Source organism: Cnephaeus nilssonii (genome assembly GCF_951640355.1).
Source record: "Cnephaeus nilssonii genome assembly, chromosome: 3".
Taxonomy (NCBI): domain Eukaryota; kingdom Metazoa; phylum Chordata; class Mammalia; order Chiroptera; family Vespertilionidae; genus Cnephaeus; species Cnephaeus nilssonii.
The window spans coordinates 109,945,469-110,017,557 of NC_137074.1; positions in this window are offsets into that span (position 1 = coordinate 109,945,469).

Consider the following 72,089-nt stretch of genomic DNA (forward strand, 5'->3'; position numbering starts at 1 on the left):
AGTTTTAATGCTGCCAATTTCATCATAAAAGAGATTAGTTCCCAGAGTATTCACTAATCAAGTACCACACTATATTTCATCTATAAGGAGAATTTCTCCAAGGCCCTGCAAATTGACTGTGGTTTGGAATTCTGCAGCCCAAGCACCAACAAGAGAATAATGGCACTTTTAAGGAATTAGACAGTAATTTGCATTGCAGCAGTAATTTACTACAGAGCTTTGGGCAAGAAGCCTACTATAGATCATCAGTCTAAAATGTTATTAACACAGCTACCAAAGTAACCAATGCTACCATAGACATTTCTTATACTGGTTTTAGATGACAAAATACATAAATCACAGAACTGGTGCACAATTAAAGAATTGTTTTAAGCAAATAAATTCAAATTTGCTATCAGTTGATTTCAAAAAAAAGATCAACCTGAGGAATAGTCCTTGGGATAGTAAGAGATTAAATTATACAGCAAGAATCACCCATAATGATACCCCAAAGTGCTCATGTATCTATGAGTAAAAGGAGTATGTGTATGTCTATAGGTATGTGCATAGGATATGTATAGTGTGTGTGTGTGTGTGTAGAAAATGTTCTCTTGGAGAAGCCAGAAACATTCACTATGAATTTTTAAAAGCTGCTTACATGCTTTTGGCACTCTGCCAGGGTTGACCAGCAGCCCCTGAATGATGGATGAACAGATTACTCAGATACAGTTGGACTGTGCAAGAGTGGGCTAAGAGGCCCTTGACTTTAGTAGCCAGAGCAGCATCTATTGCCTGCCTCCTTAGGCCTTTATTGGAATTTTTATCTTTAGATACAATCAGTAGGTTGAGTAATCTTGGGAGGACACATGTATACATTGTCATCTAGGCAAGGGCATCCAGGGATTAAGCACAAAGATTCCAGTAAACACCCAGGGGTCTGCATATATACAGGCTTATTAGGGATGCTGCCTTCGACACTCCCCTAAGTAAGAATTCTGATAAACAGGGCAGGCCACCTTCCACACACTTCCCTTTTATCAGAATGTCCTCCTTACAACTCTCCAACCAAGTCTCATGTGCTCTCCAACCAAGTCTCATGTGCTCCCCAAAATCTCCCCCTTTTTTTGTTTTGCTGAATGTAGAAGACAGGGGGAGGTGGTGAACTTTCTGCTTTAGAATGACAGGGTCCGTGAAGCGCGTTTACTGCTCCAGTTTCTATTTTACAGAATATAAGAAAAAAGAAGAGCAATGATTAGTTATCTGGAATGCATGGATTGTGAGTACGCTCCAATAATTGCTCAGCCTCTACCATCAGCTTCATCATTTCCCAGGTTATCCTGAAGGCCATCTGGGTTCGGAGAAGGTGCAATGTTCGGTGCTATGGAGTCCCAGGCTCAGATTCTTCATTTCTGGAAGAGGGTTGGTCTCGTGTCATGCCATGATAGGGTTTAATCTGGCGAGCTAGAATCCACAGTGGCCCTGTGGGGATAGAAACACACTCATATCCTCTCCTCCATGTTAATAATAAACTGGGTCCCCTAGATATTAGTGTCCATATCTCACCACAAGATTTGTGGTTTCTTTTTTTTTTCTTTCTTTCTTTTATTAAGGTATTATATGTGTACATATATTACCATTGCCCCCCCACTCCCATATATGCCCTCGCCCCCCAGAGTTTTGTGTCCATTGGTTATGCTTATATGCATGCATACAAGTCCTTCGGTTAATCTCTTATCTCCCCCACCTCTCCCTGACCTTCCCGCTGTAATTTGACAGTCTGTTTGATGCTTTACTGTCTCTGTATCTATCTTTTTGTTCATCAGTTTATAATGTTCTTTATTATCCATAGATGAGTGAGATCATGTGGTATTTTTCTTTCATTGACTGGCTTATTTCACTTAGCATAATGTTCTCCAATTCCATCCAGGTTGCTGCAAATGGTAAGAGTTCCTTCTTTTTTATGGCAGCATAGCATTCCATTGTGTAGATGTACCATAGATTTCTGATCCAGTCATCTGCTGACGGGCACCTAGGCTGTTTTCAAATCTTTGCTATTGTAAATTGTGCTACTATGAACATAGGGGTGCATATATCCTTTCTGATTGATGTTTCTAGTTTCTTGGTATATATTCCTAGGAGTGGGATCACTGGGTCAAATGGGAGTTCCATTTTCAGTTTTTTGAGGAAACTCCATACTGTTCTCCACAGTGGCTGCACCAGTCTACATTCCCACCAGCAATGCACAAGGGTTCCTTTTTCTCCGCATCCTCGCCAACACTTGATTTGTGGTTCCTAAGGTGAAGTTATTGAGGATTGAAAATTATTTTTAAAATTAAGGTTAAAGAGTGCTTTGGATAGTAGTATAGCAGGGTCCTTTAGTCCCATATTCCCCGTTTTTTGTTTTACTAACATACCCTTCAGAGTAGCATGGGCACGTTCAATGATGGCCTGCCCTTGTGGATTGTAAGGGTTTCCCGTGGAATGCTGTATGGGCCAAGTTCTACAAAAGGCAGTGAAGGCATGGCTGCTATAAGAAGGCCCAATTTCAGTTTATCTTGGTTAATATAGCTACAATTGGAAATGGGTTTTATTGAATTCATGCAAAGAAACATATTGCCACTTATTAAGAATTGCCAAATACTGGATGGACAGGTGAGGAGAATATATAATTTACCAAATTGCTTTAAAAATGCTTCCTTATATCTGAAAAATAAAAAGTTTAAGCATCAGTAATACTTGAAAATGACATGGAATCTTGTCTTTTCTGTAAAACACAATATTTCAGAATAACAAGTAGAGCTATAAATTAAAGCATAATATGGTTATTATTATTTGACAAAGCTTTCCATGTACCTTAAGCAGAAAATTTTCCTTTATGAGAGAGAAAACAAATACTTGAGGCATTCCAGGGCCTAGCGGAGTGACCTAAAGCCACTTCTAGGTCAAGAAAAAGTTTCTTAAAATTCAAACCCTGGAAGGATTCTTAATTGTATTTTACCAAAAGATCATATATCAAAGTGTATTAGACACAAACATAGGCTAGTAAACTTCAGTTCCCATGCTTAAAAGATAGCCTTTTGTAAAAAAATACCTGATTAATATAACAAATAACCTTTTTAATAATTTATAGAACTAGAAAAGGACTAACTAAAATAAGGCTTATTCTCTAACTTCATTTGTCCTTGGATGTGGTCAGCAAATGACACTAATTGGATTTCTGCAATCAGTCTCCCTGAATACATTGATATAAGCTATTTACCATCTGGTTATACCCTCTGGTTAGGGAGGCAAAATGCACATCATTTACTCTTAAGTGTCCTTGGCTTTGGGAAGAAAGGATTTACTAAATGGCTCCAAATTGCTGTTTAACCTTCTCAATTTCCCTATTCCACTTGTCCTAGCTTACTGGCCTGTGTCATTTATATAATTTCTTGTCAACATTTCTCCTCACAAAATTCTACAACTTTCACAAACTTTCTACAAATTTTCTACAACTTTCACAAACTTTCATCAGAAACCTTACAGCTTTCAGAAATAACCAGCTCTAGAAAACACTTTCTTTTTTCTTCAAATGCATATCCATGCCTCATTTTTTCCATTGCATCAAAACGATAATCTCTCTCCCATTAGTTAGAATTCTTGACCCTTAGAAACTTTAATTTTTAAGTAACATATAAATAATGAACATTCCTCATATTAGCAATACATTCACATTTTAAGAACTATTTCAAATAAAATATGAGACATTCATTAACAGATTCAAATCCATCCTCTAGATTTTCCATATGAGGCAAATTCAGATTAATTAATATTTCAATATCCTATTATTTCAAAATACCTAGATATTTAATAATTTTTACTATTTAATTCAGCAAACCCCAAAGTTTTTCTTTTACTTATTTATTTTTTAATTTAATTTTATTATTTAAAGTATTACATATATTAGTACATATATCTCCTTTTTACCCCCATTGACCTTCCTCCAGCCTCCCCTACCCCCAGTCTCATGGCCTCATCCCACCCCCTCAGTGTCTTGTGTCCACTGGTTGTGCTTATATGCATGCATACAAGTTCTTCGGTTGATCTCTTGCCCCCCTTCCCCAACACTTCCCAGCCTTCCCGCTGTAATTTGACAGTCTGTTTGATGCTTTATTGCCTCTGTATTTATCTTTTTGTTCATCACGTTATAATGCTCTTTATTTTCCATAAATGAGTGAGATCATGTGGTATTTTTCCTTCAATGCCTGGCTTATTTCACTTAGCATAATGTTCTCCAGTTCCAACCATGCTGCTGCAAATGGTAGGAATTCCTTCTTTTTTATAACAGCGTAGTATTCCATTGTGTACAATAGTTTTCTAATCCAATCATCTGCTGATGGGCACTTAAGCTGATTCCAAATATTAGCTATGGTGAATTGTACTGCTATGAACATAGGGGTGCATATATCCATTCTGATTAGTGTTTCTAGTTTCTTGGGATATATTCCTGGAAGTGGAATTACTGGGTCAAATGGGAGTTCCATTTTTAGTTTTTTGAGGAAACTCCATATTGTTCTCCACAGTGGTTGCACCAGTCTGCATTCCCATCAGCAGTGCACGAGGGTTCCTTTTTCTCCACATCCTCGCCAGCACTTGTCGTTTGTTGATTTGATGATGATAGCCATTTTGACAGGTATGAGATGGTACCGCATTGTTGTTTTGATTTACATCTCTTGAATAATTAGTGACTTTGAGCATGTTTTCATATGTCTCTTGGCCTTCCTTCTGTCTTCTTTCGAAAAGTTTCTATTTAGGTCGTTTGCCCATTTTTTGATTGGGTTGTTTATCTTCCTTTTGTTAAGTTGTATGAGTTCCCTGTAAATGTTGGAGATTAAACCTTTATCAGTGGCAACATTTGCAAATATGTTCTCCATACAGTGGGCTTTCTTGTTGTTTTGTTGATGGTTTCTTTTGCTGTGCAAAAGCTTTTTATTTTGCCAAAACCGGTTTGGCTCAGTGGATAGAGCCTCGGCCTTTGGACTGAAAGGTCCTAGGTTCGATTCTGGTCAAGGGCATTTACCTTGGTTGCGGGCAAATCCCCAGTAGGGGGTGTGCAGGAGGCAGCTGATCGATGTTTCTAACTCTCTATCCCTCTCCCTTCCTCTCTGTAAAAAATCAATAAAATATATTTTTTAAAAATTACATAAATTTTTTTAAAAAAGCTTTTTATTTTGTTGTAGTCCCATTTGTTTATTTTCTCTTTAGTTTCCATTGCCCTAGGAGTGGTATCGAAGAAGAAATTGCTTCGACATATATCTGATATTACTCTGCCTATGGATTCCTCTATTATTTTTATGGTTTCCCATCTTATGTTTAAGTCCTGTATCCATTCTGAGTTTATTTTTGTGTATGGTGTAAGTTGGTGATCTAGCTTCATTTTTTTGCATGTATCTGTCCAATTTTCCCAACACCATTTATTGAGGAGACTGTCTTGACTCCATTGTATGTTCATGCCTGCTTTGTCAAATATTAATAGGGCATAGTGGTTTGGGTCGATATCTGGATTCTCTATTCTATTCCATTGATCTATATGTCTGTTCTTGTGCCAATACCAGGCAGTTTTGAGAACAGTGGCTTTGTAATATAGCTTGATATGTGGTGTTGAGATCCCACCTACATTGTTCTTCTTTCTCATGATGGCAGTGGCTATTGGGGTATTTTTTTTATTCCAGATGAATTTTGGGGGAGTTCTTTATAGGTCTGTGAAATATGACATTGGTATTTTAATGGGGAGTGCATTGAATCTATAGATTGCTTTTGGAAGTATGGACATTTTAATGATGTTTATTCTACCAATCCATGAACATGGTATGTTCTTCCATCTCTTTATGTCTTCCTCTATCTCTTTTTTCAGTGTCCTGTAGTTTTCCGTGTATAGGTCTTCTACCTCCTTAGTTAAGTTTATTCCTAGGTATCTTAAATTTTTTTTGTGATGGTAAATGGGATTGCTTTTTTAGTCTCTCTTTCTGTATGTTCACTATTGGTGTATAGAAATACCATAGATTTATTGGCGTTAATTTTCTATCCTGCTACATTGCCAAATTCATTTATTAAGTCTAATAGATTTTTGATGGAGTCTTTCAGGTTTTTTATGTACAATATCATGTCATCTGTGAATAAGGACAGTTTTACTTCTTCTTTTCCAATTGCATGCCTTTTATTTATTCTTCTTGTCTAATCACAATGGATAATACTTCCAGTACTATGTTGAACAGGAGTGGTGAGAGTGGGCATCCCTGTCTTTTTCTGTTCTTAGTGGAAATGGTTTTAATTTTTCCCACTGAGTATGATGTTGGCTGTGGGTTTATCATATATGGCTTTTATTATGTTGAGGTATGATGCTTCTATTCCCACCTTGCTGAGATTTTTTATCAAAAATGGGGGTTGGATTTTGTCAAATGTTTTTTCTGCATCAATTGATATGACTATGTGATTTTTATCTCTCAATTTGTTTGTACCATCCTTGCATTCCTGGGATAAATCCTACTTGGTCATGGTGTATGATCTTTCTGATGTACTGCTGGATCCGATTTGCTAGAATTTTGTTGAGGATTTTGGCATCTATGTTCATGAGGAATATTGGCCTGTAATTCTCTTTCATTGTGTTGTCTTTATCTGGTTTTGGTATTAGGGTGATGCTAGCTTCATAGAATGAGCTTGGAAGTGTTCCTTCCTCTTGAATTTTTTGGCATAGTCTGAGGAGATAGGTTTTAGTTCTTCCCTTGAATGTTTGGTAAAACTCCCCTGTGAAGCTGTCTGGCCTGGGCTTTTGTTTGCTGGAAGCTTTTTGATGACTGCTTCAATTTCTTTCATAGTATTGGCCTATTGAGATGTTTAGATTCTTCCTGATTTAGTTTTGGAAGGTTGTATTTTTCCAGGAATATGTCCATTTTCTTCAGGTGGTCGAGTTTGTTGGAATAGAGTTGTTCATAGTGTTTTTTAACCATCCTTTGTATTTCTGTGGGGTCTGTTGTTATTTTTCCTCTTTCATTTCTGATTTTGTTTATTTGGGTCCTCTCTCTTTGCTTCTTGGTGAGCCTTGCTAGAGATTCATCAATTTTGTTTATCCTTTCCAAGAACCAGCTCCTCGTTTTGTTGATCTTGTGTATTGTTTTTTTGGTTTCTAAGTCATTTATCTCCACTCTGATCTTTATTATTTCCTACCTTCTGCTTACACTGGGCTTTTCTTGCTTCTCTCTTTCTAACTATTTGAGTTGTAGGGTTAGGTAGTTTATTACCATTGTTTCTTGTTTTTTGCAGTAGGCTTGTAGAGGTATGAACTTCCCTCTCAAGACTGTTTTCACTGTGTCTCACAGATTTTGGATTGTTGTGTTTTCATTGTCGTTTGTTGTCATGATGTCTTTTATTTCCTTTTTGATCTCTCTCATAACCCAGTCTTTGTTTAGTAGCATGTTATTTAGTCTCCAGCTGTTTGATCTTTTTGGATTGTTTTTATTGTAGTTGATTTCCAGTTTTATGCTATTGTGATTTGAGAAGATGCTTGATATGGTTTCTATCTTCTAGAATTTGAAGAGACTTTGCCTGTGACCCAATATATGGTCTATCTTTGAAAATGACCCATGTGCACTTGAGAAGAATTTATATTCTATAGCTTTGGGGTGAAATATTCTGAATATGTCAATTAATTTCATCTGGTTAGTGAGTCATTTAGGATTGATGTTTCTTTGCTGATTTTTTGTTTAGAGGACTTGTTCAATGATGATAGTGGGGTATTAAAGTCCCCTACTATGATTGTGTTGCTGTCAATCTCTCCCTTGATATCCTCCAGGAGTTTTTTCATGTATTTGGGTGTGTATATGTTTACCAGAGTTATTTCTTCTTGTTAGATTGCTCCCTTTAGTATTATGAAGTGGCCTTCCTTATCTCTTGTTATGTCCTTAATTTTTTTTTCATTTCCATTCGCCTGAAAGACCTTTGGACATTCCTTCACCATCAGTCTGTGTGCATCTTTTTTTCTGAGGTGGATTTGCTGTAGACAGTGGATATCTGAGTCATGTTTTCTTATCCAATCCATTACCCTATGTCTTTTTATTGGGGCATTTAATCCATTTACATTTAAAGTTGTTATTGATAGGTACTTGTTTGTTGCCATTTTTATTCTTTACCCCTGTGTTCCTTCTTTGCTTCCTATTTCTTCTTTTTACAACAGACCCTTCAGCATTTATTGCATTGCTGGTTTGGTGGTAATAAACTCCCTTAGTCCATTTTTGTTTGTGAAGCTCCTGATTCCACTTTCAATTTTGAATGATAGCCTTGCTGGATTTAGTATTCTTGGATTCAGTCCCTTGGTTTGCATGACTTTGTATATTTCATTCCTTCCCATCTGGCCTGGTGTGTTTCTATTGAGAAATCAGTTGATATTCTAATAGAAGTTCCCTTCTAGGTAACTTTCTGTCTCTCTCTGGCAAGCTTTAAGATTCTTACTTTGTCATTGGTTTTTGCCAATTTAATTATGATGTGTCTTGGTGTTGGTCTTTTGGGGTTCAACTTGTTTAGGATTCTATGTACTTCTTGGACTTGCATAGTTTTTTTCTTGCCAATATCAGGGAAGTTTTCTGTCATTATTTCTTCAAACATGTTTTCTATTCTTTGTTTCTCTTCCTCTCCTTCTGGTACCCCTATTATGCGAATGTTGTTTTGTTTTGTGTTGTCCCAAAGCTCCCTTAGGCTCTCCTCTTGCTTTTTAAATTTTCTTTCCAGTTGCTGCTGTGTTTGTGTGTTTTTTTCCTACCTTGTCTTCTAATTCACTGATGTGGTCCTCAGCCTCTTCTAGTCTACTCTTTAAGCCTTCCATTGTGTTCTTTATTGCAGCTATGTCATTCTTCATCTCCTCTTGGTTCCTTTTCATGTTGGTGACAGTCTCATTCAGCTCCTTATAGTTCTCTTATGTGTGTATTTGTCATTGCATTGTGTGTATTTTTCATCCAGCCATTTAAACATCCTTATAACCATTACTCTGAATTCTTTCTCTGATATGCTGCTAGCCTCATTTTAATTTAACTCCCTTTCTGGTGATTCCTCTTTTTCTTTCCTTTGGGGATTGCTTTTTTATCTTCCCATGTTTTGCTGTAACGTTTTAATTGTAGGTCCAATTGGTTTTTAAACTCAGGTTCTTTTGGGGATGGTGCTACTGGTGTGATTTCTCTGGTCTCCTGGGCTTGGTAATCTAGTGTAACTCCCTACTTGAGCTATTTGGGTTCTTTTGATGTAGGCCTGTGAGCTGGAAAGGCACATCTGCAGTGTCTAGCAGTCAGCAGCCGTGGAGGGGGGTTTCCCAATTTTTTGCTGTCTTTCGCCCTTGATTGGAATCTCACGTGACCAGCAGGGACTCACAGTGGCTCCCAGGAACCATCTGTTGGGATGATGGGTCTCAGGAGGACTGCACTCTTTGTTGTGTTTGTGGTGTCCAGAGTTCTGTAGTTGTAGTGTGGGCAGACTCAGCTTTTGCTGCTGCACCTGTGGTGGATATGCACATGCTACCAGTGGAGGCTCACAGGGGCACCTGCAGTGCATTTGCCAGTGAGGGGTGCTGAAGCTCTCTGAAGGGCCCTGGCACTGAAACCGCATAATTGAGACATCTGTGGGCAGGTTATCCAGAATGAGTGAATTCAGAATTTCTACTGCCGGGGGGAGTGATCCCTGTTTGTTCAAGATCACACCCAGCAAGGACTCACAGCAGCTCCCACAAGCGCCCTGTGGATATATGGGCTCAGAGTGCCTGCCCGCTGGAAATGTGCATGCGGACTGTGGCTGGTGGTGCGTTTGCCTGTGCAGAGCTGATGCACTTTGAGAGACCAGCAGCTGGGGTGTATGTGGGCAGTTATTCAGGAAGAGGGAATTTAGAATTTCTATTGCAGGGCAGCGTGTCCTTTTCTGTACAGAATCACACCCAGCAGGGGCTCAAAGAAGCTCCCCAGAGGACCCTGTGGATATATGGGCTCAGGGTGCCTGCCCATTGGAAATGTGCATGTCTGTGGCAGTGAGTTTGCTGTCAGAGCTCTGAAGCACTTTGAGGGGCCCTGGCACTGAAGTTACACAGTTGGGGTGTCTGCGGGCATTTATTCAGGCAGTGGAAATTCAGAATTTCTACTGCGAGGCAGTGCACCCTTGTCTGTACAGAATCACACCAGGAGGGGCTTCCAGTGGCTCCCAGGTGCTGCCTATGGAGTGGTGTGCCCTGGATGCCTGCTCCGCTGGAGATACGCGAATGTGGTGTCTAGAGCTCTGCTGCTAGGGGGGGGAAAGTTGTACTTACTGCTGCCGGAATGGTGCACCTTTGGAGGTGGAGGTCCCAGGGTTTGCGGGTCTATGGTGGAGTAGCAGGATTTTGGCTGGAGTGGCTGCTGGTTCGCAGGCAGTGTCAAAGTCCTGACTGGGTCATGGTGCTGATGAGTTCCTAGAAAAGGTTACTGTCCCCTTCAAGATAGCGTGGGTTCCGTGCCTGTGTCCTGCAGTCCAGGGGGTGCCCACAGAGGTAGTAGTCTCGCCTTGTCCAAGAGAGCCTGGTCTGCCAGCCCCTGCTGCTCCTATGGGGATTTAACTGTCCCTCACTCACTCACACACACACCACACACATCCACACACTCTCCTTTCATACCCTCACTCACTCACTTCCTCTCCCTCACCTCTGTCCTACCAGCCACCATCTTTTCACCCTGCAAACCCCAAAGTTTTAAGTTACCAGAGACTTTGGAAAACTATGTTTAGGCATATATAATGAAAGAGCTTTATCATATACCCTTCATTTTAGTTTTATTTATTTTGACTAGACAACTTTGAGATTTTAAAGCCAATTATTATTACCCAAGGCATTTTCTTGGCAAATTTTGTAACAGAGATATCTCACTGACCTTCAGTGGCTTTAATGTTAAAGTACTATTTTTTTTTTTACAAAAATGGGAGTGGTCCCCACACTGCTACTTCTGCAGCCTGCTGGAGGGCACCTTTACAGGTCTAATTCTCCAAGTTCCAATGTGAAACCTTAGCTGGAAAACAATTCCCTTGAACTTGGAAATCCCAAGTGGGCTCCAGTGACTTACTGCGCAGTTACTTTCGTTTCCTTCCTCTTCCTTTTCGAGGGTTCCACTGAATCTCATTGTGTTCCTTGGTCCTCTCACAAGGGCACCACCAGCCAAGGTGTTTTCCCAAGGTCATGGCTCGCAACACCAAAGAATGAGCTACGCGGACCAGAAGATTTAAGCAAAAGTGTGGAAAATTTATTGCAAGCAGATTCAGACTCCCCACAAGGGGAAGAGGACCCAAGAATGGGCTGCCCGTTACAGCCTTGTAGTCCAGGGTATATATTTGCTACAAGCCTGCTCTATGTCTACCTGTGTCGTCACCTGATTGATTCCCTCAGTTGTTTGTGCCCAGCAACGGACCTGAACTTTCCCTGTTTCTATGTGTTGTTTCTCTGTTCCTATACTGAACTTTTTCTGTTTCTATGAGTTTGTACATCTTGTTTACTGCCCCTCCTTTGCTTTCCCATACCTCCTATTTTGAGTCCAGAAACATTTTATTATTTCTGCTTGCTTGGTTCCTGTGGTTAGGCTGGCTCAAACTGCCATGTCTGACCCTGCTTATGTTTCACCTGCCTTTGTTTTCCACTGGACCCCTGCCCAATCTGCCTGTGTTTCAAGTTAACCCTCTCACTGGGGCTGAGCAGCATCCCCTGAATGACTGATGAGCAGATTACTCAGACACAGTTTGACTGTGAAAGAGAGGGCTAAGGGGCCCCTGGCTCTAGTAGCCAGAGCAGCCTCTATTGCCTGCCTCATTAGGCCTTTATTGGAATTTTTATCTTTAGATACAATCTGTAGGTGAGTAATCTTGGGAGGACACATGTTTACATTGTCCTCTAGGCAAGGGCATCCAGGGATTAAGCATAAGGATTCCAATAAACACCTGGGGGTCTGCATATGTACAGGCTTGTTTGAAAAGGTCAAAGAATAATTAGGGGCACTGCCTTCGACGACACTCCCCTACGTCTCCCCTAAGTTGGAATTCCGATAAACAGGGCAGGTGGCCTTCCACACACTTCCCTTTTATCAGAATGTCCTCCTTACAACTTTCCAACCATGTCTCATGTGTTCCCCAACAGCGCTCTGTTGTAAATTTATTTTCTATATAAGTAAATATTATCTCATTGCCAGCCATCTCCATTAGAATCTAGCAGACCATGAAATTGGCTTTGCAAGATCAAGCAAAGCACTTGGGACCCCAAAAACATTGTTTTGACTTCTAGCTTAAGAACTCCTAGAGAAATAAAATTTTACAGAACAGTTTGGAGAAAACACACTATATAATCCTTTCAAGTGAAAGGCAGTTCTAAAAAGGAAAGCAGATTACTTATAAGTGTGAAAAATAAATGTTTCTAATTTTACTTCTTTGTCCAACTTTCTAACTTTCGCAGTTGTTTTAATAATACATATTTAAAAGAGTATATTTTCTGTAATGCAAAATTAACCCAAGAAGAAAGCATCCTGAGTTTTCAGTCTACTAAATTAAACTCTTAGTAAGTAATCAATCTACTCCCTCCTTTTGTTTTACAAACATCATTTTCAAGGATAATGTCAGTAAAATATAGTGAAATTCAAGAGGTAGTCAATGGCCACATCCTAGATTCCATTCTGAAATGTAGCTAAAATATCAATTAATCTAGTTATATATTTCATTAATTAGACAAATGATATCCAATAACATCACATAAAAGCACACAGTTTATTATGTTTATAGACATTCATTTAAATAATTATTTACATTGTATAAATTTTAGAAGCTTTCATAAAGTGCATGAGACCAGAGTTCAATATTTAAGTATACTTCCAAAGAAACATTAAAGAGTTACATTTTCCCCCAGAATTTAAAGTGAGTGTGAAATGTAACAACACAAACTTTTGTAGCACAAATCTATTGCCAGGTTTAGGAACTGGCAAACATTCAGGAACCTGCAAGAGCCTGGCACAGCAGAAAGTGCAAAAGGTGTGCCTTGAGAGGCACAGCAAAGCACACAAAAGTCCATGGGAAGAGTCAGTGTGAGGGTCCTGGATGTTTACAGCAAAGCTAGGGTCTGCAGCATGAATGAAACATGGTAATATTTTTATCTAACAGGAAACAAAATTTTAAAAGAACTGAGCTTACAGTTGAGAAAAAAATTAATTCATTAAATCATGCAGTCTAACACAGTGTTTCTATTGCTTATGGTAGAAATTTGATTTAGGGTGGCCATATATCAAAAATAGGTCATTTTTACATCTCCAAAGGATGTCTAAAATTATTTCTAATATGAACTGACATAGAGAACTCTATTTTCAAAAAAGTAATCAGTCTTAAAATTCAACTACCCAGTAGTCCTAAGGTATCACTAGGTGCCTAGGATGTACCAGAGATCAACCTAGTCATAGCAGAGAGTGTATTCTGAGGACATTTCAAAGATAATTTTTGTAAGTAATATTAATATAAGACCCTGAATGATAGTCAAATTCAATTAGATTAAAACTTCAAGCATTGTAATTACTGTGAGTTCTCAAGCCAAAGAAAGGCCCAATGAAAGCAATGTTTTTAGATAGATTAATCTGGCAAAAGTGTGTAGTGAGCTTTTAACTGGAGGTAAATAAAATCTGAGAAATAAGTGAATGTCTATGACAGCAAGTCAGTTGAGGGCCATAGCTATGGGACTATGAAGAATGGGACATTATAAAGGAAGATTAGACAGCACTCTATGGTGGAGAGGGAATAGTCAACAATGACTCACAATGTATCCCTTAGTGGATGGGAGAAATCTGGGTGAGAGGGAGGCTTAATGTAAGATATCTGAATTTGAGCTAATAGTGGGTGTGCATGTGAAAAGAGGAAGCTGGAACTAGAGTGTGCAGTGTAACATGACAATAAAGTAATATGAAAAGTTTCATGAGCAGCTGATTTGTAGAATTCAGTATCTTATCTTTATAGAACTTGCTGTGTAGGCCAATAGCTACAGTGGTCACTGAAAGGAAGGTAAAAATAATCTTCACTTATTTACTCAAAAAATTTTTATCATGAATGACATATTGCATTTATTCTAGCTCAATTACATCTAATCCCACTCCTATTAAGAAAGTTTACAAGTAAAATTTAAAGTATGTGATAAAGACAATCCAGGATATCTAGGGCATGTGTGCTGTCTTACTTTATGTTAGAAATTACTTATATATTGAAAAATAAAGACAGGCTGCTTTCATATCATGGAAAATATCAGTGTAATTTGATAACACATTTTATACCTCCATAAATTTGATAACACATTCCATCCTTTAAAAATACCTGTTCCAGCCCTAGCCGGTTTGGCTCAGTGGATAGAGCATCAGCCTGTGGATGGAAGAGTCATGGGCTCGATTGCAGTCAAGAGCATGTACCTCAGTTTCAGGCTTCTCCCCAGTACGGGCCTGGTCAGGGTGTGTGCAGGAGGCAACGAATCAATGTGTTCCTCTCACATTGATATTTCTCTCTGTCTTTCCCTCTCCCTTCCACTCTCTATAAAAATCAATGGAAAAATGTCCTCAGGTGAGGATAAAAATAAATAAAAATACCTGTTCCAGCCCTAGCTGGTTGTTCAGTGGTTAGAGTGTTGGACCACACACCAAAGAGTGGTGGGTTCAATTTCCAGTCAAGGGAACCTGGTTTGTGGTTCCCTCCCTTCCCCAGTTAGGGCATGTGTAGGTGGCAACCAGTCAATGTCTCTCTCACATCCATGTTTTTTTTTTTTCTCTCTCTCCCTCTATCCCCTCCCTTCCACTCTCTTTGGGAAAAAAAAACTGCTATAACCTCCCACCTGTCAGAATAGCTATCATCAACAAATCAACAAGTGCTGGCAAGAATGTAGAGAAAAGGGAACCCTAGTACACTCACTGCTAATGGGAATGCAGACTAGTACAACCATTGTGAAAAATGGTATGGAGTGTTGTTCTCCAAAAATTAAAAATGGAACTGCCATTTGACCCAGTGATCCCACTTCTAGGAATATAGCTTAAGAAACTGGAAAGACCAATCAGAAAGAATATAAGCACCCCTATGTTCATAGCAGTGTAATTTACAATAGCTAACATCTGGAAACAGCTCAAGTGCCCATCAGTAGATGAGTGGATAAAAAAAGCTGTGGTGCATATACACCATAGAATACTATGTAGCTGTAAAACAAAGGATCTCTTACCCTTTGAGACAACATGGAGGGACCTAATTGAAAAAAGCCAGGCAGAGAGGAACCAAGATGGCGGCATAGGTAAACACCTGAACTTGCTGTCTCACACAACCACATCAAAACTACAACTAAAAGAAATAATGAATATCATCCAGAACCACGAGAAGGCTGGCTGAGTGGAAGTTCTACAACAAGAAAGAAAGAGAAAAGCTAATCTAGACCGGTAGGAGGTGCAGAGGTGCGAAAGAGCAAAAGGTACCGAGGTGAGTGCGAAAACCCAGTGGTCAAAGTGAGACCACACCAGATTACAACTCTTCAGATCCATAAGAGACACACTCAGGGGGCAGACTCGGTGAGCACCAAAGCCCCATTGAAGGAAGCCCTGCCCCATAAGGGTATTTCCAGCACAGAAGTTCTCCCATTGTAGACACAACTGGCCCTCACAGCCAATTGGTCTGGAGGTCAATTCCACCCAGTGATACCAACAACAATCAAGGCTTAACTACAATAAGACTGTGCACAAAGGGGTGCACCAAGAGTGTCCACCTCAGGTAATTAAGGAGGCTGAGCCACTGGGCCCTATAGGACACCTAGCACACAAGGCCACTCTATCAACACAGGGAAGCAGCCAAAATGCGGAGACAAAGAAACAGGTCACAAATGACAGAAATAGAGGAAAGCAAACTACTGGATATAGAGTTCAAAACCACAATTATAAGATTACTCAAGAATCTCCTAGAAACCTCTGAGAAATTTAGTGAGACCCTCAAGGATATGAAAAAGGACCAACTAGAAATTAAGCATACACTGACTGAAATAAAGAATAATATACAGAGATCCAACAGCAGACTAGAGAATCCCAAGAATCAAGTCAGATATTTGAAATACGAAGAAGCAAAAAACACCCAACCGGAAAAGCAAAAAGAAAAAAGAATCCAAAAATATGAAGATAGTGTAAGGAGCCTCTGGGACAACTTTAAGCATACCAACATCCGAATTATGGGGGTGCCAGAAGAAGAGAGAGAGCAAGATATTGAAAACCTATTTGAAGAAATCATGACAGAGAACTTCCCCTACCTGGTGAAACAAACAGACTTACAAGTCCAGGAAGCGCAGAGAACCCCAAACAAAAGGAAACCAAAGAGGACCACTCCAAGACACATCATAATTAAAATGCCGAGAGCAAAAGACAAAGAGAGAATCTTAAAAGCAGCAAGAGAAAAACAGTTAGTTACTTACAGGGAGTACCCATAGGACTGTCAGCTGATTTCTTCATAGAAAATATGCAGGCCATAAGGGAGTGGCAAGAAATATTCAAAGTGATGAATAGCAAGAACCTACAACCAAGATTACTCTACCCAGCAAAGCTATCATTCAGAATTGAAGGTCAGATAAAAAGCTTCACAGATAAGAACAAGCTAAAGGAGTTCATCACCCCCAAACCAGTATTATATAAAATGCTGAAGGGTATTCTTTAAGAAGAGGAAGAAGAAGAAAAAGGTAAAGATAAAAATTATAAACAACAAAGTGACAACAAATACGTATCTATCAACAAGTGAATCTAAAATTTGAGTGAATAAAAAATCTGATGAACAGAATAAACTGGTGAATATAATAGAATCAGGGGCATAGAAAGGGAGTGGACTGACAATTCTCGAGGGGAAGGGTGTGTAGGGGGTACAATAGAGACTGGACAAAAATTGTACACCTATGGATGAGGACAGTAGAGGGGGGTAAGGGCATGGGGTGGGGTGGGAACCAGGTGGAGGGGAGATATGGGAAGCAAAAAGAGAAACAACTGTAATAATCTGAACAATAAAGACTTGTTTTTTAAAAAAATCCAGGCAGCAAAATATAAGTATCACATGATCTCACTCATATGTGGAATCTAATGAACAAAATAAACTGATGAATAAGATAGATCCAGAGACATAGAAGCATGTAACAGACTGATGAATCTCAGAGAAAAGGTGGGGGTAAGGGGTTGGGGAGAGATTAACCAAGGAATGTATATGCCTATGTGCATAGCCCATGGACAAAGACGATAGTGTGGTTAAGGTCCTGGGAGGGGAGGTTGAGAGGTGAAGGGGGTCAATGGGAAAAAAAGGGGGACATCAATAATACTTTCAACAATAAAGATAAATTTATGAGAAAAGAAAAGCAATGTAAAAAATATTCTCAGGTGAGGATTAACAAAATAAAACAAAAAATATGGTTCAAAAACCTAGTCCTAAAATGCTTTTGCATCTAGATTCAATGTTGCATTAAACCCACATAAAAAATTCCCTGCCATAAATTTTGCTACAACTGTCAGTATTAGTTAGCTCTTACATTCTATAATATGATAAAGTTGCATTAAATCTATTCCACTTTTCTTACATACTTATTCACAGTGTTTCTGTTATGTCTCTAATCCAGATGGATATGAGATCACATAACAATTTACTACTCTGTACAAAAAAAAGTGGATTAAAAAGACATTAGTGTAATAGCTTAGTCATTAAAAAATGAGTGGTGGTAGCTTCAGACAGGCAAATCAGCTGCCCTTTGAGAACTCTTTTCCCAGGCTATCAAATTCCTGATTATCTTTATTCTGAACCATGTTTTTAAAGGTCTTACCAAATCTTTGTTAAAATTTTCATTCACAATAATAAAAGACAACATGCCAGAAATAACCATTAGTTGGCTGATATTAACTAGAATGCTTTCGGCTACAAATAAAATCCAACTTACACTGGCTCAAATGAGGATATGTATTAGCTCATATGCATATGGCAGGGGAATCTCTTTTCCTAAATCCCCTAGTACACCCTTATGGGGCAGGACTTGCTTCAGTGGGGCTTTGGTGCTCACTGAGTCTGCCCCCTGAGTGTGTCTCTTATGGATCTGAAGAGTCGTAATCTGGTGTGGTCTCACTTTGACTACTGGGTACACTGGCTCTTGGATCTCCAAGGAGGTAATACAGCATATGAGCTAATACATATACTTCCTCTAGAATCTCAGAGGAAGGCACAGTATAGGTTTGGGACAAGCCAATAACTACAGTCCTATTTCTCAATAATTCCTGCCATTGAGTCCTCACTGTGAATTAATTTCATCCTTAGATCCTTCTGCATGGTGGAAAAGGAGCTGAAGCCATTCTGAGCTCTGGTTTACAACTCTGTAATGACCATAGAAAGAGATAATATCCCTTTCAAGTGGCTCTTTCTTGATAGCAGGGGAATATCTTTTTCTAAAGCCCCTAGCGCACCTTCCTTCATGCCTCATTGGTACAGAATGAGTCATATCACAGCCCACTTGTGAAACAATCACTAGCAAAGAAGAGGGATTTTCTTAAGTCAGTGACACCAATTCCTAGAACTGAGGAAAAGCCCACAGGCTGGAAGTGGCCAAGGGATATATTAACAAAAAAGAAGAGGGGAAGAAAAAAGGAATGGGCATTGTGGCACACCAACAAGCTCTACCATTAGGCATTATTTTTGTTTTTTAAGTGGGAATTTTTGGTGTGAGATAAAGGAGAAAATGGAGAAGCCATTTGACAGTTTTTATGGTTACCCACTCCTTTCAAATGCCTTAATTTTTATTTTTGTATTTCTCAATACACTTGCCCTGTCCGTGCTGTCACTATTTATGCAGCTAATTGCAAGTTTAATTTCTCAATAAGATTAGTGACTAGGATCCAATATACCAAAACTACTTCTTCCTAATAATTATTTTCATACTAGAGGCCTGGTGCACAAAATTCGTGCACGGGTAGGCTGGCTGGTGATCAGGGCTGATCAGGGCCTTCTGGCTTCCAGCTGGGACATCCCTTCCCTGGCTGCCAGCCAGGGCCTTCCTTTGTTCCACACTGCCCCCTGGTGGTCAGCACACGTCATAGAGAGCGATCGAACTTCCAGTCTCCTGGTCGAACTCCCGAGGGGACAATTGCTTATTAGGTTTTTATATATATAGACTAGAGGCCTGGTGCATGAAATCCATGCACGGGGGGGGGGGGGCTTCCTCAGCCTGACCTGCACCCTCTGCAATACGAGAGCCCTCAGGAGATGTCCTACTGATGGCTTAGGCCCGGGAAGCGGGCCAAAACCACAGTCTGGCCTCCCTCTGCAGGAGGCAAATGGACTGATCAGGGGAAGGCGCTGCCCCCATCACCTCGATGCTGCTGCCACTGCCGGCTGAGGCAGATGCCAAGGTGTTTTCATCAACATGGACTACAGTCCCTTCACTACGAAAAAATAACAATGTTCCTTAGGCATTTTCAAGATGTCTCTTTCATAGGATATGACAGTTATTTCTTTCTTTCTTTTTTTTTATCCTCACCTGAGGATATTTTTCTATTGATTTTTAGAGAGAGTGGAAGAGAGAGGGAAAGACAGAGAGAAACATCAATGTGAGAGGGACACTTCAATTTGTTGCCTCCTGCATGAGCCCTGACCTGGACCCCATCCAGGGAGGATCCTGCATCCTAGGTACATGCCCTTGACCAGAATCAAACCCAGACCCTGTGGTCGGCAGGCCAAGGCTCTATCCACTGAGCCAAACCAGCTAGGCAGGATATGATATTTCTTAGCCCCTCCAGCAGTGGACCTTTGATTTTTCCTCCAGGAGTGAGGTGGAAAAACCCTAGATCACCTTCTTGGATTCACATTACACAAGATACCAAGAACACTGCGAGTGGTGTATTGGGAGCTTAGCCAATGAGCGGTCAGGAAAGGTGTTTCCTCTGCAGCTCACATTCAGAGGAGGGGCTGGCACACCCCAACAAGCAGGCAGGCCCGCCCTGCTCCCCACTCTCTGCGGGCAGGCCTGCCTTCTCTCTACATGCCGGCCTGCTTGCTCACCGCGGCTGTGCCCCAGCAGGCAGGCCCACCCTGCTCCCCGCTCTCTGGAGGCCCTCTCCGCCCTGCTGCATGGGCAGCCTCCTCCTGAGCCAGTTGTGAACTTTACAGCATTGTGACTAATTTGCATATTACCTCTTTATATATATAGATATGTATATTTATTTCTTCTATTTTGGAAATATTCAAGTTTCTAATATTTGAAGGGAAATATCATCAAAATAAAGACTTTCTATGTCCAATACTAGGTTATTTCCAATACTTTTTCAAGTATCCATGATACTTTCAGAAATAGCATCAGTTTTTGTAAAGAGAGCTCATTATTGCTGCTAGAATAAAAGGTAAAATTTTAAAATGCAATGTATTTTAGACTGATCAGATTTAACTTTTCTCCATCTCCTGTATACTGCTTTTGAAAGGGTTTATCTATTGCCTTCTGAGGGCCTCCAGGCCCTAGAAAACTCCAGCAGTGGGAAGGCATCCTTGTTCTTCCAATGGTATAAAGACTCAATTCTTTGGCCCCAAACTCAAAGACATTACAAATAACAGCTGCTATTTATTGAACATGTAAGAAGCTTTCTTTTTTATTATTTTGGGTTATTTTTCCATTTTTTTTTTCTTTATTGATCCAGGTATTACAAATGTGTCCTTATCCCCCAATTGTTCCTCCATCCCCCCAGTCCTGCCCTCACCCTCACCCCCTGTTGTCTGTGTCCATTGCTTATGCTTATATGCATGCATACAAGTCCTTTGGTTGATCTCTCCCCTTACCACCACCACCCTACCTTCCCTCTGAGATTTGAGCACCTGATCAATGCTTCTCTGTCTCTAGATCTGTTTTTCTTCATTGGTTTATGTGGTTCATTATAATCCACAAATGAGTGAGATCATGTGATATTTATCTTTCTCTGACTGACTTATTTAACTTAGCATAATGCTCTCCAGCTCCATCCATGCTGTTGCAAATGGTAGGAGTTCCTTCCTTTTTACGGCAGCATAGTATTCCATTGTGTAGATGTACCACAGTTTTTTAATCCACTCATCTGCTGATGGGCACTTAGCTGATTCCAAATCTTAGCTATTATGAATTGTGCTGCTATGAACATAGGGGTGCATATGTCCTTTCTGATTGGTGTTTCTAGTTTCTTGGGATATATTCCTAGAAGTGGGATCACTGGGTCAAATGGCAGTTCCGTTTTTATTTTTTTGATGAAACTCCATACTGTTCTCCACAGTGGCTGCACCACGCTGCATTCCCACCAGCAGGGCACGAGAATTCCTTTTTCTCCGCATCTTCACCAGCATTTGTCACTTGTTGATTGTTAATGATAGCCATTCTGACAGGTGTGAGATGGTACCTAATTATTGTTTTGATTTGCATCTCTAAAAAGATTAGTAACTTTTAGCAAGGCCTTCCTATGTCTTCTTTCGAAAAGTATTTATTTATGTCCATTGCCCAATTTTTTATTGGGTTGTTTGTCTTCCTTTTGTTAAGTTGTATGAGTTCCCTGTAAATTTTGGAGATTAAACCCTTATCAAAGATATCTTTGGCAAATATGTTCTCCATGCAGTGGGTTTTCCTGTTGTTTTGTTGATGGTTTCTTTTGCTGTGCAGAAGCTTTTTATTTTGATGTAGTCCAATTTCTTTATTTTCTCTTTAGTTTCCATTGACCTAGGAGCTGTGTCGGTGAAGATATTGCTTCGACATATATCTGAGATTTTTCTGCCTATGGATTCATCTACTATTTTTATGGTTTCCCATCTTATGTTTAAGTCCTTCATCCATTTTGAGTTTATTTTTGTGTATGGTGTAAGTTGGTGGTCTAGTTTCATTTTTTTGCATGTGTCTGACCAAATCTCCCAGAACCATTTATTGAAGAGACTGTCTTGACTCCATTGTATGTCCTTGCCTCCTTTGTGAAATATTAATTTAGCATACTGGTTTGGGGCAATTTCTGGGTTCTCTATTCTATTCCATTGGTCTAAATGTCTGTTCTTAAGCCAGTACCCGGCAGTTTAGAGAACAGTGGCTTTGTAATACAGCTTGATATCTGGTGTTGCGATCCCTCCTACTTTGTTCTTCTTTCTCAGGAACACTGCAGTTATTAAACACTGCAGTGTTTCTCAGGAACACTGTAGGTGTTTGTTTCGTTTTGGTTTTTTATTCCAGATGAATTTTTGGAGAGTACTTTCTAGATCTGTGAAATATGCTGTTGGTATGTTTTTCCATCTGTTTATGTCTTCCTCTATCTCTTTTTTCAGTGTGCTGTAGTTTTCCGCGTATAGGTCTTTTACCTCCTTAGTTAAGTTTATTCCTAGGTATCTTATTTATTTTGGTGCAATGATAAATGTGATTGCTTTATTAATCTCTCTTTCTATAAGTTTACTACTGGTGTATAAAAATGCCATAGATTTCTGGGCGTTAATTTTGTATCCTGCTACATTTCCAAATTCATTTATTAAGTCTAATAATTTTTTGATGGAGTCTTTAGGGTTTTTTATGTACAGTATCATGACATTTTTACTTCTTTTTTAATTTGGATGCCTTTTATTACTTCTGCTTGTCTGATCGCTTTGGATAGCACTTCCAGTACTATGCTGAACAGGAGTGGTAAGAGTGGGCATCCCTGTCTTGTTCCTGCTCTTAAGGGAAGTGGTTTTAGTTTTTGCCCATTGAGTATGATGTTGGCTGTAGGTTTGTTATATAAGGTTTTTATTATGTTGAGGTATGATCTTTCTATTCCCACTTTGCTGAGCATTTTTATCAGAAAAGTGTGTTGGACTTTATCAAATGCTTTTTCTGTATCAATTGATAAGATTATGTGATTTTTGTCTCTCAATTTGTTTATGTGATGTATCACATTTATTGATTTTCGGATATAGTACCAGTCTTGCATCCCTGGAATAAATCCCACTTGGTCATGGTGTATGACCTTTTTAATGTAATGCTGGATCCGGTTTGCTAGAATTTTGTTGAGGATTTTAGAATCTATGTTCATCAGTGATATTGTTCTGTAATTCTCTTTCTTTGTGGTGTCTTTATCTGGTTTTGGGATTTGGGTAATGCTGGATTCATAGAAAAAGCTTGGAAGTTTGCTTTCCACTAAAATTTTTTGGAATAGTCTGAGAAGGATTGGTTTTATTTCTTCTTTGACTGTTTGGTAAAACTCCCCTGTAAAGCCATCTGGTCCAGGGCTTTTGTTTGCTGGAAGCTTTTTGATTACTGTTTCAATTTTATCAGTAGTTTTCGGCCTACTCAGGTTTTTTCATTCTTCCTGCTTGACTTTTGGAAGTTTGTATTTTTCTAGGAATGTGTCCATTTTGTCCATTTTGCATGTGGCCCACAACAAATATTTTTGAGGCCCAGCCGATATAACAGTATGTAAGAAATGTTTCAATAAAAATTTCATAACTTAGTTTTTATTATACATAATCCTATATAATAAAAGCTTAGGTGGTATCACGTGACATCGTCACAAGATGGCCACCAGTAGGTGGTCACCGCAAGATGGCCGGCAGGGGAGGGCAGTTGGGGGTGAACAGGCCAGCATGGCAGGGCAGTTGGGGGCAAGATCACACCTGCAGGGGAGGGCAGTTGTGGGCAAGACCAGGCTGGCAGGGGAGGGCAGTTGGGGTTGACCAGGTCTGCAGGGCAGGGCAGTAGGGGGAGATCAGGACAGCAGGGGAGGGCAGTTGGGGCAATCAGGACAGCAGGGGAGGGCAGTTGGGGACGATCAGGCTGGCAGGCAGAAGCTATTAGGGGCAATCAGGCAGGCAGGCAGGCGAGTGGTTAGGAGCCAGCAGTCCCAGATTGAGAAAAGGATGTCTGACTGCCGGTTTAGGCCTGATCCCACTGGCAGTTGGACATCCCCCAAGGGGTCCCAGATTGGAGAGGGTGCAAGCCGAGCTGAGGGACACACCCCCCATGCACGAATTTTGTGCACTGGGCCTCTAGTATTAATAACGAACTATATTGTTCACTAATGACTGATTACTATAATCATCTTCCATTCATTTCCCTTACGCACCTTACCCACAAGCACACCATTTTTCTCCTCTAATACTAGCAGTTAATAATTTAGCAGCCGATTATCACATCATTAATCTTGTGCTGACTTGTTTGGTGTGCACAACAGAAAATTATTTCACTTTCAGAGAAAAAGAAAAATAGGTTTATTTGTGTTACATTTATTAATTTCTGCAGTTATTCAGTGTCTGGTAAGTTAATGTTCAAGAAAAAATATTAATTTTTATTAAAATGTGTGGGAACCCCTTTCATGTCCCGTGTGGTTCAGGGTTTAGGTTCAGGGTTCTGGTTCTGGAGAAGGCCGCACACAAATCAAAGAGACTAGAAAAATATTAATTTGGGAAATGGGGGCCAGGCAGAAGCCCAACTCTAGTGAGAGGACTACACTTTGCTTTGGCCTTGCCATCCATTTAATTCAGGTTTGGGATACACCCGTTGCCCTTAAGCAGGCAATTCCAGTAACAGGCAGATTATCTTATCAGCAAGGATTTACATGATTATTTGGTGGGAAAGTTGCTTCAGCTACCATTGTCTCAATTAGATAGGGAGTGGTTGGCTCTGACCTTTCAGAGCTTCAAGGTTGACCAGCCTTCCAGGTTCCTTGTCCACACCTTTCTAAATAGTGAGACAATGATCAGTTTCCAGCATCTCTCACGTTTCTTTTCTTTAAAAAATCTTGCATCTGCAGACTAGAAATAAACATATAAGAACAAAATCATGAGACAAGCAATAATAGTTATGCTGAGAGGCAAATGAATCAGTCTGTAGTAAGTTTCTTTCTGGGCCAACAGTTTTTTGAGTCCCAGTTTCAATGTCAAACAGTTCCTTATGTGTACATGTCAGCAATGATATCTGGATGGTGGAAAAATGGTGGTAATGCAGGTCCGACCCTCTCTGGTTTGGTTCTGGGCAACCTGCAGCGATACACAGCTGCTGACTGCTAGCATGGCATGGCGTCTTCACCATCTTCCATCTCTGGACTGTTTCTCTTCCTGTCTTCGTGGCTGGAGCAGTCCTGTCAATTCCTCTCTGTTGCAGGAATCCACATGGTATTGGAGGTGTTTTCTGAAAATATACAAATATATTCTCGACCAAAAGTTAATAAAGGAGTCATTTCAGTAAATTTGACTTGGGATCCTTTTTATTTTTGCCCAAATGATTTTCCTTTTGCTTATTTTGAAAGCATGTGTGTTTTTCATGGGTGTCTTGCTGATAGCATTACAAATGAAAATTAATTTTCAAAGTAAAAATTTTTCTAGATGTAATTTACTTACAGGATATTTTTCCTTACATGATATTTTTTCACTACCCCCTCACCCCTTTTTTGATTAATGGAGGCTTTTGGAAATTTTATAATGCAGTCTTGATAACTTCTAATTTTTTAATTTTTTGCACAAAAATGTGACTGCTTTAGGTTCATTGCATGTTAAGCAATTTTACCATGAGATGAACTACCAATAGAAATTTTAGTTAATACTTTAGGAACAGCTTTTTGTTCAGTACAATTAAATTTTCTTGAATATTCACTTATTTCAATTAGCCAATTTAAATTGGCCTGAAAACTTGACTACTATTTTACTGTCAATTTTAATACTCTAACAACAATCTTAGTTTACCCTGTAAATATTAGTGGAAATATTATTTGCATTCTAGAATAGGCTCTGAGCATTCCTGGTGCTAGGTTGGATTTAGATATAGGGCAGCTGCTGTCGGCCAAGTCTCTGTCTGTTACCAGGGTCCCGATTTGAGCTGGGGATGGGAAGCTAAGCTGCCATGGGGGCAGGAGACCTCCCTCAGAAGGGGTGAAGATTCAGGCCCCTGCAAACTTGGGGGTGTGAAGGTCTGTGCCCCACCTCTGTTGACCCCCAAATTCTCTCCTGATGGCCCTTCTGCAACTGTGCCTGTCTTAGGTTGTTCCTTCCCTGAGGAATCTTACCCGTCTCTGGCTAACCAGCCATCCTCCGGGGCCAAGCAGGGTGATGTGAGGTTCAGTTCTGTCTCCTTAGTCGCCTACACCCCTGTGGCCTCCACACCCAGCACCTGCCTTGGGATCCCCTCGCCTGCTGGCGGGGCCCCGGCACTGATCACATATCTTGGGGAGCCCAGGTTTCTTCTCCAGGGAGGGCCCAGCTCACACCATTGGGCAAGAGACAGATCCATAGTACCATCCACCAGGAGGCTTCAACCTCAGCAAGAATAGAAAGCTCAGGCAACAGCTTTCTATTGGGAGGGTCCCTCTTGGCAAAAAGGGCAAGAGAGGCCAATATAGAATGCTCAAGTGCCTTAATTTCTTCTGGAAGGGATTAAATCCTTTCATGTCCTTTTTTAAATTGCTGCCAAACATTCAAAGAATTAGTTTGTAAGTTTGCTTGGGATAATTGTACAATATGCTGTTGTAAAATATCAAAAATTATAATGACATTGTAGAATAATATCATTTAAGGATATTCTTTGCTCTAGGCCATGGCAATTAAATTTCAAACTGGCTGCCAATTTCTTTTTGTATAGACAAGGTCTTAGTAACTTTCTTAGAATACTTAATCAAATTGCTTACAAAGACATTGGTTTATTCCAAAGGAAGGGGTTGGCCCCTATGGCTTCCAAAGGGACCAGCGAGTCATGTGGCCATCATGGCGACTGTCTAACCCATTCTTTTAAAAGACAGTCAAATTTATATTGCAGACAAACAAAAATCTCACTAGCTGTTTCTGGTATTTATTAGAATTGTTTATAAAAATATTGGCTTTTCGCCGAAACCGGTTTGGCTCAGTGGATAGAACGTCGGCCTGTGGACTGAAAGGTCCCGGGTTCGATTCCGGTCAAGGGCATGTACCTTGGTTTTGTGTACATCCCCAGTAGTGGTTGTGCAAGAGGCAGCTGATTGATGTTTCTCTATCATCGATGTTTCTAACTCTCTATCCCTCTCTCTTCCTCTCTGTAAAAAATCAATAAAATATATTTAAATATATATATATATTGGCTTTTCATTTAGCTGAAAACCTTGATTATAATTTAAAAAGCTAATTTATTTAAGTAATTAAAGTAGGTATCTTCATTTAAAAAGCAAAGCAAATTTAGTAAATGTTTACGTCTGATTCACAAGCCGCAAATGTTGCCCCACCTGTAGCTTAATTAAGAATTCAGGTGGCTACGGGCTTTTTGTCATTTTAAATTCTGCGTTGGATTATAAGAAATATTTAGTTACTTCATTTTGCCCTTCTTAGAGGCCAAAACCTTCATAACATTTAAAATATGTTTATTAATTTTTATTTGATAAAGCTTTCCACACAATTTCAAGTATATTAGATCTGTTAAATTTTTAAAAATTTCCTTTAAGAAGAGAGAATAAATTTCTTGTATTACTCCAGGCACTTGGAGCTTTCCAAGAATCATCTCTGTTAAAGCCTTGAAATTTTAACTAGTTTTTGCATAGAAAAATTTTGGTTGGGATCACAGAATTAATCTTCTTTTTTAATTAGACCAATAATAAGCAACGTATTTTGAATTCCTAATTATTAGAGAAAACACAACATTTTATTTTCTCAAAAATAAGTTCTTATACTTTAGACATTTAATTACCACAACTATATAATTTCTCCTAATTTAATTTGTACTTTGAACTTTTAAAGCTGGCAAGTCAAATATATTTAGCATTTCCTAGATTAATAACACTACATTTTTTAAGAAAAATACAAGACATAATCAATTAATAGATTCAATTCTGTCCTCTAGGTTTTTTATAAGGCAAATTTAAACTTTACTTTTTATTTGCCAGTAGCTCTGGAAAACCAGGTTTGGTTTATTCAAATGTAAATTACCACATTTTTCAAAGATGGTTCCTGGCAGGAAACTAGATTACCTGTCTGCTGGGGGAAGGGCGTCTACTTCCTTCCTCCATTAATAAAGGGCATAGCCAGCCCTCACATGGGCTATTTACAATTTTTATAATTAATAAATTATTTATCTATATTTCAACAATTTTTTGAGATTCAAATCCAATTCCAATTATTTTAAGGCATTTACTTTGGATAAATTCTATAACAGAGACAAATTTACTTATTTTCTTGAAGGCCTTAAAAGTTAACTTTTTAACAGGGTTCATTAGCATTTTGAAAACTACTCTTTATTATTGAAATATGAATCCTGTTGCTGGAATTAGCTTGAATTTCGTTCTGGGTTTTTCATTTTCTATAGCTTTTGCAGAGAGATTCCAGCTGAAGACAATCTAAATGTCCGAAATTGGACCATTTGCACATTCTGTCTTACAGCCAGATTCTCTCCCCACAAGCACCGAAATTCCAGACACATTTCTAAATTTTTAGGACTTTTTCATGGCGAGAAAGGAAACTTTAAATTAGCATACTGGGAGAGTGGGCGTCCATATTGGCTCACCACGTGTCTCTCCCTTCCCCCACATCTTGCTTGCTCTGGGGGAAGCATCAGCAACAGATCTGGCCACACATTTTTTTCATGCTTAATAGATAAAGACAGATCTCAAATTTTTTCTTTCTTTTTCACTTTCTGAAGTAATAACTAGCACCCAATTTGGCCAAGATTTGCATTTCCCTGAAAGTTCTATAATTTTTAAATGAAACCTTAAGTAACCTCATTGAGGGAGAGCAGATAGCCCTGCCCTCTCTTGCCACCTTTGAATTTCTCCACACCAGAGGTGGTTTCAACAATGGAGTTTCATTTCTTATTACAGATTTTAAATTCCAAATACAAACTAAGATTTTAATTTGAACAAGAAACCACATTCTTTAAGCATGCAAACCAAAAGTCTATAATAACATTTACTTTATATTTATAACCTAATTCTTCCACATTAGCCTGGCTGAAAAAGACGTTCCCACCTACTTATAGATCGAGACTCTGCAGCTTGATCGTGGGCTTTGTGTGCGGTGAATTTCCCTCACCTTTTTCTCGGTGAATTTTTTCCACACCTTTTCTCGGTGTAATTTTTTCCTTCCTTTGCTCTAGGCGAAAAATATCATCTCCTCCAGATGTCCCGCGTTCAGGCACCAGATGTGAGAACCCCTTTCACATCCCGCGTGGTTCAGGGTTCAGGGTCAGGGTTCGGGTTCTGGAGAAGGCTGCACACAAATGAAAGAGACTAGAAAAATATTGATTTGGGAAATAGGGGCCAGGCAGAAGCCCAACTCTAGTGGGAGGACTATGCTTTGCTTTGACTTTGCCATGCCTTTTATTCAGGTTTGGAATACACCCATTGCCCTTAGGCAGGCAATTCCAATAACAGGCAGATTATCTTATCAGTAATGATTTACATGATTATTTGGTGGGGAAGTTGCTTCAGCTACCATTGTCTCAACTAGATAAGGAGTGGTTGGCTCTGACATTTCAGAGCTTCAAGGTTGACAAGCCTTCCAGGTTCCTTGTCCACACCTTTCTAATTAGTGAGACAATGATTGGTTTCTGGCATCAAATGTTCTATTATTTTATGTTAACAATTACTCATTTATTTCAGCCCTTTGTATTTAGCATGTCTCTATTGAAATAAACCTACATTTCTATGAAATTTGAAGCTTTTGTTTTTTGTGGCCCACATAAACTTAAACCATGTTTATTTGGCCCATGTTAGCCTTTGAGTTTGACATGTTTGCTGTAGTATCACACAGATTTTCCTGAAAAACCTGTGATCTGCCCATTCATCCCTGCCACCCTTATACCCTGATCTTTTCACTGTCTTCTTAGTTTTGCCTTTCCCAGAATTGCATATAGTTGGAATCATAGAGCATGTAGCCCTTTCAGATTGGCTACTTTCACTTACTAATATGCAGTTAAGTTTCCTTCATGTCTTCTCATGGTTTGATAGCTCATTTGCTTTTAGTGTTGAATAATATTTCATTGTCTGAATGTACCTCATTTTATCCATTCACCTACCAAAGGCAATCTTGGTTGCTCTCAAGTTTTGGCAATTATAATTAAAGTTACCATAAACATTCCTATTCAGTTTTTTATTAGACATAAGTTTCCAATGCCGCCTACAATTTTTAATCACTTTCAACACCAACAATCCCTTAGAACTATGACAATGGCCACAAAAATACACTCCAGATTTGTCCCCCGAGTGGAGTTTCCTAGGAATATAAAGAAGTGTCTGCATGAAAAGAAAATGTTTTACAAATATAGATTTATAGTTAGAATTTTATGAGAGTTTAGATAAAATTTACACAAATGTTTAATATGTATTTCGTAACATAAATTAAACTCCTGAAATGTTGTAAAAATGCAACATGAAGAATATTATTAATTAAGACTAGTGGCCCAGTGCACGAAATTCCTGCATTCGGCATGGGGGGGTCCTCCAGCCTGGCCTGTGCCCTGTCACAGTGTGGGAGCCCCACAATCTATAATCCCAAAGAGGTAGGCCCCGCCCACCCATCCGGGGCTCCTCAATGGATTTCCCCAAAGAGGTAGGCCAGAGCTGGGGGAAGCCTGCGGACTCCCAGTGCAGGCGCACGGAGGCCTCCACCATGGCCCCACCACAGGCTGGGTTGCAGCCACGGTGGAGGCCTGCAGAACACCAGCATAGGTGAGTGGAGGCCTCTGCCACAGCCCCACCCCCATTCCTGACACTGCAAGTTCCCACCCACCTGCACCTGCTGCGCATGCAGCCTCCAGCTGATCGGTCGTTACGCATGAGGGCATCCCGACCATTTGAACATTACCCTTTTATTAGTATAGATTAGTTTTCACTGTTCAATTGATAGAAAATGAATTCTCAATGAAAATGACAAAGTGGAACAATTTTTTAGAAATTACATATTCATACCTAACCCATTCTTGACACGTCTTTTAGAGTGAATATATTAAAAGAGAGAGAGAGAAAGCAGGGTAAGCAAACATGAGAACCTTATTCTCAGAGGCCTTGGATCCTGCACTCCCTTGGAGAAGGCAGAGGGCATGACGTCTGCAGCATTAGAGAAAATGTAGTTAATTCCAAATTGTAAATTCCACTGAGGGCTTAATGTTCAATATGGGCTAAAACAGTCATTTTAAAATAAGGACACATAAAATAAATTCCACTTTCTGTACAGTCTTAGGAGCTTAATTTGAACCTGAGGAATTATGTATAATAATAAAACCATAATATGTTAATTAGACCGGACAGCCCAATGACCTTCCAGATGTCATTCTGGACATCCTTCTGGATGAAACTGCGGCAGTGGGGGCCGAGGCAGAGGTGGTTAGTGGTGATCAAGCAGGCAGGTAAGCAGTTAGGGGCAATAAGACAGGCAAGTGAGTGGTTAAGGGCGACCAGGCAGGCAGGCAGAGTGGGTTGGGGCAATCAGGCAAGCAGGCAAGCAGTTATGGGCGATCAGGCAGGTAGGCAGGATTGGGCCTAAATCAGCAGTTAGACATCCCCCATGGGGTGCCAGATTGCAAGAGGCCTGGCTGAGGAACCCCTCCCCCCATGCACAAATTTCATGCACCAGGCCTCTAGTATATAATATAAATCGTTTTATTGTAGATTACATGTTATTTAATATTGTTATCCTATCTAATAAAAGGGTAATATGCAAATCGACCATCACCCCAACACACAAGATGGCTGCCCCCATGTGGTCAAAGATGGTTGCTTCTATGTGGACACAAGATGGCCAGCAGGGGAGGTCAGTTGTGGGTGATCAGGCCAGCAGGGGAGGGCAGTTGGGAGGGACCAGGCCTGCAAGGAAGGGCAGTTGGGGATGACCAGGCCTGCAGGGGAGGTCAGTTGGGCATGACCAGGCCTACAGGGGAGGGCAGTTGGGAGGGACAAGGCCTGCAGGGGATGGCAGTTGGGGGCAACCAGGCCTGCATGGGAGGGCAGTTAGGGGAGACCAGGCTGGCAAGGGAGGGCAGTTAGGGGCACTCTGCCAGCAGGGAGCAGTTAGGCGTCAATCAGGCTGGCAGGGGAGTGGTTAGGCAGTGATCAGGCTGGCAGGCAGAAGCAGTTAGGGGCAATAAGGCAGGCAGGCAGGCAAGTGGTTGGGAGCCAGCAGTCCTGGATTGGAGATGGTGCAGGCTGGGCTGAGGGACACCCCCTCCCCCATGTACAAATTTCATGCATCAGGCCTCTAGTTTTTATTATAGTTAAGGACAGTCTATAGGAAAAGAAGTGTTTAATCAAACCCTTACAATGGAGGACTTCAGAGTCATGGTGGATAGCATGCATCTGTGCAAGCCAGCCAAGTGGTCCTCTGTGAAAGCTGGGTCTGGGGAAAGGGAAGAAGGAAGGGAACCGACTCACCTCTAAAAAATAATGTAAAATACAAACCTGACAGCGACAGAAGCAGTCTGGCAAATGAAAATAGATTCTTTATCCTTAATTACATTACTTTCCCCCAAAATGAAGTATAAATAATACATTCATAAATATAGGAAGGAGAAACTGTGGTGAATGCCATGAGTTACTAAAGTTAGACTCATTTGTTTAGTCTGAGATTGCTGAAACTTGACAGTTAGAGAGTAATGTTTCCTGGTTGTGCAAAAACAAGTTTATTCTTAGAGTAAAACCATTAAAGAAATTACCATTCCAGAAAAACCAATTTTCTGGGTAGAATATAGACCAATATGCAGCATATGTTTTAATGCAGTGTTACCAAAAATCTGTGTTAAGTTCTAATGAAAAAGTTAATGCTTACAACTGATCAGCTCTCTGCCTCCTTCCACATTTCACTCCAACTTCCTTCTCAGAGAAACTTTTCCTACTTAAATGAAATCACATTTAAGTTCATTCCTCGGAAAGATAGCCTCAGAGGAATAGAAAAAGGAAGAAACTTGTATACTTATATTACCTTCTTGATTTCCATATCAAAGACATTGAGAAACTTTATGAGAAAACCATGATGTCCTAACACCAATATTCATGCATAACTACAATATCCTACCTTTTCATAGAATCTAATTCAAGTCCTTCAAATGCATATTATACCTGAAGCCACTTCTTCCTTTCTCAAAGACCCCATTTGTATTTCCTTAAATCTGGCAGAGATTCAATAGCTGTGAAAACAATAATCGGTAAGAGATGGCCCAGCCTTCCTCATGGATCATAGACGTGCCTGATGTAGCCAAGGCCCCTTTATACTCTGAGCACCTAATCCTCTCTTCTGTACTAAGATTGGACCCAAATTAGCTGATACGTCTTGATTTCACAACCTCACTGAAGCATAGCTATAATAATTAAGTACTTTAAGGCATTCTGCTACCATGAAAGGGCAGATTCTGTCTCCGGTAGTGCTAGAGAAATCTTCACTCTGCTCCAGAATGTCAAGACACCCAGTTTCTAGCACCGCATACAGCTCTTAATTCCAGTTCTACAGTAGCACTTTATCTTCCTAGTCATTTATACTACAGATGTGTACAGTGCACCTGTTAGGCATTGTGCTAGATAATAGAGACACAAAGGAGAATGGGCCAGAAAGATGTCCTGGAGAAAATAAAAAAGTTAGAACAAATAATAAATAAGTAAACCAAAAATATAATTTCAGAAAAATAAGTGCTTTAAAGGCGATAAAACAGGGTAATTAGTACTTTGAATGTGATATGGGGTTACTTTAAATAGAGTTGTCAGGAAGGCCTGAGTAGGTGACATTTGGGCTGAAATTGAATGCAAGCCACACAAGAAGCCCAGGTAAAACCACTCTCCCAATTAAAATCATAAGAAGGGCAAGGGAAGGTTCTGTAAAACCCTAGTCAAGCCCACGGTCCTTCCCTGGAGCCTCTGGCTCCCAGACATCCGATTTCATGAACTCTGATTTTCTGACCTGCCTACACCTGCCCACTCACAACTTCCTCCCACGTTGAATGCAAGCCCTAAGGATTCTAGGCAGTGTCAGAAGAGTCAGCACCCAGGTGCAACTATCAGCTATTGATCAACACTCCAAGAACCACATTAGCATTATCCTACAAGTTGATGTAGAAATGGTCTTTGGGTGTCTTCCCAGCCAGAGGTTAGATCTGTGCTCAAATTACACTTACAGCAAGACACTGAAACAAGAATTGGGGAGAAACTGGTGTTTACCAGTACCTTGAAATTCACTCCTTGGCCACATTCATGCTGTTGGAGTATGAGACACATAATAAATACTTTCTTTTGTTTTTTAAATAAACTAGCATGAGTCACTCTCTGCTCCTTATGATCAAAAAATACTAGTCATAATACTCCCTCTACTTGTCCCAGTACCATGAAAGTATTTCCACTTAATGCCAGTTCTGAGCTATGTACACAGTGATTTCATATAATGATGGGGAACCAAATTTGGTCAGCTTTCCCACCCATATTCTCCCTGATGGTAGAGAAGTTTCACTAGACACTTTGCCTTTTCTTACATGCTAGTGGCTTATACTGTTTTCCAAATATAATACTAGAAGCATCTAGATCTCAAATTGCCTACTGCTGTTTATATCATACCTTTCATCTGATGACTGTGACCTTTGATAATAATGTGTTCATTTCCCTGTTTCTGTCATGTTTGTATGTTTTTCTTTCTTTCTTCCTTTTTTTTTTTTCAAGGTAAATATCTTTACTCCTGCAGGAGGGTGTGCAATACATGGTCTGAAAGCATGTGCACACTGAGCAGGTAGTCTGCTCAGCTTTTTAATCCTGACGCATGTGACCTGTCCCTTACTCTTGATTAGAGCTCAGGGTCACAGTCTTTCACAATTGGCTAATTCAAAGGAAGGGGTTGACCTTTGCTGTTTCAAGATGGCGGCCCCCAGGGAGCCACAAGCCATGCGGCCAACATGGTGGCTGCCTAAACCAGTGATGGGCAACCTTTTGAGCTTGGTGTGTCAAACTTCGCCAAAAAACTGAGCATAACTCGGGTAGTGTATCACTTTGAGAAAAAAAACATTATTTTGCAAATGTTTCATCCTTGGCATGCGGCCGCCTCAGCGGCCATGTGTCATCAGAAATGGCTACGCATGTCAGTGCTGACACACGTGTCCTAGGTTTGCCATCACTGGCCTAAACTGTTCTTTGACAGAAAAGATGACTTGTTTATTCTCACAATCCCCCCCTTTTCTTTATTTAAACTCTTTTCTTCAAACTCAGCTAACATTCATTGACTTTCATGCTCTACAGTGTCTAGGACAGTGATGGGCAACCTTTTGAGCTTGGTGTGTCAAACTTCGCCAAAAAACTGAGCATAACTTGGGTAGTGTGTTACTTTAAGGAAAAAACTAACTCCAAGACTCTAGTCGCAAATGTTTCATCCTTAGGAGCAGCAAATGTTTCATCCTCGGCATGCGGCCGTGTGTCATCAGAAATGGCTACGCGTGTCAGTGCTGACACGCATGTCATAGGTTCGCCATCACTGGTCTAGGAGAAGACTAATTTGCTGTTTGGTCAATGCGTCTTCAATTAACCTTTGAATAATATATGAGATGATGTAACATCCCATCACTGTAACTCCTAATTAAAGGGATGAATGTGGATACCATCATTCCCTTCCACCTTCCAAACAATTGCTCTAGTACCGTGGTCGGCAAACTCATTAGTCAACAGAGCCAAATATCAACAGTACAACAATTGAAATTTCTTTTGAGAGCCAAATTTTTTAAATTTAAACTTCTTCTAATGCCACTTCTTCAAAATAGACTTGCCCAGGCCGTGGTATTTTGTGGAAGAGCCACACTCAAGGGGCCAAAGAGCTTCATGTGGCTCATGAGCCGCAGTTTGCCGACCATGGCTCTAGTGGATGAGAGAAAGGATTCTCAATCTCAGGTTCCACCTAATGCATTAGCTAAAGCTGCCATTGCCTTAGGGCCTCAGTGACTGTCTGTCTGCTGTGTTTTCAGGGATGAATGTACAACACAGCCCCCAACATTACACATATTACTCCTTTTTCTGCCAGAATCAGATCCAAGGCCAACCTGTTCTCTCAGGTCATCCTGCTGGTGGCATCTAGCTGTTCAGCTATCCCTTTAGCTGCATCTCGAGTACAGTAAACAAGCCTTTGCTGGTTATAGTAAATACTAGAGGCCCGGTGCATGAAATTCGTGCATGGAGGGGCATTGTCCCTAAGCCCAGCCTGTACCCTCTCCAATCTGGGACCCCTCGAGGGATGTCTGACTGCCTGTTTAGGCCCGATCCCAGCAGTCAGACATCCCTCTCAGGACTGCTGGCTCCCAACAGCTTGCATGCCTGCCAGCCTGATTGCCCCTAACCGCTTCTGCTTGCCAGACTGATCACCCCTTAATCACTCCCCTGCTGCCCTCCCTTGTTGGCCTGGTTGCCCCTAACTGCCCTCCACTGCTGGCCTGGTCACCCCCAACTTCCCTCCCTTGCCAGCCTGGTCACCCCTAACTGCCCTCCCCTGCCAGCCCAATTGCTCTAAACTGCCCTCCCCTGCCAGCCACGTTGCCCCCAACTGCCCTCCCCTGTAGGCCCAGTCACCCCTAGCTGCCCTCCCCTGCAGGCCTACCCCAACTGCCCTCCCCTGCTGGCCTTGTCCCTCCTAACTGCCCTCCCCCTGCAGGCCTGGTCCCCCCCAACTGCCCTCCCTTGCAGGCTTGGTCCCTCCCAACTGCCCTCCCCTGCCGGCCATCTTTTGGAGGCCATCTTGTGTCCACATTGGGGTGGCCATCTTTGACCACATGGGGGTGGCTATCTTGTGTGTTGGAGTGATGGTCAATTTGCATATTACCTCTTTATTAGATAGGATAATTAATCCAACCACATTCTTGTTTACAGTGGGCCACCAGCATAGGATAGATTCTAACCCTGCAGCAATCTGATTTCTAGCCTTAAACTCCTTGGCACTCCTCCTGGAACCCAAATGGGATCTGTGTGTATATGGGGATCAAAGGAGCTCCCTGGACTCTCTCTCCTTTTTGTAGTCTGTCTGTCCATTGAAAAAAGGTTTATGATATGCCAATGTGAAAGGGATAGCCAATTGTATCAGAGCACAAGTTTTGCTCCATTTGCTGGGCAAGGCCACAAGTCAGGGTCCCCCATAATACCACCGGACATCAGCATGGGGTATCAACAGTGCAGCATGATTGGCTTCTGAGGATACTCAGCATTTATGCATCTGGATAAATTTCTCACAAACACTGAGCACTGTTTCCTCCCTTGAGAGGCAGGAGGTATAGTTTATGTCGGAGGATGGGGCCGGATCATTTTGGGGGGGGGGTCCTTGCTCTTTACTTCTGTTGAATGGGAACCACAGGGAGAGTCTTACAGGAAGCGTTTTCCCAGGCGGTTTCCTCCTGGTACAAGGCAAGCACACATCCCATTACTGTCTGAGGTCCATCCAAATGGAAATGGGACCACTTGGGCCTCTAGCCTTCCCACTGTGAAAGCATAACAGTTGCTTTTATTTAGAGAGCATACAGAATATTTAATCCATTCCACCCAATCATTCGCTCCCTTATACCCTACTTCTATTTGCATGGTGGTGGCAGTGGGCTAGTGGATCTTATCCTCTGACCTCTACTCCTAAATCTAGTCTTAACTAATCTTTTGACCTAAAGGCTAAAATATCCAAGTCATTCAAGTTATCTATAATCAATAACTTAACTGGGTAAGCATGATTCAGATTGTACACATTTCTCCAGCCCACACTGTAAGCCCCTGCAATTTTCCAGATTCCTAAAGCAAATAGAGCCCAGTACATGATGGTTATTAAGACAGCTCACAGTTCTTAGTGTCAATTCAAGGGGATATGTCCTGGTATGGCTTTTCAAGTTGAGGTGTATCTGCCCTTAACCCGGGTGTGATGGGTTCAACCTCACTCTGCAGTCCGAACAGCAGTCCCTGTAGTAAGCAAGACAGGTAATGTCCTTTCCAGGAGGGTTCCAACTTGTTTCCCTTCCAAGTTTTGATTAGAACAAACATAATCTCCTGGTCGATGGTGATGAACCGGAAACTCAAGAGGAGGGCCTTGAGTCAGGCCTTCTAACCTGAGAGAGATTAAAGTAGAAGAGATACCCAGTACATAGTTCTTAAGAAATTGGTCCGTAGTCTCCATTGTAGGAAGGTTTTGAGGCATTCCAGGGCCTATTGGAATCACCTACAGCCAATCTAGGTAAAAAAAAAAAAAAAAAAAAAAACCTTCTTAAAATTCAAACCCTAGGAAGGTTGTGAAAACCATTTTACCAAAAGATTATATATCAAAGTGATAAGAGTGTATTAAACACAAACATAAACTAGTAAAACTTCAGTTCCCACAATTAAGATCACTCTTTTCTAAGCAATTAAGTACCTGATTAAAATTTCACAATATATAATTACTAGAGGCCTGGTACAGGAATTCGTGCACCAATGGGGTCCCTCGGCCTGGCCTGTGGGATTGGGCTAAAACTGGCTCTCCAACATCCCCCGAGGGGTCCTGGATTGTGAAAGGTTTCAGGCCAGGCCGAGGGACCCCCACCGGTGCACCATCAGGGCTTGAGAGGGACACGGGAGGTTGGCCAGCCAGGGAGGGACTGCGGGAGGGCTTCAGGGCATGTCTGGCCTGTCTCGCTCAGTCCTGATCAGCTGGACCCCAGCAGCAAGCTAACCTACTGGTCAGAGCATCTGCCCCCTGGTGGTAGGTGCAGATCATAGAGAGTGGTTGAGTGGCCTTAGCATATCATTAGCATATTATGTTTTGATTGGTTGAACGGCGGACAGTCGACTGGACACTCAGCATATTAGGCTTGAATTATATAGGGTTCCAATAATTTATGGAGCTTTTGCTTCCTAGGCAAATACAGGAAAAATCTGTTCCCTTTTAACAGAAAACTTTTTTCTTTGGAAACGGTCTAAACAAATTCTATATTATTCTACTTTACATTCACCTACCTATAATTTCCCTTTAAGATTTATTTTCACAATCCTTCTATAATTTTCACAAATCTTTTATTCATTTAGCTTTAGAACAACTTAATTACCTAATTATTTCTATAATGCATCTCCATACTTCATGGTTTCTATTACCCAAAACATATAATTTATTTCCCATTAGCTAGAATTTTGAACTCTTAGAAACCTTAAATTTTAGGTGGCAAGTTAAGTACTTAGCATTTCTCAGATTAGTAATACATTCACATTTTTAAGGATATATCTTAATAATAAAAGCCCAGGATTGTAATGACTGCTCATGACCAAACGCAGACCATCCGGAAGTCAGCGCTGGATTGCCCAGCTGCAGCCTGGCGACCTAGCACTGACTGCCCAGGTGGCTGAGACCCAGAAAGTGAGTCAGGGTCTGATCTGCAGCCTCAGTGGAAGCTGTTGATCAGTGTACTTACCTCTCTCTTTCTCTCCCTCTTTCTTTCTGATCTTCGCCAGCAGCCAGGCTTTTCTTTCTCTCCAGGCCTCCACAGGGAGGGGTGGGAGGGGCTGCTGTTAAGCCCTGCCTCTTTGATCAGGCCCAGAGATAGGCCTGGAGATGCTGACTGGCATAAGAACCAACCAATCAGAACCAAAGGTGGGTGCTGTGGGGAGCCAATGGCTGCCTAGTAGGTGGAGCTTCTGACCTGACTGGCATAGGAACCAACCAATGAGAAACAAATCTGGTTGCTGTGGGGAGCCAATGGCTGCCTAGGAGGTGGAGCTTTTGAAGCTGACTGGCATAGAAATCGACCAATCAGAACCAAAGGTGGGTGCTGTGGGGAGCCAATGGCTGCTTAGGAGGCAGAGGTTTTGATGCTGACTGGCATAGGAACCGACCAATCAGAAGCAAAGGTGGGTGCTGGGAAGAACCAATGGCTGCCTAGGAGGCGGAGGTTCTGACACTGGCATAGGAACCAGCCAATCAGAACCAAATTGGCAGCAGAGGAGGGCAGTTGGGGGTGACATCAGGCCTGCAGGGGAGGGCCGTTGGGAGCAAGATCATGCTGGCAGGGGAGGGCAGGTAGGGGCAATCAGGCCGGCAGGCAGGTGAAAAGTTAGGAGCCAGTGGTTCCAGATTGTGAGAGGGATGTCCAACTCCCAGGGATCGGGCCTAAAATGGCAGTCAGATATCCCACAAGCAGTCCCCAATTGGAGAGGGTGCAGGCTGAGTTGAGGGAACCACCCCCCTGCGTGCATGAATTTCGTGCACCAGGCCTCTAGTTTCAAATAAAATACAAGACATATTCAATTAATAGATTCAAATCTATCCTCTAGATTCTCCATACAAGGCAAACTCATATTAATTAATGTTTCAGTATCTTGTTATCTCAAAATACCTAGGTATTATTATTTTTTTTTTTTACTATTAACTCAGCAATGCTCCAAAGCTTTTAAGTTAGTAATTAGGCATATGAAGCTGGAGAAAAGGTTGAGAGGGGGAGGGAGCAGGCCCTGCAGCCTCTTCTATGACTGCAGTTTCTAGGCCCCACCCGCTTAGATTTAAAACTGCCACATTTTTCCTTAGAGATAGCATACTAAGGTTTGGGTGGTAATGAGTCCCGCTTCTGATAGTATCAGAACTGTTAAGTAAAAAAAATGTTCTTTGGGAAGGGGGTGAGAATGTTGGCCTTGGTATCTAAAGGCTCAGTTAGGGGTCCCTTCGTGCGTGTGTGTGTGTGTGTGTGTGTGTGTGTGTGTGTGTGTGACACATATGCTCCCCCTCTTTTGAGATGTACATACTGTTGTGGCCTCTGTTTCTGTCCCTCAGGGCCAGCCCTTCCCTGGGCCACTTGTTCTACAGTTGTGAGTATTATGTTAGCTTTCTGTTTCTGCCTTTTTCATCTCTACATACATAGATCTTCTGAGCCTCTTTCAACAGCTCTTCTAAATTTCTGTTCTTTCAGTTCTCTAGCTTTTGTAGTTTTCTTGAGATGTCAGGCCAACTATTGGTGACAAAATGTAATTTTAATATTCCTTGGCCCAATGGGTCCTCAGGGTCTGGCCCAGAGTACTTTCTCATTTAACCTTTTAGTCTTGGTAAAATTCAGAAGGCACTTCTTCTTTGCCTTGGTGAATATTAAAGGCTTTATTTAGGGTCTGAGATGGGAACTGCTTCCTAATCCCTTTAATTATTAGTTCCCTGAGATCTCTCATGTGTCACCTATGGGCCTCTATGGTATGCTCCCACTGGAGCTCCCAGGTTGGAAAATTTTACATCTGATGGAATTAGTCCAGGGCCAGCCAGGTGCTCCCTTTCCCAGATGGCCATAGCCGAACTTTGAATCATTCCCCTTTCTTCGCCTGAGAAGAGTATTCCCAAGAAAGACATTAACTTGGTCTACATATACACTTGTAGGCCCAAAAATGGGTCTAGCTGGTCAGCTAAGCCACGTGGGTCTTCCAGCAGAGGCTTTAATTCCTTTTTTTTTTATTGTTTAAAGTATTACATATTGTAGTACATATATCTCCTTTTTTGTCTCCATTAACCTTCCCCCAGCCTCCCCTACCCCCTGTTGCATGCCCTCATCCCACCCCACCAGTGTCTTGTGTCCATTGGTGTGCTTATATGCATGCATACAAGTTCTTTGGTTGATCTCTTTCCCCCATTCCCTAACACTCTCCAGCCTTCCCGCTGTAATTTGATAGTCTGTTTGGTGCTTTACTGCCTCTGTATCTATCTTTTTGTTCATCAGGTTATAATGCTCTTTATTTTCCATAAATGAGTGAGATCATGTGGTATTTTTTTTCACTGACTGGCTTATTTCACATAGCATAATGTTCTCCAGTTCCAACCATGCTGCTGCAAATGGTAGGAATTCCTTCTTTTTTATAGCAGCGTAGTATTCCATTGTGTAGTTGTACCATAGTTTTCTAATCCACTCATCTGCTGATGGGCATTTAGGCTGTTTCCAAATATTAGCTATGGTGAATTGTGCTGCTATGAACATAGGGGTGCATATATTCTTTCTGATTGGTGTTTCTAGTTTCTTCGGATATATTCCTAGAAGTGGGATCACTGGGTCAAATGAAAGTTCCATTTTTAATTTTTTGAGGAAACTCCATACTGTTCTCCACTGTGGCTGCACCAGTATGAATTCCCACCAGCAGTGCACAAGGGTTCCTTTTTCTGCACATCCTCGCCAACACTTGTCATTTGTTGATTTGTTGATGATTGCCATTCTGACAGGTGTGAGATGATACCGCATTGCCATTTTGATTTGTATCTCTCGGATAATTAGTGACTTTGAGCATGTTTTCATGTTTCTTGGCCTTCCTTCTGTCTTCTTTCTAAAAGATTCTACTAATTTTGAAACCTAGAAAAGGTGGTTTCTGGCAGTGCAGAGGTAGCTGGTTGGAGCCTTATCAGGACAGCCTTCATCCTGAGGGGAGGTTGGTATTGCAAACTGGCTATCTTGGATGTTCCCTCAGATTATCCCCTGGTCACATAGGGAGGGGAAGGCAAAGCAAGGTATCCCATTTATCTGTCTGCCCTTGTTCTTTTTTCAGGTTTCTCTATCTTTACAGGGAGAAGGATGACTGGCCCTTCCTCCAACAGAGAGCACAGTGACTGGATTTCTATCATTAACATATTTATAATTATCACTGAAAAGCTTTATCATAAACCCTTCATTGTAGTTACTAGTACATCTATTTATTATATCTTAACAACTTTGAGATTTTAAAGGCAATCATTAACCAAATAATTTTCTTGATCAATTTTTTAACAGGGATAATGCACCAGCTTTCAGTGGCTTTAATGTGAAAGTACTATTTTATTTTATTTTATTTTATTTTATTTTACTTTTCTTTATAAAAACAGGAGTTTCCCCCACACACACACCCTCCCTTTCACTGCTAGAGGGTACTTCTACAGATCTGTTCCTTCCAGTGTTATGGGGAAAAATAGAACATTGGAGACTAGTTATGGTTATGGGAAATATTAATTATGCTATTAACTATGATTGCCCTTTCTGTTCAAAGAAAGAATATACCAACCTGGATGGGAATCCTATGTGCCTGGGACCTGGGAGTCAACTTTGGAATGCAGTCCATTCTCATTCAAAAACTTCCCGTTATCATGGAAACATTAACCTTGTTGCCCAACCCAGCCTGTATACCTTACTTCCCCATGCCTGTCCTGTAATTCCTACTTCCCCATGTAATCTTTGTCCCTATATTCATAAACTAGGGAAGAGTAAACTAAAGTCCCTAAAAAATAGAAAGCCAAAATACATTATATATACACAGACAGAAAATTCACTAGCTAAGAGTTTCTGGTGGCTGACACCCTGAGAGGGAGAGCAGGAAAAGTCCCCAAGATAAAGAATTCTTGGCAGCTGCTGGGATGTTTCTGCAATCTCTGTCATTTATTCAGCCTTGCCACACATAACTGGATTCCCCAATGCGGGACTTGCCCCATCTTTAAACAAATTAAACAAACAACAAAGAGACATAAAACATCAACAGAAACACTTTTATAAAGGTGCGCACAACACACTAAAGGTTTACACCACAGAATGCCCCGCATTAAAAAAAAAAACAACCACCAAAGTAGAGTAATGTCTTCTGTCCCTGGTTCAGGAACTGCCCCTCCCCAGAATCTCAGCTTTCTCCAGTGGACTATTTTAGGGGAATGTATTCCCTAGGCCTAGAATTTTTTTCCCCCCCATCCTCGGAATGTCCTTTGTGACTTTACTCAACCCCCCATGTTGGAGGTTTCTCATTCTCCCTGAGATCCACTTCATCCCTCTCTGGCTCTGTCCCTTGTAGGAGAACAGAACCACATATCAGAACTTGGCACTCATTTTATGTCCAAGACACATCCCAGTCACATATACCTGACTTGCGAGGATACACAATCACCAAAGTAGTACTCAGCCCAATTTCCTACCTTGGCTCATGCATGAGGTTACCTGAATGCTTCAGTTCTTGCTTGGGCCCTTCATGTGTTGCTGGCTGACTCTCGATCCTGAGCTCATAGTCAACCTGGGGGGTAATGTCTGTCCCTCCTCACCAAGACCGCTGTAACTTGGCAGCAGGAGGAACCTCCTCAGGAGAGGGGTCCAATTGCCCCTTGTGATGACAAATGGTAGCCCGGATGTGCCCCCAAATTATTAGAAATAAGGCGAGTCCCCAAATTTAGTGGTCCTGGTAGAACACAAAGCATACTCGGAAGCCAGGCAGCAAGGCATATATCTTTACTCCTGCAGGAGGGTGTGCAAACACATGGTTTGGAAGCACATACACCTGTATGTTTTTCTTAACGTTCACTTTAACATTAGTCTTTTCTTTCATATGAATATTTTAACAAACTTTCTTCTAATATTTGCCCTGATGTCTTTTAATGCTTCTCAATGGGTGCAATTGGAGCAAAATACCCATGCTCTGTTCTTTGATAAGAAATTACATGTAAAAGAAATGTCACATTTTCCTTCCCACTTGCAAATTTAGTGCAATGTATTTGTTAGGTATTATAGACAACATCAAATTTAACCTCAAGTACAAATATATAATGAAAACAAGTCAAGAATAGATGCTAAACTCTACAGGAAAAGAGTAACTATAAACTATTTCACAGAAAGTAACTTAAAAGCGTTCCTGGTAAGAATAAGATTCCTGATAACACAAATGCTGTTTTCATAGTAGCCAATATTATTCCTACGTATAAGGAATCTACACTAATAAAAGAGAAAGATGGGCAACGGACCTAAACAGAATATTTTCAAAAGAAGACAGAAGGAAGGCCAAGAGACACATGAAAACATGCTCAAAGTCACTTATTATCCGAGAGATGCAAATCAAAACAACAATGAGGTACCATCTCACACCTGTCAGAATGGCTATCATCAACAAATCAACAAACGACAAGTGTTGGCGAGGATGCGGAGAAAAAGGAACCCTCGTGCACTGCTGGTGGGAATGCAGACTGGTGCAGCCACTGTGGAGAACAGTATGGAGTTTCCTCAAAAAACTGAAAATGGAACTCCCATTTGACCCAGTAATCCCACTCCTGGGAATATATCCGAAGAAACTAGAAACACCAATCAGAAAGGATATATGCACCCCTATGTTCATAGCAGCACAATTTACAATAGCTAAGATTTGGAAACAGCCTAGGTGCCTGTCAGCAGATGACTGGATCAGAAAACTGTGGTACATCTACACAATGGAATACTATGCTGCCATAAAAAGAAGGAATTCTCATCATTTGCAGCAACCTGGATGGAATTGGAGAATATTATACTAAGTGAAATAAGCCAGTCAATGAAAGAAAAATACCACATGATCTCACTCATTTATGGATAATAAAGAACATTATAAACTGATGAACAAAAAGATAGATACAGAGACAGTAAAGCAACAAACAGACTTTCAAATTACAGGGGGAAAGTTAGGGGGGGGGAGATAAGAAATCAAAGGAAGGACTTGTATGCATGCATATAAGCATAAACAATGGACGCAAAACTCTGGGTGGTGAGGGCATGTGTGGGTGTGGGGTGGGGGAGGTAATGGTAAGATATGTACACATATAATACCTCAATAAAAAATTTTAAAAAAAGAATAAGATTCCTGATAACACAAATGCTGTTTTCATAGTAGCCAATATTATTCCTACGTATAAGGAATCTACACTAATAAAAGAGAAAGATGCAAATTGACCGTACCTTCACAACACCCACCAGCCAATCAGGAGTGAGTATGCAAATTAACCCAACAAAGGTGGCGGGTTAATTTGCATACACAGGTGCCAAGCGGCCAGGGGCAGGGCAGGACACTTGCATCATCGCCATGGCGATGACGCAGGCGTTCCGCACTGCCCCAGCCACTCTGGGCCTCTGGGCAGCGTGGGAAGGCAGAAGGCGGCTCCAGGCTGGAGCAAAGACGGTGCCGGCAGCCAGGGGAAGGAAGGCCCATTCTTGCACAAATCTTTGTGCATCGGACCTCTAGTACTTTCAATAAAAGAAAAAGAGTCAAAAACAAATATTCATCAGAAGATTCAGTCTTTTACTAGTAAGTCAGTTTCTATACTACTACGAACAAATGATCCTTAGTTACTATTTCTAAGATGATTTAAGTAATCCATCTACATTTTATTTAATTATTCCAATAAGTATTTTTAATTAAAAAATAAACAATCTACATTTAGACAAGTGATACCTAATGGAAACACTAATTTCAAGTGTATAAAAGGAGACTGAAAATGTAATGTATTCATATTTTGGAGTTCAAAACCCATAATGGGTGTGTAATGCAATGATCTAATAAATAGGCAATTGCATTTAGATATATATCTATTATACGTATTAAAGCATTAGGTTAGTCACTCAGTCATTTACCCCATTCTCTTCGGAATGCCCTTTGACACACTGGGCTGAGATCTTGCAGCCCTTTTATCAAGTGGCAATAAAAAATGAACAACTAAATCATATAGTACATAGGTTACAAAAAGTGCCATGGACAAAAAGAAACCAAGGGAAAGACATAGTTATCTCTGTTTAAAAAAGAATATGTTTTATTGTGTGTGTGTGTTTTTTTAGAGAGAGAGAAATATCAATGATGAAAAAGAATCATTGATTGGCTGCCTCCTACATGCTCCCCAGTGGGGATGAGCCTGCAACCCAGGCATGTGCCCTTGAGCGGAATCGAACCTGGGACTCTTAAGTCCTCAGGCTGACTCTCTATCCACTGAACCAAACCAGCAAGGGCCATAGTCATCTTTAATGCACCTTTTTCACAGAGGAACATTCATGTCCTTTTTAAAATGTGGATACAATTTTGTTTTACAATTTTAGAGAAACCTGATAAGAATCTTTATGAGTTTAAAATCTAATAGAATGCATAGCTATTCAGAGACTTAGAAGAATGTGAAAAGAAACATAATGGGTAATAGACAGAGACTTGGCCGACAGCAGCTGCCCTCTCACTGCAACAAGACTTGTTTGAGTTGTCTTGTACCCATGGTGTGGGGAAGTAGGTTTATGATATCTAAATCCAGCCTAGCACCAGGAATGCTCAGGGCCTACTCAAGAAGGCAAATAATCCTCTCCACTAATATTTACAGGGTAAAACAAGATGGTTGTTAGAGTATTAAATCTGACAGTAAAATAGTAGTCAAGTTTTCAGGCTAATTTAAATTGGCTAATTGAAATAAGCGAATATTCTAAAAAAATTAATTGTACTGGACAAAAAGGTGTTCCTAAAGTATTAACTAAAATTTTTATTGGTAGTTCATCTCATGGTAAAATTGCGTAACATGTAATAAACCTAAAGCAGTCATATTATAGTGCAAAAAATTAAAATTTAAAAGCAAATTTCCAAAAGCCTCCTAGTATTTAATCAAAAAAAGGGGGGATAGTAGAAGAATATCATGGAAGGAAAAATATCCTGTAAGTAAATTACATCTAGAAAATTTTTACTTTAGAAAAGTAACTTTCATTTGTAATGCTAACAGCAAGACACCCCTGTAAAACATACATGGTGTCAAAACAAGCCAAAGGAAAATCATTTGGCAAAAAATGAAAAAGAATCACAAGTCAAATTTATAAAAACGATTCCTTTATTAACTTGTGGTCGAGAATATCTTTGTATATTTTCAGAAAACAACTCCAAGACCATGTGGATTCCTGCAACAGAGAGGAATTAACAGGACTACTCCAGCTATGAAGACAGAAGAGAAACAGTCCAGAGATGGAAGATGCTGATGCCTTGCCACACTAGCAGTCAGCAGCTGTGTGTCACTGCAGGTTGCCCAGGACCAAACCAGAGAGGGTCAGACCTACATTACCACCATTTGTCCACCATCCAGAACTGAAATATCATTGCTGACATGTACACATAAGGAACTGTTTGACATTGAAATTGGGACTCAACAGAACTGTTGGCCCAGAAAGAAACTCACTACAGACTGATTCATTTGCCTTTCAGTATAACCATTATTGCTTGTCTCATTTTCTGTTCTTATAAGTGTATTTCTAGTAGCACATGATGTCACTCATCTAGGGGAAATGATGAACAATATAGACTGATGAACAAGAACATACCCAGATTCAAGGAAGCATAGATCAGACTGTCGGACCTCAGAGGGAAGGTAGGGGAGGGTGGAGATAAGGGGGATAGATCAACCAAAGGACTTGTGTGCATCCATATGAGCCTAACCAGTGGTTACGGATAACAAGGGGGTGGAGGCATGCCTGGGGAGGGGTTTGGGATGGGAATGGGGGGATGAGGACAAATATGTGATACCTTAATCAATAAAGAAATTAAAAACAGTTGCTATAAGTAAAATTTAACAAACAGTTCATCCTACACAATCATCTCCATCAATATCTTACCCAAACCCAACAAACAGCACACACCACACACACACACATATTCATAAAAGCAAAAACATTTCATTTAAGTACTAAAATCACACATAGGAAAGTATGGATAAACCAGTCTGAGAACTTTACCCTTTGTCTCACATTCTGCTGCACTGTGTTGTTTTTTTCTTTTTAAATCTTTATTGTTGAAAGTATTACATATGTCCCTTTCTCCCTCCTGCCTCCCACCCCACCCAAGGCTTTCACCACCTAATTGTCACACACCATGTGTTATGCATATGTACATACAAGGTCTTTGATTGATTCCATCCCACCCACACACCCTCCCTGCCTTCACTCTAAGATTCCGAATTCTGTTCCATGCTTCCATGTCTCTGGATCCACTCCATTCATCAGTTTATTTTGATAATTAGATTCCACATATGAGTGAGATCATGTGATACTTGTCTTTCTCTGACTGGCTTATTTCACTTAGATTGATACTCTCCAGGTTCCTCCATGCTGTCTCAAAGGGTGAGAGATTCTTCTTTATTACTGTTGCATAGTATTCCATAGTATAAATGCACCACAGCTTTTTTACCCACTCATCCACTGATGGGCACTTGAGCTGTTTCCAGATCTTAGCTATTGTAAATTGTGCAGCTATGAAAATAGGGGGGCATACCTTTTTCCTGATTGATGTTTTGCGTTTTTTAGAATATATTTTTAAAAGGGGGATCCCTGGGTCAATTGGCAGTTCCATATTTAATTTTTTTAAAGGAAACTCCATACTGTTTTCAATAATGGCTGCACCAGTTTGTATTCCCTCCAGCCATGTACTAGGTTTCCCTTTTCTCCTTGCCAGCACTTGTCATTTGTTGATTTCTTGATGGTAGCCATTCTGACAGGTGTGAGGTGATGTCTCATTGTCATATTAAGTTGCATCTCTATGATGATCAGTGATTTTGAGCCTTTTTTCTATATCTCTTGGCCATCTTTATGTCCACTTTGGAGAAGTGTCTATTTAGATCCTTTGCCCATTTTTTAATTGGATTGTTTGTCTTCCTTTTGTTAAGTTGTATGAATTTCTTATATATTTTCAATATTAACGTTTTATGAGATGTATCAGTGCCAAATATGTTCTCCCATACAACGGGCTCCCTTTTAATTTTGTTGATGGTTTCTTTTGCTGTGCAGAAGCTTTTTATTTATATGTAGTCCCATTTATTTATTTTATTCTTATTTTCCTTTGCCCAAGGAGATGTATCTGAAAACATATTGCTATGAGAGATGTCTGAAATTTTGCTGCCTATGGTTTCTTTTAGGATTTTTATGGTTTTGTGACTTACATTTAAGTCTTTTGTCCATTTTGAGTTTATTCTTGTGTATGGTGTAAGTGAGTGGTCTAGTTTCATTGTTTTGCATGAAACTGTCCAATTTTCCCAGCACCAGCTATTGAAGATAGTCTTTTGACTCCATTGTATGCTCTTGCCTCCTTTGTCAAATATTAAGGGTTTGGTCAATTTCTGTTCTGTTCCATTGATCTATAGGACTGTTCTTGTGCCAGTACCAGGCTGTTTTGATTATGGTGGCTTTGTAGCATAACTTGAAATCTGGTATTGTCATTCCTCCAACTTTGTTTTTCTTTTCAAGATTGCAGCAGCTACTCTGGGTCTTTTTTGATTCCATATAAATTTTTGGAGTAATTGTTCTAGATCTGTGAAATATGCTATTGGTATTTTAATAGAGATTGCCCTGAATCTGTAGATTGCCTTGGGCAGTATGGACATTTTTATGATGTTGACTCTACCAATCCATGAACATGGAATATTCGTCCACTTCTTTATCTCCTTTTCTATCTCTTTTTTCAACATCCTTTAGTTTTCCCAGTACAGATCTTTTTCCTCCTTGGTTAAGTTTATTCATAAATATCTTAATTTTTTTGTTGCAATGATAAATAGCATTGTTTGTTTAATTTCTCTTTCTGAGAATTCATTATTCTAATATATAAAAACCCTGGGTCCATCATATCCACAACGACCAGAGGCTCGACCAACCAGAAGTCAGTCCGGTTGACTGCTAAGGCTGTAGGCATGGTGACCCAGCACTGACTGCTGAGGGAGCTGTGAATCAGGCCCAGAGAGAGGCCTGAAGAGAGAAGCAGGCTCTGATCCATAGCCTCTGTGGCAGCTGTTGATCAGCACTTGCCTCTCTCTTTCTCTCCGGGTCTGGACAGCAGCCGCGCCTCCATTTCTCTCCAGGCCTCCATCGGGGTTGCTGGTCAGGAGTACAGGCCCGTTGATAGGCCCAGAGACACTGACTGGCATAAAAACTGAACAATCACAACCAAATCTGGGTGAAGTGTGAGGAGCCAATGGCTGCCTAGGAGGTGGAGCTTTTGATGCTGACTGGCACAGAAACCGACCCATCAGAACTAAATTGACTGGCAGAGGAGGGCAATTGGGGGTGATCAGGCCAGCAGGGGAGGGCAGTTGATGGTGATTGGGCCAGCAGGGGAGAAGTTTGGTGTTAATAAGGCCGGTTGGGGAGTGGTTAGGGGGTGATCAGGATGGCAGGTGGAAGTGGTTAGAGGTAATCTAGCAGGCAGGCAGGTGAACGGTTAGGAGCCATAAGTCTCAGATTGTGAAAGAGATGTCCAACTGCCAGTTTAGGCCCGATCCCTGTAGGATCGGGCCTAAACTGGCAGTCGGACATCGCCCGAGGGGTCCCAGATTGGAGAGGGTGCAGGCTGGGCTGAGGGACACTCCCCTCCCCCCAGTGCACGAATTTCATGCACCGGGCCTCTAGTCCTATATAATAAAAGGCTAATATGCAAATTTTTCCCCTCAGGAGTTTTACTGCTTGCTATGACATGTGCTGACCACCAAGGAAGGCGTGGAATGAAGGAAGGCCCTGGCCAGTAGCCAGCAGCTAGAGAAGGAAAGCCCCGATTGGCCCTGATTGCCAGCCAGGCCTAGGGACCCTACCCATGCATATATTTTGTGCACCAAGCCTCTAGTCTATATCATAAAAGGCCTGTGGTCTTGACACCATAATGGCAGAACAACCAAACAACCGGTCACCTGGAGGTACATGGAGCACCTCTCGCAGTCCGGACTCTAAGCTTGCATGGTGAGGTGGGGCTGGCAGGGCTTGCACAGGGCTGGTGAGGCTTGTGCAGGGGTGGTGGGGCTGGCGTGGTGGAGGCAGAGGCGGAGCCCGCAGCTCACACAGGCTGATCGGGGCTCTTGCAGGGCAGGTCTGGGGTCCCGCGGCTCACACAGGGCGGATCTGGGTCTTGCGTGATTTCACATGCTAGGCCTCTAGTTGGTTTTTAAATGGTGATTTTGCATCCTATTACATTGCCAAATTCATTGATTAATTCTAGTTGTTTTTTGGTGGTCTTTAGGGTTTTCTATGTAAAATATGTCATCTACGAATAATGAGAGTTTTACTTCATCTTTTCCAATTTGGATGCTTTTTATTTCTTCTTCTTGTCTGATCACTATGACTAGGAATTCCAGTACTAGTTGGATGAGTGGTAAAAGCAGACATACCTATGTTATTCCTGTTCTTAGGAAAAATGGTTTGAGTTTTTGAATATGATGTTTGCTGTAGGTTTGTCATAAATGGCCTTTATCATGTTGAGATATGCTCACTCAATTCCCACTTTGCTGAGAGTTTTTGTCAAAAAAGGTGTTGGATTTTGTGAAATATTTTTTCTGCATCTATAATCATGAGATTTTGTCTTTCAATTTGCTGTATCACGTTTAATGTTTTGCAAATATTGTGCCACCCTTGTATCCCTGGAATAAATCCCACTTGGTCATGGTATATGATCTTTTTAATATATTGCTGCATTTGATTTACTGATATTTTACTGAGGATTTTACAATCTATGTTCATCAGGGATATTGGCCTGTAATTAACTTTCTTTGTAGTGTCTTTACCTGGTTTTGGAATTAGGATAATGCTGGCTTCATAAAAAGTGCTTGGAAGTGTTTCTTCCTCTTGAATTTTTTGGAATTGAGGAGTATAGGTGTTAGTTCCTCTTTGAATGTTTGGTAAAACTCCCCTGTGAAGCTGTCAGACCCAGGCTTTTGTTTGCTGGGAGTTTTTTATTACAACAAACAGATTTTCTGATTCTTCCTGATTCAGTTTTAGGAGATTGTATTTTTCTAGAAATTTTTCCATTTCATCCACATTGTCCAGCTGATTGGCATATAGTTGTTCATAATATTTTCTTACATTCCTATGCATTTCTGTGGTGTCACTGATTACTGCTCTGCTTTCATTTCTGAATGTATTTATTTGGGTCCTCTCTCTTTGTTTCTTGATGAGTATGGCTAAGAATTCATCAATCTTGTTTATCCTTTCAAAGAAACAGTTCTTGGTTTCATAAACTTTTTGTATTTTTTTTTAACTCTGTGTCATTTATTTCTGCTCTAATATTTATCATTTCCTTCCTTCTACTCATCTAAGTTTTTCTTATTGTTCTCTTTTTAGTTCTTTACCTTGTAGGGTTAAATAGTTTATTGTTAATTTTTCTGTGTGTTTTTTTTTTTTCGGGTAGACCTATAGTGCTATGAACTTCTCTCTCAGAATAGCTTTTGCTATGTCCCAGAGATTTTGGGTTGTTGTCTGTTCATTCTAATTTGTTACCAAGAAGTTTTTTATTTACTTCTTGATCTCAGTAACCCATTCATTGTTTAATAACATGCTATTTAGCCTCCATGTGTTTATATGGTTTTTGGATGTTTTTACTGTAGTTGATTTCTAATTTCATTCCACTGTGATCTGAGAATATGCTTGATATTATTTCAATCTTTTTGAAGTTGTAGAGAATTTTTGTGTCCTAATATGTGGTTTATCTTTGTGAATGATCCATGTGCACTTGAGAAGAATGTATATTCTGCCGCTTTGGTGTGAAATGTTCTATAAATGTCAGTTAAAGCCATTTGATCCAGTGTGTTGTTTAGTCAGTTTCCTTGTTAATTTTTTGTCTGGAAGATCAAAGCATTGAAGTCAGCAGGGTGCTAAATTCCCCTACTATGACTGTATTGTTTAGCTCTCCCTTAAAGTCCTCTAGAAGGTTTTTATATATTTAGGTGCTGCAATATTGGGTGCATATATGTTTCATAGGGTTATATCCTCCTGTTGGATAGATCCCTTAGTATTATGCCCTGTCCTTTGTTGTCCCTTGTGATGGCCTTCATTTTGAAGTCTATATTGTCAGATATGAGTACTGCTACTCCAGCTTTTTCTTCTGTTCCATTTGAATTAAAAATTTTTTCCGATCCCTTCATTCACATCTTGTGTGTGTCTTTGGTTCTGAGGTGGATCTCTTATAGACAGCATATAGTTGGGTCATGTTTTTGTATCCATTCAGCTACCATATGTCTTTTTTTTTTTCTATTTTACATTTCTTCTTAAGCCTTTTTGATATATGTATTCTTTTTTTAAAGTTGGTTTTGTTTTGTTTTGTTTTAATCTTTTATGTTGAAAGGATTACATAGGTCCTCCCTCCCCGCTGCTGCATCTAGCCTGCTCCCATCCTCCCCCTGCCCCAGGTCTTTACTACCACATTATCTGTGTCCATGGGTTATGCATATATGCATACAAGTTCATTGGTTGATCTCTTCCCACCCACCCTCCCCTGTCTTCTATCTGAGGTTCTAATCAGTCTGTTCATGCTTCTATGACTCTGGGTCTATTTATGATCATCAGTTCATTTGGTTCATTAGATTTCACATATGAGTGAGATCACATTATAATTATCTTTCTCTGACTGGTTAATTTCAGTAAGCATAATACTCTCCAGGTCCATCCATGCTGTTGCAAATGGTAAGAGTTATTTCTTTTTATTGCTGTGTAGTATTCCATTGTGAAAATGTACCATAGTGTTGTTGTTTTTTTATCCACTCATTTGCTGATGGGCACTTAGGCTGTTTCAAAATCTTAGCTATTGTAAATTGTGCTGCTATGAATATAGGGGTGAATATAATCTTTCTGATGTTTATTTCAGTCTTCTTAGGATATATTCCTAGAAGGGGGACCACTGGATCATTTTAAATTGTTTGAGGAAACTCCATACTATTTCCCACTGTGATTGCACCAGTCTGCATTCCCACCAGCAGTGTACTAGGGTTCCCTTTTCTCTACAACCTTGCCAACATGTAATTTGTTGGTTTTTGATGATAGCCATTCTGACAGGTGTGAGGTGATATCACATTGTCATTTTGATTTGCATCACTTGGATGATTAGTGACTTTGAGCATTTTCTCATATGTCTCTTAAGTTTCTGCATATCCACTATGGAGAATTATATATTTAGGTCCTTGGTCCATTTTTTAATTGGAATGTTTGTCTTCCTTTTGGTAAGTTGTATGAGTTCCTTATTATTTGGAGATTAACCTCTTATTAGACATATCATTGGCAAATATGTTCTCCCATGTAGTGGCCTCTCTTATTATTTTGATGATTTTTTTTTTGCAGTGCAGAAGCTTTTTATTTTCATGTTGTTCTATTTGTTTATTTTCTCCTTAGTTTTCATAGTCCTAGGAGATGTATCAGTAAACATATTGATACAAGAGATGTCTAAAATATTGGTGCATATGGTTTCTTCTAGTACTTTTGTGTTTTCACATCTTATATTTAAGTCTTTTATTCATTTTAGCTTATTCTTGTGTATGGTGTAAGTTGGTGGTATCATTTCATTTTTTTACATATACCTGTCCAATTTTCCCAACACCATTTATTGCACAGACTGTCGCTGCTCCAATATATTCTCTTGCCTCCTTTGTCAAATATTCATTGAACATAGTGGCTTGGGTGGATTTCTGGGTTCTCTATTTTGTTCCATTGATCTATATTCATGTTCTTGTGCAAGTAGGGGGCTGTTTTGAGCACAGTGTCTTCATGGAATAACTTGATATTTAGTATTGTGATTCCTGTAACTTTGTTCTTCTTACGCCATGTCTTTTGATTGGAGCATTTAATCCATTTACATTTAAGGATATTATTGATAGATACCTATTTATTGCTATTTTAATTCTGTATGGCTAGGTTTTTCTCTCTATTTCTTCTCATTACTGCAGCCCCTTTAGCATTTCTTATAATGCTGTCTTGGTGCTGATGTACTCTTTTAGCCTTGTTTTTTTGTCTGGGAAGTTCTTTAGTTCACTATTTATTTTGAATGTTAGCCTTGCTGGATAGAGTAACCTTGGTTTCATATCCTTGCTTTACATTACCTTGAGTATTTCATGCCTTTCCCTTCTGATCTGTAGAGTTTCTGATAAGAAACCAGGTGTCAGTCTTATAAAGACATCTCTCAACATCTCTCGTAGCAATGTGGTTACTGATACATCTCCTAGGACTATCTCCTACAAAGGTAAAAGTTTGTATTTCTCTTGCTGCCTTTAAAATTCTCTCTTCATCTTTAATTTTTGGCCTTTTAATTATGATGTGTCTGGGCGTGGTCCTGTTTGGGTTCTTCTTGCTTGGGGTCTTCTGTGCCTCCTGAACTTGTGACTTTTTCCTTTACCAGGTTAGGGAAGTTTTTTGCCATTATTTCTTCAAATACATTCTCCATTCCTTTCTTCCTCTTCTAGCACACATGCTATTTGAATCTTGTTATGTTTTCCGTTATCCCACAACTCTCTTAAGCTATTCTCCTATTTTTTAATTGTGTTTTTTTCTTTTTCATTGTCTGATTGAGTGATTTTTTCAACGCTGTCTTCTAATTCACTGATTTGATCCTTAGCTTCCCCTAATTTGCTGTATTCCTTCCAATATATTCTTTATTTGTGTTATGTCATTCTTTATATCTGTTTTCATAGTTACTGTATCTTTTTTCATGCTGTTCATCATCTTTACCATCATTATTCTGAACTCTATATTAGATAAATTTCCTATCTCCATTTCATTTATTTCTCCTTCTGGAGAATTCTCTTGTTCTTTCATATGGGAATTGTTTATTTGTCTCCTCATTTTGGCTGCCTGTTTGGGTTTGTGACTATGTATTAGGTAGATCTGCTATGCTTCTCAATCTCTCGTGCAGGAGAGTGTCAAATGCTATTTCTGGCTAATTAGCTCAGGCAAAAACTCAAAGCCTCCAAAGACTGCCTCTGCCTACCGACTGATAGGTTTCTGTCTTGAATTGCCCTCAGGCAATCATCCACAGTTGTAGAGAGAGCTTTTTTCAACAGGGTGGGGCAATTGCTTCTGCCTGGAGGTTAATTGTTATTTGCAGTCTCTTATTGGGCTCAGAAACTCCACACAGTGGGGCAGGGTGTTTTTACAAAGGGTGTGTCAGCTGTCTTCCCCCCAGGCAAAACAGCCTGTATAGCCAATGTCTGGGTGAAAAAGATGACCTTACCAGTGTGGGGTATTAACTCAGCACAGGAAACTGGGTTGTCTGTCTCCTGGCTTCTGCTCACACAGCTCCAGTCCACTCTTTCCTCCCTCTGCCAGAGTACAAGGTGGGTGGTTCCACAGGGAATTTTGTGCATAGACCCTTTAAGAGGGTGCCTAAAATTCAGCCATCTTTCTCTGGCAGGCAGAAACACTTATGCTTCTCACAGCCAAGTGTTATTTGGGTAACCTTCTCACTTGGAGGGCCCAGCTTGGGGTTTAGACCCAAGAATTCTCAGTGGCAACCCCCCACAGCTGAGATATCTCTCTGGAACTTCAGTTGCTGTTGTGGGAGCCTAACCAGCACTTTCGTGCCTCTACCCCTCCTATCAGTCTCCACTTCCCATCCTTGAGTATCAGGGTTCTCTCCAATGAGTCTTCTGTTAATTATTCAGGAAGTTTTTTCTGTATTTTAGTTGTAATTCCAGTTTGGTCCTAGGAGCATGTCTGTGCAGCATCCACTTACTCTACCTCCATTTTTAATCTCCTCACTGCATTTCTTCTACAGTTTCTGTGACCCATGACCATGTACTGATGCTTCTAGCCCTCCAGCCAGCATCTCATAGATGTCCGCTTTCCTCAAACCATCCTTATGTGTTCACTCCCACCATGCTGACAGACTTCCAGGCCCTTAAAGGAATAAATAGATATTCATTGAAAGAATATTTCAAAATAATTTAACAACATTTCAGTGACTTATTCATTATGACTTATCTGATAATATACTATTTATTATTTTTTATTTTTATTAAATTTATTGGGGTGACACTGGTTAACAAAATTATACAGGTTTGGGGCTCACAATTCTATAGCATATCATAAGTATACTATCCTATTTAATAATAGAGGAATATGCAAATTATCCAGGACACTGTAACGTCACAACCACTAAACAGGAGGCAGGCACAGCAGAAGCAGGTGGGCGGGGACTGCCATCACCAGGAGGGCCTCCGCATGGCCCGACCTGGGGCAGCCCCCAGAGAAGATGGCCCCCGCACAGCCCAACCTGGAGGCCGCCTGGCCCAGGGTCGGCCCCCAGAGGAGGTGGACCCTGCACAACCCAGACCAGAGGCCACCTGGCCTGAGGGTGGCCCCCGGTGGAGGCGGCCCCCTGCAGAGGAGCATGCAGGTCCACTGTGCTTCCCAGGCTGGAGGCTGCCCATCCCAGGGGCGGTCCCTGGCTCTGCTATCTTGAGTTTGTGGTTTTCAAGGAAACAGCCAGAAGGGATGGTAAACCCTCCACAAATGACTCAGCTGGTGCCTATCTAAGTGGTGGCTTCGTTTAAATCGAGCCTTCCTGTAGTGAATGACCCCAACCCTCCCTGAATCAGGCAAGTTCCTGTGGAGTGCAATCTCCACACAATATAATGGGGACCCAGTTTCGTCCCTGCCTCCTGCACACACCCTATTGGGGATTGAGCCCACAACCCAAGCATGTGGCCTTAACCAGAATCAAATCTGGGACCCTTCAGTCCTCAGGCTGAAGCTCTAGCCACTGAGCCATCTAGGGCAAGCAATCCTATTCTTAAAGACTTAATTTTTGTCATAAATAAGTGGATTTGAATCATATCAAAACAATATACATTTTTAAATGAAATGTCTCTTCATTTCTACTAATGCAATTCTATCTTAAAGCTTATGTTGTATAATCTATACTAATAAAAGTGTAATATGCTAATTAGACCGGACATCTTCCAGACATCCTTCTGGACGTCCTTCTGCACAAAGCCATGGTGGTGGGTGCCGAGGCAGAGGCAGTTAGGGGCGACCAGGCCAGCAGGGGAGGGCAGTTAGGGGTGATGAGGCTGGCAGGCAGAGGCAGTTAGGGGTGATCAGGCAGGCAGGGGAGCAGTTAGGGGCAATCAGACCAGCAGGCAGAGGTGGTTAGGGGCTATCAAGCAGGCAGGCAGAGGTGGTTAGGGGCAATCAGGCAAGCAAGCAAGTGAACAGTTAGGAGCCAGCAGTCCCGGATTGTGAGAGGGATGTCCAACTGCCGGTTTAGGCCTAAACCAGCATTCAAACATCCCTCGAGGGGTCCTGGATTGGAGAGGGTGCAGGTCTGGCTGAGGGTCTCCCCCCATGCATGAATTTCGTGCACCAGGCCTCTAATCCTATATAATGAAAGCCTAATATGCTAAGTGTCCGGTTGTCTGGTTGCCCGTTCAACCAATCAAAGCATAATATGCTAATGATATGCTAGGGCCACTCAACCTTTCGCTATCGTGTGCACTGACCACCATGGGGCAGATGATCCGACCAGCAGGTTAGCTTGATGCTGGGGTCCAACCAATTGGGACTGAGTGAGACAGGCCGGACATGCTCTGGAGCTCTCCCATGGTCCCTCCCCAGCTGGCCAACTTCCCGTGTCTTTCTCTGGCCCCGATCATGCACCAGTGGGGTCCCTCAGCCTGGCCTGTGCCCTTTCACAATCCGGAATCCCTCAAGGGATGTTGGATAGCTGGTTTTGGCCCGATTCCACAGGCCAAGCCAAGAGATCCCACTGGTGCATGAATTCATGCACTGGGCCTCTAGTATTGTACATAACACACAATACGATATTTATTAATTTAGAACAGAGTAGTTAAAGTTTCACCATTGTCTAAAATGAAGACATTTAGGTAGACCTTGTAGTAGCTCTCAGTAAAGAATATCTATTCTGAAATCCATAGAGTTAAATTCAACCATACAGATAAGGCATTCTCTTAAGTTATCCTCTGTTTGACTCAGCCCCAAAGATGGAGAGATTATTTATGGCTACTCCGCCCTGGAGTGGCAGCAAAGAAGCTGGGAGGTGGGTAAAGATGGAATTTAAATCTGGAACATTGTGAGACTGAAGATTAGAAAGAGTTATTTTAAGGGCATGGCATATGGTATCCACATGGAAATCACATTGGAGATTTTGTTAAGGACTGCTTTCTTGCATCCTAACTGCAGAGTAAAGAACACAATTGGATCAAAGAGATCAAAGAAATATCCTAAATGTTCTCTTTCTTTCAGCCAACCTCACTACTCACCAGGCATGCTCATTTATCTTAAAAGGCATTTTATCAGAGAACAAAGGGGAAAAACTGACCATTTTCCCAAGGTTGTGACTTAAACTATTGGACTAAAAGTCAACTATAAAGCAACAGGTCATACTGATGTCTTTTAAGTTACTTTTAAGTGGTAAGAATAAACTTGATTTTCAAAATACTTCAAATATAAACAGACAGAAAAAAATTAATGAATGTGGCCACTTTTTTCAGATTAGGGTTTTCCCTCCTTTAAGAATGATTTTTTTTTTTCAACAGTCTCTTGCTTAGAAACAGTCAGGTTGAACACTGTTGCAGAATTTCTTCTTGGTCTTGTTGAGGATAGGTGGCGAACAGATGAAGGATGAGTTCCTGTGGCCACAACTCTTCTTTTTCCAGTATCTCAGATATGTAACTCCAGGTACATTCATCCACAGATAGAAATGCTCTTCAAAGAAAGGACAACTTCTCAAAACTTGGCAACACGTGTGAACATATATTTTGTTCAGCTCAAGGCCTGGTACAAGCTAACTTCTTAGTGTCAAAAATAAAATGGTACTAGACAAGTATTGAGGATCACATCACATATATATTTTTTAAAGCATCAAGTTGTCAGAAACTTGCCAAGAAGAAACAAATATCATGCACACGAAAAAAGAAATCTTGCCAAAAATTTTAACCAAGTTAAAAGATCTGCAGACCTATAGAATCTTTTGCCAATAGCACTATATATAACCTGAGTTGCCAACTCAAAAGGTAATCTCATCTGATGGGCAATTTTCTAATATGTAACTTAAGAGTATTTTAAAAAGAAACACAAAACAGATATGAACATTACCTTGAATGATTGTCAAAGCTCAGATTTAGAATTTGTATTAAAATCATACATGAAGGCCCTAGCTGGTTTGACTCAGTGGATAGAGCGTCAGCCTGTGAACTGAAGGATCCCGGGTTTGATTCCAGTCAAAGGCTCATGCTCTGGTAGCGGGCTGGATCCCCAGTAGGGGGCGTGCAGGAGGCAGCCAATCAGTGATTCTCTTCATTGATGTTTCTATCTTTCTCTCATTCTCCCTTTCTCTCTGAAATCAATAAAGATATATTTTTTAAAATTATACATGAAGGATAAATAAAAAATTGTAAATCTCTCTTTTGTTCTCCATAGATCAAAAACATTAAAACAGTACTAGTGTAGTAAAAGCAGTTATGGAGGAAAAAATTCTGGAAATTTCAAGTGGGATCCAAACTATTAACCTGTCTTATTAAAGGGTTTCTTCATGCAAAGGTATTACATGAAGAAGGTTTTTGTGAGGGACCCAATTACCTAGATACGTTTTGACAGCCTAAACAGCTTGTCAGAACAACAAAATCATTGCTAAAGCTCTAGAGAGCTTAGCAATTCCCCCATAATTGCCAAGATTCATCTAAATTTTAGAGATGATAACAGCATACTTATAATTCAGAACTTAGTTTTGTGATTTCAGTTAAGACTGAACAAATTTCTTTTCAAAATTGATTTTGAACTTGAGAAAAGTGTGCATCACAAGAAGAAAATTAAGATCAAGTGAGAAGTTCCTTTTAATTTAGATTTTTATTGTAGTTTCTATTAAAAATGAGGTAAATCTACTTTTAGTTTTAAGTGTGGCCTCATGCATTTACTTTTTTTACTACTTGCTTTTAATATTCATCATCCTACCAATGTAAGTATAAAAAGCACATCCATTTTAAAGAAATGTTAACAAAATAAAATGGGTAAGTGAAACTCAAATATTGGTGATCTGGATGTAAATTATGAAAGATTCCTAGGTGGGAGGAGGTGGAATGAGAATTAGGATAAGCAGTGCAGGAAGATCCAAACTGGGGCAAGAGACTATTTCCACACTAAGTATTGCCACCAACTGCCCCACCACAGCCTTGTAGAGACATTAACCACTCCCAGTCTAAGTTCTCATGTATCAAATAAAGAAACCAGATTCAGTGACTGATCTTTAAACTGCGTTTTTCAAAGTACTAGAGTTCTGAGGAGGGGCCTCTGCAGGCCACCGAGATCAGAGTGGGTTTGCACAGACCTGCCTTACCCATTGGGAGTTCACAGGAGAATTTGTTTGCAACTAGTTTTCCTCTGTTTGCAAGTAGCTTTTCTCTGTGATAATTTTAAAAGCTATTGGACAAAACCTCTAATGTCACTTTTGGCCTTAGATCCTAAGAAGAGAGAATTAGTTATGGGTTTTTAAAGGTCTTTAATATAATCCCTTGAAGTTAAATTCAATTATCTCTATGAACCAGTAACATAGCCATTTTTTTCTATGGCTGTCTGGTCATGAGTTGAAGTATTGTCTCCTTTCCAGGCACTGCCTGCATTTTGGCAGTCCATATGTTAGAGAATATGTTCTGAGGACCATGGAGCAATTTCCAAGACTGGAGAGCAGACCATCCTGAGATGCTATGAATCAGCATTTCTTAGCCAACCTGACCCAGCAGGTCCCAGATGGCCAGGCTGATGTTGGCCATGAAGAGCCAAAGCATTATGAACAGCTACCAAGACAAAAATACAAACACATAATACTATACGTACTAATTGAGGCAAGAGAAAAGACAGAAAAGATGGGAATAAACAAGAAATGTGGAAAACTTTCCATTTTACAACTGGATCCAGAAATTTAAAATAAGTTTCCAAAGAGTCTATAGAGAAACTGTGGTGACTAAGGAAATGTTGGGAGTTGGAAGCTCTAACTAGCCATTTTTTTTACACAAATGGAACCTCTAGCTGTCCTTTCATATTCTGAAGATCCAGCCAGAATCAGGGATCTTTATGAAAATCATGTTAGAGAAACATAAAATAAATAGCTTGACTTTGTAATATCCTATATAATAAAAGCCTAATATGCAAATTGACCAAATGGCAGAATGACCAGTGGAATGACCGGTCACTATGACATGCACTGACCAGTCATTCCACTGGTCATTCTCAATGCAGGAGCTGCCCCCAGCCCATAGGCCCCAGGCCAGCCAAGGTGGGTGCCAGCAGGGCCCCCCTATCACCCTGCTGGTCGCCCCATAGAGGAAGGCGACTGGCGGCAAAGGCAGGAGAGCAGGGCCAGCCAGCGAAAGGGTGGCAATGGGGGGAAAGGACCAGCCAGCGAGTGGGCTGGCATCACCCCCTGATTGTCCTGATCATGGGAGGTGACCAGCACTGGCAGTGGAGCAATTAGAGGCGGGGCTGGTGGGCAAGCAGGCAGTGCTGCCCGCCCCCTCAACCGCCCCATTGGTTGCCTCCTGCAGAGGGAGGCCACCGGCAGCAGGGTGCAGGGCCGGCAAGCAGGTGGCGCCAGGCAGGCCAAGGCAGTTGCCCCACAGATCAGCCCTGATCGCCGGCCAGGCCTAGGTACCCTACCCATTCACGAATTTCATGCACCAGGCCTCCAGTTTGTTTATAAAAACAGCAGTGCTATCTATCATGTGACCTGCAGTGAGTTAAGTTGGATGCTCTGATACAGCCTATTGGAAACATTCTAAAAACTTAGCTGGAGTAAGATATAGAAACTCCTTGAAATGTTTAAAAATGTCCAGGCTGCATTAGTGTCTGAATCATCCATCTATCACTGCTTAACAAAATACTCCAAAAATTAATGACTTCAATATATAAGCATAAATGAACTTTATTAACTCAGCAATTTAGGCTGGGCTCAGTGAGTCAGCAATTTAGGATGGACTCAGCTGGGCAGTTCTTCTGTCACTTTTTCCAAGTCACTTCCATGGCTGCAGGTATTAATGGGTTCAACTGAGGCAGGATGGTCTATGATGCCTCATGGACATACGTGGAAGTGGGTGCTGCCTGTCAGCTGGGCCACATGTCTCTGAGCAGTACATTCAGGTTGCTTCACAGTGCCAGGGGCCAGAACAAACACTGTAAGGCCTCTTGAGGTCTAGGTTCAAAATCACACCATTCAGCCACATTTTATTGGCCAAAGCCAATAACTAAGCCAGTTCTAGATTCAAGGAGTAGGAAGCAGAACCTACCTCTTGATGGGAGGAGAAAGTCACATAGCAAAAGGGCATCTTTACAAACAACCTTCCATGGTATCTTTAATGCATTTTTTTTTTCAGTCAACCTAGAGTGCTGGCTCCCAACAATGAAAACTGGCATTTAAAGAAAAGGTGCTGAACCTTAGTAACTTTGGAAAATAATATTTTGACAAGAATCTGTAAGATTAAAGACAATAGGAAAGATATATAAATACTGTACTTATATGGATAAGTTGCTTCCTGTGGGGGCACAGGCTAACAATTCCTAAACTACTGTCTATGCGTGCTGAGACTAAGTAAGTGAAGACAGCGTGCCAGGGAACCAGGCTTCTTGCTGTTGGAGAAAGAAGGAGGCTCAGACAAACAAGGGGGGAAAGAGCGCTAAAATTAACCTTGTGGTACTGGATTAGATTTGGAGACATCAGTATGAACTAATGTTTGGTTTAATATAGATATAGATGGATAAATACACAAATATCTATATATGTGTGTATACATACATCTATTTCCTAGCTGTGTCCACTGAGAGGCATAGAAGCAATGACACTCCGATACCAAGGGCCCACATCTTGCTTTCTATATCATTCTCCAATTAAGGAATAAGTGCTCTTTGGAGAAATGGCTGGTTGTAGGGCTGGGGCAGGAGTAATATACAAAATGAATCTGGAGCATTTTGTTTTTTGTTTTGTTTTTTAATATATTTTATTGATTTTTTACAGAGAGGAAGGGAGAGGGATAGAAAGCTAGAAACATCGATGAGAGAGAAACATCGACCAGCTGCCTCCTGCACACCCCCTACCGGGGATGTGCCCTCAACCAAGGTACATGCCCTTGACCGGAATCGAACCTGGGACCCTTCAGTCCGCAGACCAACGCTCTATCCACTGAGCCAAACCGGTTTTGGCGATCTGGAGCATTTTGTAGTGCCAGAAAGAAAGGAAATGCTGAAAAAATAATGTGAGCATGTCAGAAGGAAATGAGTGAAAGAGCTCTAAATGCAAAGCTGGAGCAATTCAAGCAATATATATATATAACTGGGTTATAACCTATAATATAAAATAACTATCCACGAGTTGGTACTGATATAAATGATTGAATAAATAAATGGTGGAGAAGAGACAAACCTCCCGAACAAAAGAATTCCTATATAGTTTATATAGGTATTCCTCCTCGGAAGGACGAAGATGATCTCCCCACCTCTTAAGTGTGGGCTCTGCTTAGGGACCTGCTTCCTAAGAATAGAATAGGAAAGGGGAAAATGTAACTTTGACAACCACCACCTCAGAAGGGTGATTACAGTTAACATTGTCAGTGGGAAGTCATATGGGTAATAGGAACCCTTGATACAATGATGAGAGTGGCATTTCACCTAGGGCTTTCTTCCAAAATCCCATATCTCTAGTTTAACCATGAAAAAAAATCAGAGAGTCCCACTCAAAATTGTGCAGTTCTTCAAAATGCAGAAAAATTTGGGAAGTTGTCATAGACTAGAGGGCTCAGGAGACAAGAGACTAAATGTGATATGCTATTCTGGAAGAAAAAGAGGACACCAGGGCAAAACTAGTGAAATCTAAATCAAGTTTGGAGCCTAGTTAATAATGTACCGATGTTGGATCCTTGGTTTTGACAAATTTACCATTGCAATAAAAGATGTTAGCAATAGGAGAAACTGGGTGAGAGTTTATTGGGAAATCTCTTTATTATCGTTACCACCTTTCTGTAACTCTAAAAGCTATTTAAAATGTCCAAAATATATAAAGAACTCATACAATTTAAGACCAGGAAGACAAACAATCCAATTATGGGCAAATGACCAAAATAGACACTTCTTCAAAGAGGACATACAGATGGAAACAGATATATGAAAAAATGCTCACAGTCACTAATCATTAGAAAAATGCAAATTAAAACAATGAGGTATCAGCTGATACCTGTTAGAATGGTTACTATGAAAAAAATCAACAAACAACAAGTCCTGGTGAAGCTCTGGAGAAAAGGGAACCCTAGTACACTGCTGTAGGGAATGAGGACTGGTGCACCCACTGTGGAAAACATTATGGAGTTTCCTCAAACAATTAAAAATTGAACTGCCTTTTGACCCAGCAATCTCTTTCTATGAATATATACTAAGAACCCAGAAACACCAATCAGAAAGAAAATGTGCATCCCTATGTGCTGGAGGCTAAAGCAAACAGCAGTTAGCATAAAAATGTGAAGAGAAATTTTGGAAGGCCAGTGGACTTGGATATTCAGCAGGGCTGAAAATTAGCATAAAACTGCCCTGCTGTGGGCTCAATGGCTCAAGGCAATTTCCTCACCTGGTAATCTTTACATTGTTTACCAAATTTTACAATTGATCTGCCTGTATGCATTGCTAAAGGGCAAATGTGTATTCAAGTAAATAAAAAGTGGACCAGGCCAGAAATCAGTGTGCCTCATCAGGAAAGAGGTCTCCACCTGCCCCCCCCCCCCCAATGCCTTCTAAAATCATATTTCTTATATAGTATTTTCATTTGTGCATTGGCCCCTCCTTCAGATCCTGAACCTAGCTATGCAGGTGGCAGCACCTATGTTCATAGAAGCATTATTTACAACACTCAAGATCTGAAAACAGCCCAAGTGCCCATCAGCAAATGAGGAGGATAAAAAAGCAGTGGTACATCTACAAATGGAATTCTGCTCAGCTATAAAAAAGAAGGCACTTATATCAAACTGAAGAGCTTCTGCACAGCAAAAGAAATGGACAACAAAACAAACAGGCAGCCAACCAGATGGGAGATTGTCCCAACTATGCCCCAATTAATTGCTTATCTGTCTAGACTTAGTGGGACAAACGCAGGTGACCAGGAGTCAGCAATAACAACCTATCTCCTGGTACTTCAATGTCTAGACAGCTAAGCTGAACCAGAACACATGACACACAAGACAGAATTAGTATGCAATCACACAGGGTTTATTTCCCTATTCCTAGTGGGTCCTAGGCTCCAGCAAAGGCCAACCAGTGATGCACACTGAAGGACAATGAAAACAGAGACAGGCAGGCGGCCGCAGTTGGTTCAGGCTCACACAGCAGAGCAATCAGGGGCTTGTCTCTCAGAGCGACGTGGAGTCCTCTTCTTATCGGGCAGGAGACCACAACTGAAGCTGGTCCCGGGGTTATATAGACAGCCATAAACAAGTTGTGTCCTTATCAGTGTGGGCCAGACGGTGTGCCTTATGCTGGGAGCAGGGTGTTTACACTTTAAGGGCACAGAGTTTTTACATCAAGATATTGGGGTGTTCATTAATTTTGGAAGTTACAGAGTATTGGGGGTTTCCATACAGCAAACATTTCACGTAATAATTAGAGGGGTTACATTATTATAACATTCCACCTGGTGGTCCCCAAGGAACATATATGGAGGGGGATCCGAGGGGGTCAAAATTAATTTAGTTTATTCTTTCTGCAGCACAAGAGTCTAATGAAGAGGGAGATGAGGTAGATAATGGCTAAAAAAAATAAAATGGTTTTAGCTGTTTGCCAAGGAGAAGGGCGTTCCATCCTTTTTGGATGAAATAGATAGGGTTAAAAAGATTCCAGTGGGGGGTACAAGGTGCAGTCCTCCAGAGAGAAAGACGATGGTCCCAAAGTCACAGTATTTATTGAGGTTGGCCAGGTCTGCAGCTGTGTTGAGGGTCATCCTGTTGGGTATCAGGAGCAGGTGGTCAATGGCTTTTGATGTTGCTCCAAGTTTCTTGATGGTGTCATCAGAGTGTTTCTGGAGTTCTTTTAATTTAGATATGGTATTATTCATGGAAACGGGGGCGGTGTAATGCTTCGGGGAGATAGAGAATTGGATAGGTATAGAGGGATGAAAATATAGGGAAGTTCTTTCAACAAAGGAGGAATATTGGGTGTCATTAAGATATGTAATATTCATAGTGTGAGAAAGAAGGGTGCAGTTATTAGAAGAATCAAGAGGAAGGTCAGAATTAGAGGTGTGGTCATAATATGTAATATTCACAAAGCAGGTAAGGAAATAAAAATGGCCTAAGTTATATAAAGGGGTTCTGGGTATAGGGTTGCATGGGTACTGAGAAGAGGGATAGTTGAAGTGGGTTGGCAGCAATGTAGATATTAGGTGTGAATTCAACAAGGGAGTTTCGGGGGAAGAAGTAAGGTTCAGTATAAAGAAGGTCGGAGTCAGGTTTAGCCCAGGTGCCGTCAGGTAAGAGTGTAGGGAGATTTAGGCTCGAGTATCCAACTAGGTGTTCACCACCTATTGCAGAAAGAATAGTGAGTTGGCAAGAGAATAAATCGCAGCCAACAGGTTTAGAGAAATCAACCATAGCAGTTGAATCACTCCAAGTTGGGTTGAAGCCATGTCCCATAAGCATAAAGCTATGAATGTCTTTAAGAGCATTGATAAGGAAGTTTTGGGTTTGTTGGCAGGAGTAAAGTAGTTGGAAGTCTGAGAACCTGGTGTTGAGATCCTGAAGGTCTACATGAAGCTGGTGGATGTTGTCATCCATGGTTTGTACTGCAGCTGAGAGTAGTTTTAGTTGTTGTTGGGTTTGGATTGCTAATTCATAGGCTGAATTGAAATTTCTAGATATAAGTTGTAAGACTTCATTATATCTAGAGATTTGAAGTTTAGTGTATTTTTGTAGGTCTAAAGACATTTCCACAATTTTGACAGTGTTAGCTAAAGAGACCGTGAGAGAAAGGGCTGCAACAGTGAGTCCAAGTTAAAGCAAGTGTCTGCGGTTTGTTTGTCCAATAGATGGCAGTGATGGAAGGTTAACTTGGAGTTTATTTCTTAGGGGTGTACATTGAGGAATGATAGTAGTTACTAGAAAATCTTGTTTTGTAAATATAATAGTTGTAGAGTGGATTATAGGTCTGTAAATAATTCTGATTGGGTTGCTTGTTTGGGTTACAATTGGTGGAGGTGGGGATGTAGAAGGCTGAGGATTGGTGATGCCATAAGAGAATACTGGTTGATAGTGGTATGTTCTAAGGCATACTGTGCTGTTATAACATCCTCTATGAATAACGCAAGGTTGAATAGGATTTTTTGTAAGGCAGTCAGCAAAAGAGAGCTGTGTGTAGTAAAAATCCATGATGGGTAATATAGTGTGGTTTGTAATGGGTGAGTAAGAGTGTAGGTATAATTTGTTCCATGCGCCATCCATATAGTGGAGCATGTATTGTTGGTATCCCTGTGATAGGGTTCCTGAAAGTCTGCGTGTGTTTGTTGGATTAATGTTTGCTCCAATATTGTAGAACCATGCAATAGGTTTCAGACCAAGAGATGTTATATGTAAGGTTTACAAGGTGGTCCTGAATATTTAAACATGAATGGTGTCTCAGGTCAGGGTTAGAGATATTAGGTCTGATTACTGTTTTAGGGTATTGGTAAATGTATGTGGTGGAGCTACTGGGTGAATCAGCGGTGTCTAGGATATTGCCAGTGGTGAATTTGAAAAGAATAGAAAAGTTGGTCCAGGAGGTGATGGGGAATGGGCCATAAGAATATGGATTGGTGCGAAGAGAATTGAATAAAGAAGCATAGGTTTGATATGTCTGGAGTAGGTAGGGTAGTTTGAATCCCGTGAATTGGGGGTTAGAGACACAGCCACCTGTAAGGTTATACAGGGGCGTAGATCTGTTAAGGAGGAAGACTGGAAATTTGTAGTTTCCTCTTGACCATGAAACGTTTGCCCATGTGTAAGGGTCTCCATCAAGGGTATAGTAGAGAGTGTTTTTAAGGGTATTGTAGATATTGTTGTGTGTTATGTTAGGAAGTTTCATGATGGGGACTCTAGGGTATGTGTCATGAAAGTTGGAAGATAGGGGTATGTTAGTGAGATTTGCAAGAATGCATGCTCTGTGTCTGGTTGATGTAGTGTTACAGAGGTGAGATCCATTAAAGAAGTAGACAGGTTTGTCTTTAAGTGATGTGTGTGTATTGGATATGACTCCTGGGAAATGTGGTGTTGTGAGGTTTGTTTCCCAATATCCTAAAAATTCGGGTTGGGATATTTTCCATTTAATAGATTCATCTTTTTTGACAGTGTGTGCCTGGAGAAGCCATAAGACGTGAGGAGGGATTTTTTTCCGTGGCATTGAAGCAATTGAGAACAGTAAGAAGTTCAACGTATGCTCCAAGAATTAAATCAAAGTCATATTTTATTTTCTGTTTAAATAAATTTTCTATGTTGGATTGGGTGCCATTCGGGATAAATGCAATGAAGCATATGCGAGCTATTTTACAAATTTAGGGTTGTTACTAATTTGAAGTAAAGATTGTTGAAATTTTCAAATACAGGTGGTGTAATGAGATCTGTAAGAACTTGTGGAATGTGTCTGTATGGCCAGAAATTTTAGTCTGAGGTTAAAAATTCCTGAGGGGTTATAGCATCCTCCAGTGCTGTTGTGAGAGGTGATGCAAGTGTCAGTGACTCCTGAGGCATGATACATGAGTGAATGCAGAAGTTGCCAAAAATTAGAAAGTTGGGAGAGCCTGTGAGATAGTACTGATAATATGTAATACCATTTTCTGTGACTACATGAGTCATGTTTAAATGTTTTGTCCTATTGAATCCTAGTGGAAGAATTGGGTTGTTAGTAGGAGGTGAAAAGAATGGATGTCTGTTGAGTACTGGCGTTACTGTGGATGTGGGGGAAGCATTTGAGGAGTCATGTGAGGAGTCATCCTCATCCTCATAGTTGTTTTTATCCTTGGATTCATAAGTATCATAAGAGTCATAATCCTCAAAATCTGTTCCTTCCTCGCCCATGTACCAGAAATAGATTAATCTTTCCATAAAGGGAATGACATTGAGATTTGCTCTTTGTATGCATATCAGGTTTTCATGAGTAACAAAGGGATCTATGCTTTGAATGGGTTGAGAGTAAGAGGATTTGTTAGTGATTTCATATGTTGTAGTTGATGGTTCATAATGTTGTGTGTCTATGATTGATACAGATCTAGTGGTGAGTGCATCTTGAAACCATTGAAGTGGTATGCAGTTTTTTAGTTGGGTGTGGTAGTGAGCTCTAAGGGTCATTTGCTCAGAATTTAGTGCAAGGGTTTGGCAAGTGTGTGCAGAAAGGTATGCAGGGCAGAGTTTATAGGTGCTATGATAGTGGATAGAGTGTCCTATAGAGTATGAGAATAAAGAATTATTGTTTGTGACTATGTGTACAGGTGGGTACACATAATGTTTTCCTGATTTTTTCAGGATAGGTATGTGGGTAGGATGTGTAAGAAAGATAAATGAAGGGATTGTCATTGTGGTAGTAGAGGGAGCAGTAGTAGAGTTAGAGGTAGAAGTAGTAATCATAGAAGTCTGGGCATTGGAGATATCAGTAGAAGTGGCTGCATTAGCAGAGGCGGCAGTAATAAGGGAGAGTATAAAAGCTAGAGGTAGCCGAGAAAATCTAGTTCCATGTCTCTCCGTTCTATCTCCTGAATGATGTCATGTGCTAACTGAGCGTCATGGATTTCTTCTTGAGTGATACTGGGTATGCATTCCCATGTTGGCGGCTCAAGGGGAGCGGGTGGGGATTGATAGTTATCGGAATGTAAAAAGCAATGAAGGGGGTTGCTAATGAGAGTAGTTGGGATAGGATGTGGGTCTCTATTAAGAGAGCAGATGGCTGCCTCCACCAAGCAAGTATAATGCTGTAAGAGGTGGAGGTAATCAATAGCAATTTGCCCTGGGAGATATTTGGCAAATGCTTGAATGTCATCCAGCAGGTTATGGAGACTTTGTCTCACGGGGCCTGTGAGGCTGGTCTGTAGGTTTGCTGGATATTCAGAATAAGAGTCGGATTGGGGTATCCAGGAGTACCAAGGATCATTACATATCTGAGGGTGAAGTCTTAAGCAATAATTGTCAAGAGCAAAACTAGGGTAAAGAGGAATTGTTGGGGATGGGGCTGGTTCCAAAGGAGGGTTAATTGGAAGTGGGGTGGAGGGAGGAGTAGGGTAAATGGGGGGTTGGTTTGGTACGGGTTGTGGGGGTACTGGGACTGCTGAGATTTCTTCTAGAAATGCATCTAGTTGTTGTTCCCAGGTTTCCAGTGTCTGATCACTGAAAAAGAGAGGGGTATTATTTGTTTAGGATGCAGAGGGTATGATGATATAAAGCAGAGCAGGGGTTTTTTAAGGCCTCTAGGGCTGCGTGGACGGTAGTGGTGGGCTCGGTAGTGTTGTTATTGTTACACGAGCGATATGGACACCACATCCAATGGAGTGTCAGTGGGGTTGCTAGAAGTGCTATAAAGAGGAGGAGTCCAAAGAGGGAGATGCAGACGATCCTTAAGCACATTGTTAAGGAGTCATTTGAGGGTCAAAACTAGAACTAGTGTGGTAAGGATACAGAAGTTTTTGAGTGAGCAGTTGGATCATGCCAGAGGGGTAGAGTTCTGTATTTTGGGTTGTTGTAGG